Here is a 72,089-nt window from a genome sequence, read left to right on the forward strand (position 1 = left end):
GTGGTAGATGTGTTGTTATTACTATGGTACCTTAGAGTATTTTGCACCTGGCGAGATCCGTAAAATATAAAAGGTGCGGTTAGGTTCAGGGAGAATACTGAAATCTATCGGCGAGATTCGTAAGGAAGGGTATGATTAGGTTCGATGATATAGGGAATAATTGGGTTTGTAATTGGTATCGGCAATGATTCGTACATATAGAAATGCGGTTAGGTTCGAGGAATTACCACGACAAAGATCGGGACATTTTAGATAGAGAATAATTGGGTTTGTAATTGGTATCGGTAATGATTCGTACATATAGAAATGCGGTTAGGTCCGAGGAATTACCCCGACAATGATCGTGAAATTTTAGATAAGAATACTGGATGACCGGCAAGATCCGTTCATATACAGGTGCGGTTGGGTTCGGTAGAGTAATTCTTGGGAAAGGAGGTGAGGGTATAAGGCGAAGTAACAGAGGAATGCTGAATTGAGGATTTAAAGATAAGAGAATAATGGTATAATAAAAGGATTGGAAATAAAATAATATGATAAATTTAGGCGTGGAATAATAGGGAATAGTTTACTCTTTGAAATTATTAACGAAAAAGCAATAAAAGACGTGTGGAATATTTTAGATAGGACGAAAATTGTGGCTATTGGCAAGGCCCATACTGCGGGAGTGGTTGGGTCTGAAGAATATATGGTTTAAATGAGATATTGTTGACTCGACTGGAGAGTTATCAAATTAGTTGATGTTTAAAGCTTGACACTGTAAAACACAGGTTTAAATAATTGGGTTGAAATTTTATGGAGTGATATTTGAATTGTATTGAATAACTCCGGTTCCATATAATTAGGTTAAAATAAGAACCGAATAGGTAAATAGGTTGAAATAGGTTGAATAGGTTAAATAAATAGGTTAAATAGGTTGAAATAGGTTGAAATAAGTGGATTTAAATAAATAGTTAACGTGCTTTAAATAAGGGACTAATTATCAAATTGGTCAGAAATAAAAACTAAAATAATACAGTAAAACTAAAATATGACTATCAGTGAAGAAGCGGAGAGAGTATTACAGGCTCTAAAATCCACGCTGGAAATCAATGGAGGGAAGGAATGGAAGAGACGAGGAGAGAAACTCTATATGGATAGAGGATGGTTGGGTATTGTCTCCTGATGGAGTTCCCACAGAAGGTGAGCCAGGTAGAATACTGGGAGCATTGAAGCGGAAAATTCAGAAAGCAGAGGGGAAATGGAAGAAAGCGGGAGAACCCGGAGAAGGTACATTTATGGAAGCAATGGAGAAAGCCAGACAGAAGGAGAGAATAGGACTGATAATGATAGATAAACTTAAGAAAATGGGGAAAGAAAAACAAACGAGGAGGAACAGGAAAAGACAGAGAGGACTCCCACGGCTCACACAGAGACAACATCTAAACCCATATTATACCCCTCCCTGGCTGACCAGGGGTGGCGGGAGAACCCAGATAGCGAGGTGGTGGTAGTGGGACGGAGGCAACTATATCAAGTGCCGCCCGTAACGTTACCCCCTCCCCGATATGCTAGTCCTCAGGGAGCGGAGGGAGGTAAAGAGGAAGAGACACAGGGAGGAGGACAGGATGTAGCCACTTTATTAAAAAAGTGGATAGAAACAAAGGGAGATATAATGATGAGAACGTGGGGTCGAGAGCGTGTTAGTGGTGCTGCACCACCCAGAGCCCCCAGTAGACTCGTTTACCATAACCAAAGTCCGGATAGGAATAGACAAAAGAAAGGGGGAGATGGATGCTTTAACTGTCACAAACCGGGTCATTTTGCTAGAGAATGTGAGGTTCTGTGTAAACACTGCAATAAAATAGGTCGAAACTGCAAAAAGAGTGAATCGGTTGAGATAGAGCAACTAACAGTAACTGTCGGGGTAACAGAGTACCTGATAACAAACCTAGGAGAAATAGCGGGGGGGAGCGGAGACTCCGTAGACAGAAGGGGAAAAAACAGGGAGATACGCTGACAAAGACGGAGTGAAGCGGTGTTTTAACTGCGATAGGACGGAACATCTCGCAAGAAACTGTTATACACCCTGTAAACATTGTGACGGAGTTGGACATAACCACCGAAATTGCACCTCCAAGCAATAGCATTGGTGGTTCAGTGGTAGAATTTACGCCTGCCACGCGGGAGGCCTGGGTTCGGGTCCCAGCCCATGCACTATGGGACTAAAATGTTATTGTTATGTTTTGAATGGAACCATAAGGTTGATGGTGGTTGTTTAAGATATAAACCGAACGTTTTGATGGCTTGTTTAGTTTAAAATTAAGAGAAGGTTACCGAAATCTAATGAATTATAATGAGCGGATAGGTTTAAAGGGAGTAGTAATAAATTGTATTAAGTATTATATAAATTTGGCGATTTACATGGTACATATAAAGTCATAGACATTTCAAAAATGTGAAGCCGAAAGAGATACAGTTGGAACATTGGTTTTAATCTTACTATAGAGGTAAGGCAGAACGTTGGTTGAGTAGTGGGTTATATTTTTGCTTACGGGTAAAACAAAAGATGAGAAGAGAATTGGTTATGTGCGCTGAGCTATGCTTGGGCTATGTTTGGCTGGAAGGAAGCATTTTGTGATGTGAAGCTGGTTATTGATTCTTGGTTTGAATGTTTAGGTAACACCAGTTTATGTATTTAAACATTATACTCTGTTTCCATTACGTGGAACAATGTCAGGACAGTACAGTGAATTGCAGGTTGAGTTAATTTTATTTTTACAGGGACGGTGCACATTAAACACAGTTGTGTATAATGGCAGGGTATTCCTAGCAAACAGAATGGGCCGGTTTTCAGACAAACTGAAGGGGTTTTAAGGTTTTAAGCAATCTTGGGTCAAATTAGTCAAATAGTACGTTAAAATATGGGGTTTCATAAATTGAAGTACAGTATTGTATTGTAACGACCCGGTATTGTGTTCTGTGTTTGTGGGTGTGTTATGGTTCTCATGGCTACTAGCAGGGGGTAAATATGTCAGGACAGAGGGAAAGGTTGGGGGGGTATGATGGGTAATCCCGCGGGATTTGGAAAGGCATAAATAGGGAGTACTGTCTCATCTTCTTTCTTTTCTGTTCGGAGCCCGACATGATATAATTGTGTACGTTCGGCATTTAGCGGCGTGGGCTGTGGCCTGAACAATAGCCCAGTTTAGGAATAAACCTGTGTTCTGACCTGCACACCTAGAGTCCGTCTCTTTTTCCTTTATGACCCAGCCGGGTCATTACAGTATCCAAGGGTAGCGCATGTTCAATTAAGTTTAAAACTAATGATTGGGGGGAGTACAATGGAAGTATAAGCATTTTTAGGTTTTGTTTGTAGTTAACTTTTGGGTTTCTGAATCGGTGTAGTATGAGGAAATGCTGACCAAGTGGTTATTTTATGGAAAAAGGAGCTCTTTGGGGAAAAGTTCCTAGGGACAGGATATCTTAAAGGGGTAGACACACATGGCATTTTGAAGTTTTGTTTTCTGAGTTTTAATTAAACACGTGAAATTCTTTTGATAGGGAATGTTCTGGGAACTTGAGATACAAAATGTAGATAAAAGTTATTAGCTTTCATTTGTCAAATGTAGTAAAAAAAAAAAACGGTTCTGAAAAGGGGGTATGACTTTTGACCCCACTGGTGACTTTTCCTTTTGTGGTCTGATCAGCCACAATGAAAAGCCATTGGATGGTGAATTTAAGATCATTTGGGATACTGACTTTAAGGAAATTTGGAGAACTGATAAATATGATGGAGTTAAAGTTCTTAGACACAATTGATAATTTGAACCAATGAGAAGACAAAATGACGAAAAGGGTACAATAATTTTTCTTTGTGGAGTAGTTCAGATTAGTCATTTTGATCTGATTATGTTACGTGGATATCGTTTGATAAGTAGGGGTACTTTTTACATTATCTAGATACGTTTATTTTCCCTTAGGAAGTCAGCTGTGGTTGTATTTAGTGGAAGAGATTTAACACAACAAGACTGGAATTAATATAATAGTAATATTATATTTAGTTGTTAAATAAGTTTTAAATGGTAGACTTATGTCAAGCATTAGGATATATTCTAAGCCAACAGGACAGGAATATATGACATCTGTAGGTGATCCAGGATTATTGAGGGTAATGAGATAAATTTAAGTAGCTATGGAATAAGACAGTGAGACATTTAGTACTCCCCTGCACTGCTGAGACCTTGATGGGTTGGAAGTAACAGGAGGAGAGCATAAGCAAGGAAGAGAAGATAAAAGTGAAACAGAAGAATTAGATAACGGTTAGTGAGTGGAGACCAGCATAGTTAAATTATAAACGGGTGAGGACAGAAATAACACTGGGAGAGACAGAAAGGACATAAGAATAGAAGATAGAAGGATCATTTAGTTAGGTTCATTTAGTTAGTCTCTCCATGTATTAATATCCTATCTGCTCCATGGACATGTATTATAGTTTTGATTTTAAGGTTATGTTTGGTAAATTCTCTAAGAAGAGATATTACTATTTACGCACACAAGCACATAGGCATTTAAAACCACACAAAGCAGCACAGATAAATCTTAAGACACTTGATAGAGAATTGTTACAGGGTAGCTAAGGAGGAATGCCCCAGGGAGAATTGGACATGTGGAAAGTAAAAGGGGGCAATCCTACAAGAGAAGGGCTGACATAAGGATAATTTACTAACCTTACCAAAGACATTGTTAAGAAATGCAGCAAAATTGATACATGGCTTGAGCCATGTATAAAAAGGGGGAGTATGGTAGAGCAGGCGATAGGATGCTACTAGAACAAAAACATTTTTTGTAGAATTTCCATTCCAACATTTGGAAATGGACTTATTGAACTATTCCGAATTGAGGGGAAGAAGGGGTGTTTAAAAATAACAGATAAGCATAGCAAATGGGTAGAAGCGTTCCCAACTTACTTGGTGGACATGATTATGGTAGCTAGAATATTAGGACAAGATATTATCCCTAGTGTTGATACTGGGATCTATCTCTTTAAATGATGGATGACATTTTAGCTAATTAGGTAGAGCCTATAGAATGCCAGAGTTAGAGAGACCAGAACAGGTAGACATAGAAGTTGAAGAAATACTAGCAGAGCACATGAGAAGACTGTTTGTTAACCAAACCCGTATGTCCAAGATTTTGTGTCCAACAGGTGAATTACAGGAGAAGGTGATTCACTCAATCCAACCAGGAGACTGGGTGTGGATCCAGTCCCTGAGGAGAAAAAACTGGAAGCAGTCCCGTTGGGAAGGCCCATACCAGGTGCTGTTAAACCATTGCCTTTGCCATTAGGAAAGCTGAGAGAGTCACTTGGTTCCACGTTACCCACTGCAAGAAGGTATGTACACATATGAGCACTGCTGATCACACACAGAGTTAGGAGAAGAACCGATACCAACAGGGTCCGGGGGTTACCTCCTTAATGAAGATTTCCTATCCCGACCGTTCATCACTGTGTGTGCTCCTAGAGGTGTGAGTATGGGGTGGTACCTAGCAGAGAGACTAAGGGCAGGAGAGGGTTGGCGGTTTTTGGGAAGAGTAGAGACTCTGAGCTGCATCATAGTCTAATCTTTCTGATATATTCAGATCCACCACCTACGGGTACTAATCATAGGATACCGTTGTCATTGAGAAGAAGTAAAAGATAAACTATATAATACACTGATGAGTGACTTACAGAATAAGGAATCAAAGAAGATCAAGATGTAGAATTTAAGGTAAACATTAAACAATTTCCTGGGGAAGCAGACAACTGTACAGGAATAGGGGTTGGCCAGATTGAAGTACTCAGCCAACCCACCTCGGTTCACCTAAATTCCTGATGAGCACCAGTGTGATAGATACAAGAATGGCACCGAGAATTAAGATGATTTTAATGGCTGGAAAGGTAATCGTTAATGTGACTGACTTAGGTTTGAAAGCACAGGAGAAAATGTGTAACCTCATAGCACCTATAACTGATGAAGGGTGGGCTAGTACCAGCAAAGGACATATACGACAGAAAATACCACAAAGGGGGGTTAGGAGTTTGCGCCCTGGGGTTATTGGTCCAACCAGTTCGAGTTAGTCATCAGAGGCCAGTTATAGGAGGCTAAAGAAGGCACAGGAGGAGTTTTGATCAGGATGGGAGTAGCTTTGTCTAGATGGATGCTATTGGCATCCTCAGGGAGGTTCCAGATGAATACAAAGCTATGAATCAAATATGTGAAGGCTTTAACACTACATTATTATGGTAGTTGACAATAAATAATAATGTGGATTGAATTAATGACATCTTTTATAATCAACAGAGATTTATGAATGAAACAGGGGATGCAGTAAAGAGGTTCTCTGACCAATTATCCGCCACCTCCCTCATGACCTGGTAAAATAGACTGACTCTCGATAGGTTACGGGCAAAGAGGATGGTGTAGGTAGAATGATTAGGTTCATTGCTGTACGTACATTTTTGATAACACAGCTAATGTTTGGGAAATGGAAAAGTGTTGCAAGAACTGTATTATGGGCTGCTTTCACCTGTATGAGTGTGTTTGGGTTGTGTGGTTGTTGTTTGGTCCCGTGTGCGAGAGGTTTAATCACCAGAACTCTAGAGAGATGGATAACGGCGCAGATGGTGAGCTACGGACCGAGTCAAAGTTCAGACCAATGAGACGACAAGTACCTACCGCCGAGCCTGGTGGAGGATTCATTCAAATATGAGGAGCACGTTAGATGAGACCATCTATTGGGATGCATGAATTAGTTAGAATTTGTGTGAAATTTCTGAATCCAATAAAAATAGATGTGTTATAATGTATGTGAAATATCTAGCAAAACGGGTGGATTGTAATGGAAATGATATGATTTTTATCCCTATTGAGACTTGACAAGCTATCTGCTGAGATGAAGGGTGAAGCAGGGGTAGACGAGGGAAATTAGATGAATTTCTTTTTTGGCAAGTACACATCTATGGTGGCTACTGGAATTCTGACCCTAGTACTTGTGTTCCTATTATTGATATGTTGTGCTGCCTGTATAATCCCTTGCTTAAGAAAGTCTCTTACAGAAGTTGTCAGAGCAACCGGAATGATGCCTTTGATGGAATTGTCCCCGGAGAACACTAAATCCAGCTCTGGGCCTAAGATGGATCTGTCAGAGGACGGTCCTTGTTTTACTGTTGAGGAAGTGGTTGAATGAAGCGTATGCACAATAAATTCATATGTATTGAATGTAGTGGCAGGTGGATGAGAAGGTTTTAAGTTCTGGGACAAAGAGTCTGTCCCACACATGTTAGGTGTAGACACTGTCGCAAAAAGGTTTTCTTTTTATACGTGTTGAATAATATGTTATGAATTTATCCTGTATACTATTTGTCTTTCCTGATGTGAGGGTTTGAAGTTCCTGGGTGACTGATAGTCAACCTAGTACAAGTGAGGTGTAGCCGGAAGGATGTGAGGGTTTATAAGGAATTAACTAATCATTAAAATGGAGATATACAAATTGTGTTGAGTGACACCCTAGGGGGTGTCAAAAGGGGGACTCTTAAATTTCCCTTAAATTTCTTATTGGAATATGTTCACACCCCAAGGGGTGTGAAAAGGGGGATTGTTAGGGTTGAACTGGCTATTTGTATGCATAGCCTTTATAATATACTGGGGAAGCTATGCTACAATATTAAGTATATGAACTGCGAGTAAATCAACTGAAGACAAGAAGAACTACAACCGGCAACAGGAAGTGCGTCACGACGCTGGGATCAGCCTACACGCCGACGACAGGAGGAGCAAGTTTAAACCACGCTCCTCCTCCCTCGGACAGGCCAGCATTGAGCGGGAACTATCTCTGTCAGTATAAAAGAGAGAACAATAGGATGTGTCGCTCTCTTCTCTGTTTTGCCCTGCGAGGTAAAACAGCGAGACCGTATATATACCAACCACACATATAACACGCACGTGTTTGCATTAATTAAAGTACAGCTAAATCAGAAGTTACTATGTGCTGACTATTTTGTTCTGTTACCAGAAACGAACTGTCGCAACATTAAAACTACCTTGCACCATATTGTCCTCTCTTGCTATATCTTACACTTTATGCCCTTGTGCTGATCTTCTCTCTAAACAATAATCATGATAGTGTGAATGAGTTGAGTAAACTACACTGTTGTTAGCTTCTCAGTCTGTACTGTACTGTCCCTGGAAGACCCTCCACATAGTTCACCTAGATCCAGTCCACTTTGTACCACTGGTCAACTAATCATCAAAACCTCTGATTAGTGAATCAGGTGTGCTGGTGGTGGAATACATGATATGAACTGGTTAGGGGGAGGACAGGTTTGAGAAGGGAAAGACTAAATGGACTTTTCGGACCAACATCCCATTGACAGCCCGTCTGGCCAAAACCTGAAACCTAAAACTGACCCTAACCTTAACCCTAACATTAACCAAACCTTTAAGCCTTAAAGGTAGTCTCATCATGGGTGTGATTCAGACTGTAGTTTCTCCCTGTGTCCAGTAAACCTCCTCTCATCATGGGTGTGATTCAGACTGTAGTTTCTCCCTGTGTCCAGTAAACCTCCTCTCATCATGGGTGTGATTCAGACTGTAGTTTCTCCCTGTGTCTCCAGTAAACCTCCTCTCATCATGGGTGTGATTCAGACTGTAGTTTCTCCCTGTGTCTCCAGTAAACCTCCTCTCATCATGGGTGTGATTCAGACTGTAGTTTCTCCCTGTGTCTCCAGTAAACCTCCTCTCATCATGGGTGTGATTCAGACTGTAGTTTCTCCCTGTGTCTCCAGTAAACCTCCTCTCATCATGGGTGTGATTCAGACTGTAGTTTCTCCCTGTGTGTCCAGTAAACCTCCTCTCATCATGGGTGTGATTCAGACTGTAGTTTCTCCCTGTGTCTCCAGTAAACCTCCTCTCATCATGGGTGTGATTCAGACTGTAGTTTCTCCCTGTGTGTCCAGTAAACCTCCTCTCATCATGGGTGTGATTCAGACTGTAGTTTCTCCCTGTGTGTCCAGTAAACCTCCTCTCATCATGGGTGTGATTCAGACTGTAGTTTCTCCCTGTGTCTCCAGTAAACCTCCTCTCATCATGGGTGTGATTCAGACTGTAGTTTCTCCCTGTGTCTCCAGTAAACCTCCTCTCATCATGGGTGTGATTCAGACTGTAGTTTCTCCCTGTGTCTCCAGTAAACCTCCTCTCATCATGGGTGTGATTCAGACTGTAGTTTCTCCCTGTGTCCAGTAAACCTCCTCTCATCATGGGTGTGATTCAGACTGTAGTTTCTCCATGTGTCTCCAGTAAACCTCCTCTCATCATGGGTGTGATTCAGACTGTAGTTTCTCCCTGTGTCTCCAGTAAACCTCCTCTCATCATGGGTGTGATTCAGACTGTAGTTTCTCCCTGTCTCCAGTAAACCTCCTCTCATCATGGGTGTGATTCAGACTGTAGTTTCTCCATGCGTGTCCAGTAAACCTCTCATCGTGGGTGTAATTCAGACTGTAGTTTCTCCATGCGTGTCCAGTAAACCTCCTCTCATCGTGGGTGTGATTCAGACTGTAGTTTCTCCCTGTGTGTCCAGTAAACCTCCTCTCATCATGGGTGTGATTCAGACTGTAGGAGGGATTATAATGAAAGAAATGGTAGAGATAAAAATGACTTATAGTGATTTTTATGAGATCAACTTTGTTAAGTGGTTCAAATTCGTAATTCCAAATTGGTAACGGAATTACCCAAAAAATCTGTAATAGAATTACTGCAACCTAATTGGCTACAATGGAAATCATAATAGTCACAAACCACAATTGGTTCACCTGGTACTGTCCTCCCTTCCACTGGCATACTGTTCAGCTCATAAAGGTTTTCTTTCTCTTCTCTTGTGGTCAAACCAAGAGTCTCTCTCTCTCTCTCTCTCTCTCTCTCTCTCTCTCTCCTCTCTCTCTCTCTCTCTCTCTCTCTCTCTCTCTCTCTCTCTCTCTCTCTCTCTCTCTCTCTCTCTCTCTCTCTCTCTCTCTCTCTCTCTCTCTCTCTCTCTCTCTCTCTCTCTCTCTCTCTCTCTCTCTCTCTCTCTCTCTCTCTCTCTCTCTCTCTCTCTCACCAGACGGACTGATTTTGTTTGTTTTCACAGACACTATAATTGATTAACTGTCGATCTCAGGAGTCATATTGAGTTGGCTTCAGTCTCAGTGGTCACACTGCACATGATTCAGAGTCAAGCTTCCTGATTCAGAATCAAACTAACTGATTCAGGATCTCTGTTAACACTGGAACCGCTGGGCCTCAAGACCCCCCCCCCCCCCATCAAGCTGATGAGCAGTCATTTTGACTGCAACATTCTAACAGTGTAAAACATTTCATATATTCTATCGCAAAAATAATAATTTGGTTTTGTTTACGATTTCAAATAACACAATAGCATTTCATTACTTGACGTTACTGCAGGCTATATGTAAAAATTAATCACCATGAAAAACACGGTAGTTGTGGTTATGGTAGGTCTGATGTTAGATGTGGTGAAGTAATTATGGTATTGTATTTGTGGTGATGGTAGGTGGGATAGGTGTGGTGATTGTAGGTGTGATAAGTGTGGTGATGGTAGGTGTGTGGATGGTAGGTATGGTGATGGTAGGTGAGATGGTAGGTGTATTTGTAGGTATAGTGATGGTAGGTGTGGTTATGTTAGGTGTGACAGTTGTGGTAGGTGTGGTAGTTTTGGTAGGCAGGTAGGTTTGGTGGGTGTGGTGATGGTAGGTGTGGTGAGGGTAGGTGTGATAGGTGTGGTGATGGTTGGTGTGGTGAAGGTAGGTAGGTAGGTATGGTAGGTTTGGTGATGGTAGGTGTGATAGATGTGGTAGGTGTGATGGTAGTTGTGGTAGGTAAGTTTGGTAGGTGTGGTAATGAAATATACAGTAGGAACATGGTGATGGTAGGTGTGGTAGTTGTGGTTTGTAGGTTTGGTGATGGTAGGTTTGGTCGATGTGTTGATGGTAGTTGTGGTAGGTAGGTGTGGTAGTTGTGGTAGATAGGGGTGGTAGTTGTGGTATGTAGGTGTGGTAGTTGTGGTAGGTAGGTTTGGTGATGGTTGGTTTTGTAGTTGTGGTGGTGGTGGGTGTGGTAGGTGTCTTCAAAGAACTTGTTAGAAGGTGGGTTCATCGAGGAACCTCCGTTGTTGCTGGACTTCTTCTGGGAACTTCGCAATTACAACTGAAAACGCTGGTGACAAGTTTGGATGCGACAACAGTTAAAAAGGTTAAGTTGGGTTGATGTTTCGCTCTGAATATGTCTCGAAATCATTTATTATAATAATATAACATACTAATAATGAATAACGAAGACAATGATGGTTTCCTGTGAATATCTTCCATAACGTTACTATAGTTAATGAACGTAAATATTAGAAAGCCGGGTTTGACCGTCGGTGTTGTATGAGCTACAGTACAGTATCGTTAGCTAGCTAGCTAACGTTATGTCCTAACTAGGCACAACTAGGTTTGGATTATTTCCTCAACTATATTCTTTCCCATATATTGTATATCGTTTCCATAAAGCCAACATGGCTTTACACTCATTAACGTAAGTTTCCAATCTAGAGCAGTTTTCACTTTTGTGATAATGAACTAGCTAAAGATGCTTCGTTAACTAACTAACTAACTAACTAACTAACTAAGGACGGTGACCTGTCCAGACGAGATGTTACAACAAACTACAGCATGCAATACTATTAACTCACAAGGGGGCATAACGTTACATGGACAATACTATCCCATTTTGGAAACGTTACATGTACAATACTATCCCATTTTGGAAACGTTACATGTACAATACTATCCCATTTTGGAAACGTTACATGTACAATACTATCCCATTTTGGAAACGTTACATGGACAATACTATCCCATTTTGGAAACGTTACATGTACAATACTATCCCATTTTGGAAACAGTACTGTACATATAACGTTTCCAAAATGAGATAGAACTGTACATGTAACATCTCATTTTGGAAATGTTACATGGACAATACTATCCCATTTTGGAAACGTTACATGTACAATACTATCCCATTTTGGAAACGTTACATGTACAATACTATCCCATTTTGAAACGTTACATGTCCGTCCCCTTGTGGAGGGAAATTAATATCTTAGATGGTAGCTGTAGATGGGATTCAAATGCATAATGGTATTAATACAGTGTCTAGACTACCTCTTTTGTATAAATGCCCTTCAGAATCCAAACACAGTATTGCCACGCAGCAAAATGTTGCATATAATCTTTCAAGTCAGCCTGATAAAATATTGAACAATTTGTGTACAAAGATATCTTGAAATGTGATATTAGGCCTTTATGGCAGTACTGTTACTGTATGGCAGTACTGTATTGGCTAGTACTTTCTCCAATATGTTCTTCTATTTTACATTACATTGTATGTTGATGCCATTTATCTTTCAATATTTATTTAATATATATATAACTTTTAATGCTTGTAAGACTGTTCTTTGACACATTTTCTCTTCCTTTGAAATTCTTATAGGACAGAACATGGACACAATGCAATTGGGATCAAGAAGAAGGTACAGATATGTTGTAGGACAGCTGCATTTGAAGTGTACATTTAACCTACATAGCAGTCAATACAAACTGAAATCTATTAGCATACAAATATGTGCAAATTATCTTTTCAGATCTTCTCAGAAATGAATCAAGTCCATGGAATGGATATAGACAAAAAGATAATTCAAGGACTATCAGAGGTAGAGAGGCGAGGCAGGGGTGAGGACATCATCCTGCTATTTTGACAGTCCCTGAAGGAAAATACAGAAGAGGGATTTGCTCTTATTCCTTCCCTTTCTCTAATGTATTTTGTAATAAAATTAGCAAGTGTAGTAAGATCATTGCTTTACTTTACTAGGACTGGAGACCACAGCAGCGATTCTGCTCTTGCCCAACCTCTTCAATGAGGACCCGAGTGGCCTTTATGTCCATGACAAGGTATGCCTACGCACAAATAATCTGTTTCTTCATAAACATAGGTGTGCATGCTAATATAAAACTACAGCTGAACATTTGTTATGTTCTTTGTTAATTGTTTGTGTGTTAATCTTTTCTTACTTTTGTTTACACAGATTTCACCGCTCTTCACTCCTTTACTGCACATCGGTGGAAATCCATTTCACCATGAGAGTGAAATCCCGCTGGCCTTTGATGGGGAGAACATCCAGGCCCTAGAGGACGTCCCCATGGGACTTGGGGCTCTGCTACGGCTGGATTTTTTATTTTATGTTAAATTTCCCCAAAATGTCAGAAGAACACTTATGTTGTTAAGTTACTGTGTTCTGGGGATAAGAGAAGTTGGGGTGAAGTTACCAGGGCCGGTCATAAAGATGGCAAACTTCCTAACATAACTAAGTGGATACAATATACACACTAAAGCTGAAAAATCTGTTTTTAGCATCAAGTCTACAATATTGTTAGTTTACCTATGATTCATTTTTAATGTTATTTTTATTGTACATCATTATTATTTATATATTTTAAATGTCATGAAAAGCACTATACAAAGTAAATGTATTATTTATTAGGGTTGGACATGTCTGCAGAAATGTTGCAATTTTTGTATGTGTTTTGTAAATATTAATTCACATTTGTGGTGCCACTAAATAAACAATGAATTATTTAAATCAATATTGTCAATATTGTTGTTATTAAAATATGTTTTTTATAATGCAGGGAGGGTGGACCGAGAGTTAAAAAAATGAACCCCAAAATGTTCTTTGAGGAACTTATAGGGGTTCCCCCACAGTTTCAATGTTCAATTTGAAGAACCCCTAAACTCCAGGAACCTTTACGGGACGCTTCTTCAACATCAACAGCTAGTCAGACACCTTGGTTCACTCTAACTTTATGGAAAAAGGTTTATTCAATAAATCTAGCAACTCCTCTCATACTGGGAAGAACCCTACGCCTTAAGGGCAGTTTATTTCAATTAAGGTACCCGGATGTTTTATAGTTTCATCCTTAGGGCAACTTACCCTAAAGTGGACACACTCCCATCAGTTTCTGAGACAACTGGCCAGACTTTGTAGACTGTTTAATAATGCTTAAACCTCCTCTTTATCAAATGATCCATTAAAGATACCAACTCAAAACCTACGTTCGTCTACATATGGGTTGTTTAAATTGTGTCTAATTATATTCCCAGTATTACTTTATCAAATCTCTAGTAATCATTATACACACATAAAATTCATCATATTTTCATATATTCACAGAATCCATATAAAATGTAAGAAATTCTCAACAACCATTCCATTTTCTTTTTCAAGGAGTCTCCACAGCTACGAAGCAGCTCTCCATACTCCCAGCAGAACAAAAAAAAACATTTGTTTCCCGGACAATGACCATGGGATCCTCAACGGTTCTCTAACCTCCCAGAGACCACGGTAAAATCAAGTCTCCCAGGAACTATAGACCTTCCTCTGCTTTCTAAAATATCATCATTTATTATCCATATTTCAATCATCTGATTCAGCATATTTCTATATGTTACTATCCAAACGACAGATTAAGACTAATTTCCACAGTCAAACAACTCTCATATCATAGTCACACAACTCTCATACCACAGTCACACAACTCTCATATCACATTCACACAACTCTCATATCACAGTCACACAACTCTCATATCACAGTCACACAACTCTAATATCACAGTCACACAACTCTCATTTCACAGTCACACAACTCTCATATCACAGTCACACAACTCTCATATCACAGTCACACAACTCTCATATCACAGTCACAACTCTCATATCACAGTCACACAACTCTCATACCACAGTCACAACTCTCATACCACAGTCACACAACTCTCATACCACAGTCACACAACTCTCATACCACAGTCACAACTCTCATACGACAGTCACACAACTCTCATATCACAGTCACACAACTCTCATATCACAGTCACACAACTCTCATATCACAGTCACACAACTCTCATACCACAGTCACACAACTCTCATACCACAGTCACAACTCTCATACGACAGTCACACAACTCTCATACGACAGTCACACAACTCTCATATCACAGTCACAACTCTCATACCACAGTCACACAACTCTCATATCACAGTCACACAATGCTATTCTAAAACATACCTAATCAATTAGTTGTTTTTCAACAATATATTAACCTGCAGGAACATTTTCACATTTCTATCTCATGGTTAGTTCCTAGGATAATGTAACTCATACATTTACATCTTTCAATACTTCTAAAATGGTGTCCAGGTTTAAAATAATTACAGGTTTAAAACAATTACAGGTGCACCTTACTATCTTATACTAGATCATAAATAGTCTTAACTAGTAAACACAGATTCTAGTTTTCATCCAGTTTACAGAGATAGCTGACTGGGCCCTGTTTACACCTCCACACAGGAATGCACACTCAGAGCCTACTGACTGGGCCCTGTTTACACCTCCACACAGGAATACACACTCAGAGCCTACTGACTGGGCCCTGTTTACACCTCCACACAGGAATGCACACTCAGAGCCTACTGACTGGGCCCTGTTTACACCTCCACACAGGAATGCACACTCAGAGCCTACTGACTGGGCCCTGTTTACACCTCCACACAGGAACACACACTCAGAGCCTACAAGGTCATTTACCCAGGTCGTCAGGAGTCAGGTCATTTACCCAGGTCGTCAGGAGCCAGGTCATTGACCCAGGTCATCAGGTCATTTACCCAGGTCGTCAGGTCATTGACCCAGGTCGTCAGGAGTCAGGTCATTTACCCAGGTCGTCAGGAGTCAGGTCATTTACCCAGGTCGTCAGGAGTCAGGTCATTTACCCAGGTCGTCAGGAGTCAGGTCATTTACCCAGGTCGTCAGGAGTCAGGTCATTGACCCAGGTCATCAGGTCATTTACCCAGGTCGTCAGGTCATTGACCCAGGTCGTCAGGAGTCAGGTCATTTACCCAGGTCGTCAGGAGTCAGGTCATTTACCCAGGTCGTCAGGAGTCAGGTCATTTACCCAGGTCGTCAGGAGTCAGGTCATTTACCCAGGTCGTCAGGAGTCAGGTCATTGACCCAGGTCATCAGGTCATTTACCCAGGTCGTCAGGTCATTGACCCAGGTCATCAGGTCATTGACCCAGGTCGTCAGGTCATTGACCCAGGTCGTCAGGAGTCAGGTCATTTACCCAGGTCGTCAGGTCATTTACCCAGGTCATCAGGAGCCAGGTCATTTACCCAGGTCATCAGGAGCCAGGTCATTTACCCAGGTCGTCAGGTCATTTACCCAGGTTGTCAGGAGCCAGGTCATTTACCCAGGTCATCAGGAGCCAGGTCATTTACCCAGGTCGTCAGGTCATTTACCCAGGTTGTCAGGAGTCAGGTCAGTTACCCAGGTCATCAGGAGTCAGGTCATTTACCCAGGTCATCAGGAGCCAGGTCATTTACCTAGGTCATCAGGTCATTTACCCAGGTCATCAGGAGCCAGGTCATTTACCCAGGTCATCAGGTCATTTACCCAGGTCGTCAGGAGTCAGGTCCTTTACCCAGGTCGTCAGGAGCCAAGTGAAGATTCACATCCCCATCGCCAAATGTGGTGGTTCATATCTTTAATATCAATTGAGGAGACAAACTTATCACACAAGTCAGAGTTATTCTTAAACTAAATCTTTATTCACTTATAAGGGAGCACGTCAATATAACGTACACATATAAAGTGAATCAATTGAGTGCCCTACGATAATGATGGCGGGTGGACCCACGGGACAAAAGTACAAAGGTCTTTTATAGCCCTTTTAACCTACATGATGAACAACAGATGTATAGAACGGGTCACAAGGTTAAGATTTGTATGAAAGATACTTATAATTCTCAGCAGACAGTATCTGCTGTAAAAACAGTACTCTTTGTGTCGAGACCAGGGTCTGGCCCTGGGGTCATCTCTCCCTGGTACCATATAGAACAGAAACATTAACTCATGTTCTGGAATGTGGTCTCTTTAGGTTTTATCACCCAAAAGACATTGTAAATCTCCTGTCAGTGTTTTCTCCCAGAGGCCCATCCTCAGTAGAACACACAGACACAATAGTTCAAAGAACCCTCTATTCTGTTGCATAAAACCACCATTTGATGCAATAAAAGTATTATAACAATGTTGCAGTTTTGCTCTCTCAGTGTCCACTGAAAGTTGACTAGTAACAACAACTGGGACATAAAAGACACCCACCATGAGACCCACTAAATCTGCCCAAGAAGAGACAAACAAAAGAAAAACACACACCAAACTTAAAGACAGGAAGCAAACCAAAAAGGTGGAGCAACTAAAGGTGTTGACTCTCCACACGTATCAAGACAACTGGAGCACTGGGCCAGACACTCTTAAATAGAACCTGGACCAGCTCAGGTGAAACACCTTCCCACTAACGAGATGGACAAGCCAGCACAGGTGTAACACATACTGACTAACGAGGTGACACCAATCAGTGCGTCCTACGCGCTAACGAGCTAGACGTGCTAACGAGCTAGACGCGCTAACGAGCTAGACGCGCTAACGAGCTAAAGTTCAACCTCAAAACATAAATGGAAAAACCAAAGCCTGTAACACCTTCCCCCTTAAGACAACAAATATATCCTATATTTTTGTTGGACAAGTTTGCTCACCACCAACAGAAAACAACTTCCATTTCACATTATAACCAACTACAATGCTTCACCTTCACCAATATAAACATGGTGTCTACTGGCTGTCAACAATTAAAAACAAGAAAAAAACACGTATTACTAAATAATAATATACAATCGTATTATTTTTTTCATTTTATTCTTTATAGAATCCAAAAAATCACTAGCTTCTAGAACTCTCGTCCACTTTTCATTTAACCTTTATTTAACTAGGCAAGTCAGTTAAGAACAAATTCTTATCGACTATGACGGCCTAGGAACAGTGGGTTCAACATATTTTTACCTTGTCAGCTCGGGGATTCGATCCAGCAACTTTTTGGTTACTGGCTCAACGCTGTAACCACTAGGCTACTTGGAAGTACGTTGAAATTAAGTTGTTTTCAAGTAATTTAACTACAACCGAACGAATATAGGACATCGGGCATAGGCTTCTTTTCAAAGACATTTTGCTAGATGGGATAGCCCCAATGTCAAAACACAGTTTTCAATAACAAATACGCAGAAACAGTTTGTGATATATTGAAAAACTAAACAAATAATGTGCTATATACACAAACATCTGCCACAATAATCATATTACTTGTATTTTTTTGACAAGTAGCAATAAATCACTGATATCGTCAGGGGGGAAATCAGGTTGTACTGTTGTTGAAACTAACACAAATAAAAAAAACATGGAAATGGGAGATATATTTTACCTCACTGGTTAGAGGACAACCTGCAGAAGACAGTCAGCTATATTTTGGAATGATGCATTTACATTTAGGGATCGCTAAACAAAGGAATGCAACACTTATTTGTCATCACTCATCGATATCACGATGAGATCAATTGTGAGAGAGGGAGATGAGATTGCACGTCCTGTTAAAACTAACAGCTCAAAAACCACACGGAATCTGGGAATAATGTGTAAATCCCTGGTTAGAGGACAACTTGTAGAAAACAGCTAGCTACATTTTGAAGTGTTGCATTTTGATTCAAGTGGGTCACCAACATGGTAAGTGTAACAGAACTCTTTTTTTGTTACTCACTTTTTGTTAAATCTCATATATAGTACTCGTTCAATTCAGAGCCTGGATTTTCCCCCTGAGGCTAATATCCATATCATGCGGAAATCAATAGAACAGGGGACAAACGTTTAGGCTTCTACATTGTGACATCATTTAAATACTCCTACTACAATGTTAAAACATTCTACATTGTGACATTATTACATTGTGACATTATTTCATTGATATCATGAAATAACTCCATGTATTTTCTGATGTTTAATCAGAGATCTTTTACTAGAGTATCTCTTCTCACATTGATTACAGCTATAAGCTTTCTCTCCTGTGTGTGTTCTTTGGTGTCTAGTCAGCATGCTAGAACAAGTAAAACTCTTCCCACATTGAGCACAGCTATACAGTGGGGCAAAAAAGTATTTAGTCAGCCACCAATTGTGCAAGTTCTCCCACTTAAAAAGATGAGAGAGGCCTGTAATTTTCATCATAGGTACACGTCAACTATGACAGACAAAATGAGAAATAAAATCCAGAAAATCACATTGTAGGATTTTTAATGAATTTATTTGCAAATTATGGTGGAAAATAAGTATTTGGTCACCTACAAACAAGCAAGATTTCTGGCTCTCACAGACCTGTAACTTATTCTTTAAGAGGCTCCTCTGTCCTCCACTCGTTACCTGTATTAATGGCACCTGTTTGAACTTGTTATCAGTATAAAAGACACCTGTCCACAACCTCAAACAGTCACACTCCAAACTCCACTATGGCCAAGACCAAAGAGCTGTCAAAGGACACCAGAAACAAAATTGTAGACCTGCACCAGGCTGGGAAGACTGAATCTGCAATAGGTAAGCAGCTTGGTTTGAAGAAATCAACTGTGGGAGCAATTATTAGGAAATGGAAGACATACAAGACCACTGATAATCTCCCTCGATCTGGGGCTCCACGCAAGATCTCACCCCGTGGGGTCAAAATGATCACAAGAATGGTGAGCAAAAATCCCAGAACCACACGGGGGGGACCTAGTGAATGACCTGCAGAGAGCTGGGACCAAAGTAACAAAGCCTACCATCAGTAACACACTACGCCGCCAGGGACTCAAATCCTGCAGTGCCAGACGTGTCCCCCTGCTTAAGCCAGTACATGTCCAGGCCCGTCTGAAGTTTGCTAGAGAGCATTTGGATGATCCAGAAGAGGATTGGGAGAATGTCATATGGTCAGATGAAACCAAAATATAACTTTTTGGTAAAAACTCAACTTGTCGTGTTTGGAGGACAAAGAATGCTGAGTTGCATCCAAAGAACACCATACCTACTGTGAAGCATGGGGGTGGAAACATCATGCTTTGGGGCTGTTTTTCTGCAAAGGGACCAGGACGACTGATCCGTGTAAAGGAAAGAATGAATGGGGCCATGTATCATGAGATTTTGAGTGAAAACCTCCTTCCATCAGCAAGGGCATTGAAGATGAAACGTGGCTGGGTCTTTCAGCATGACAATGATCCCAAACACACCGCCCGGGCAACGAAGGAGTGGCTTCGTAAGAAGCATTTCAAGGTCCTGGAGTGGTCTAGCCAGTCTCCAGATCTCAACCCCATAGAAAATCTTTGGAGGGAGTTGAAAGTCTGTGTTGCCCAGCGACAGCCCCAAAACATCACTGCTCTAGAGGAGATCTGCATGAAGGAATGGGCCAAAATACCAGCAACAGTGTGTGAAAACCTTGTGAAGACTTACAGAAAACATTTGACCTGTGTCATTGCCAACAAAGGGTGTATAACAAAGTATTGAGATAAACTTTTGTTATTGACCAAATACTTATTTTCCACCATAATTTGCAAATTAATTAATTAAAAATCCTACAATGTGATTTTCTAGATTTTTTTTTCTCATTTTGTCTGTCATAGTTGAAGTGTACCTATGATGAAACTTACAGGCCTCTCATCTTTTTAAGTGGGAGAACTTGCACAATTGGTGGCTGACTAAATACTTTTTTGCCCCACTGTAAGGTTTCTCTACCGTGTGTGTTTTCTGGTGGTATATCAGGCTGCTTAGCAGAGTAAAACTCTTCCCACATTGATTACAACCAAAAGGTTTCTCTACTGTGTGTGTTTTCTGGTGGTATATCAGGCTGCTTAGCAGAGTAAAACTCTTCCCACATTGATTACAGCCAAAAGGTTTCTCTACTGTGTGTGTTTTCTGGTGGTATATCAGGCTGCTTAGCAGAGTAAAACTCTTCCCACATTGATTACAGCCAAAAGGTTTCTCTCCTGTGTGTGTTCTCTGGTGTGCTGTCAGGCCGCCAGATGAAGCAAAACTCTTCCCACATTCATCACAGCTACACGGTTTCTTTCCTGTGTGTGTTCTCTGGTGTGATATCAGGGCGATTAAAATAGGAAAACTCCTCCCACATTGATCACAACTGTAAGTTCTCTCTCTTGTGTGTGTGTTCTCTGGTGTATAATAACATAACTAGATTTATAAAAACTCTTCCCACATTGATCACAGCTATAAGGTTTCTCTCCTGTGTGTGTTCTCTGGTGTGATATCAGGCTGGTTGACAGAGGAAAACTCTTCCCACAGTCAGAGCAGAAGTAAGGTTTCTCTTTTGTGTGATTTCTCAGGTGTATTTTGAGTTCTGATGAAGATTTAAAAATTTTCCCACAATCAGAGCAGTAGTGAGAATTATCACTTGTGTGAATTCTCCAGTGTGATATAATGCCTGATGAGGTGCATCTCTTCCCACAGTCAAAGCAGCGGTGTGATCTTTTCCCTGTGGTTCTCCGCTGGCGTTTCTTGAGGTGTTCTGATGTGGAGAGATTCTTCTCTGCCCTGTCAGCATCATGAGGTTGTTGAGGCTCCCCAGAGGATCCACGATAGTCCCGTCTCTCTCCTGTGTGAACAACAAAGTCAGACAGATGGTTAAAGGCCCACAACAGCAGAAATCCACTGTAAAAGGTGATGCCAACAGCGTAGCCATGATGTTGTACAACAATTGACGTCTGTAATGAATGTAATGATTACTTGACATTTGTCTTAAAATGAGCAAGAATAGACATATTTTGTCTTGTTTTCACATTAGTAGTAACATCGATGATTGTAGGCTAGAAATAAGTTATTCATGTTGTTGAAACTCTAAGCAGTGTGCCAGACGACTTTTGGTCTCCAATATAGGCCCCTTTCTGTGTTTGCTAAAATTGCGGCATGAGGGCGATGCACATGCAATTTTGTTGTAGAAACTCCTCCCCACTAATGAGGAAACCGATAGTTATGGATGTACTATATCTGGTAATGAGGAAACCACTAGTTATGGATGTAGTATATCTGGTAATGAGGAAACCACTAGTTATGGATGAAGTATATCTGGTAATGAGGAAACCACTAGTTATGGATGTAGTATATCTGCCTGGAGCCAAAATGGTGAGCAAAGATTTTAGTTTTTCACAATGTATTCTGAATGTGAATGGGGGAAAACTCAGGGGAGTAACCTCCATTTCCAGGTTGATTATGAGTTCATTTCACACTACTTTGGATTATAATTCTAAGGCTCGTTTGAATGTCCTGCTTAATATGTTTGTGTTATTGTTGCAAGTCAACCGCTTTATACTTAAAAAACACCTCAACCAGTAAAATGCTCTTTGGCTTTTCCATCAGCCTGACAATGAGGGTTTGTACACTGCTTGTTTGCCAAATTGGCCCATAACTTCACCTAACAAATATAGGAAAATAGCTCTGTGTTGTACAATAGCCTATCCATCAAGGAACAGTTCTCTACACATTATGACCAAAGTAGGAATGTTGGATCCAACGTGGAGCACGGCATAACTGTCTTTACCAGAGTAATGAATGAAGAAGCACTTTGGTTGTTGTTGCATGTCGTGATGTTTGTCAGAAAATGATTTCCTGGATCAGCTGATGATAGTTGAACATGTGACTGTAACTAAACAGCTACAGTATTAAGAATTATGAGTAATTATTGAAGAACCACATTAATGACAGTATCCATTTGGGTGTTGTCAATAAAGTTACTATATATTTTTTTACCTTTATTTAACCAGATAGGCCAGTTGAGAACAAATTCTCATTTACAACTGTGACCTGGCCAAGATAAAGCAAAGCAGTGCGACAAAAACAACAGTTGCACGTTGGATAAACAAACGAACAGTCAATAACACAATAGAAAAATCTATATACAGTGTGTGCAAATGGAGTACGGAGGTAAGGCAATAAAAAGGCCATAGTAGCGAAGTAATTACAATTTAGCAAATTTACACTGGAGAGATAGATGTGCAGATGATGATGTGCAAGTAGAAATACTGGTGTGCAAAAGAGCAGAAAAAGTAAATAAAAACATGGGGATGAGGTAGGCAGTTGGATGGGCTATTTACAGATGGGCTGTGTACAGCTGCAGCGATCGGTAAGCTGCTCAGATAGCTGATGCTTAAAGTTAGTGAGGGAGATATGTCTCCAACTTCAGCGATTTTTGCAATTCGTTCCAGTCATTGGCAGCAGACAACTGGAGGGAAAGGCGGCCAAAGGAGGTGTTGGCTTTGGGGATGACCAGTGAGATATACCTCCTGGAGCGCGTGCTATGGGTGGGTGTTGCTATGGTGACCAGTGAGCTGAGTTAAGGCGGAGCTTTACCTAGCAAAGACTTATAGATGACCTGGAGCCAGTGGGTTTGGCGACAAATATGTAGCGAGGGCCAGCCGACAAGAGCATACAGGTCGCAGTGGTGGGTGGTATATGGTGCTTTAGTGACAAAACGGATGGCACTGTGATAGACTGCATCCAGTTTGCTGAGTAGAGTGTTTGAGGCTATTTTGTAAATGACATCGCCGAAGTTAAGGATCGGTAGGATAGTCAGTTTTACGAGGGTATGTTTGGCAGCGTGAGTGAAGGAGGCTTTGTTGCGAAATAGGAAGCCGGTTCTAGATTTAATTTTGGATTGGAGATGCTTAATATTTTAATATTAGTCTGGAAGGAGAGTTTATAGTCTAACCAGACACCTAGGTATTGTAGCTGTCCACATATTCTAAGTCAGAACCGTCCAGAGGAGTGATGCTAGTCGGGCGGGTGTAGGCAGCGATCGGTTGTTGATTGATCGGTTGTTCTTTTTGGATGATGAGTCTGCCGATAAGAATACGGTGATTGACAGAGTCGAAAGCCTTGGCCAGGTCGATGAAGACGGCTGCACAGTACTGTCGCTTATCGATGGTGGTTATGATATCATTTAGTACCTTGAGCGTGGCTGAGGTGCACCCGTGACCAGCTCGGAAACTGGATTGCACAGTGGAGAAGGTACGGTGGGATTCAAAATGATCAGTGATCTGTTTGTTAACTTGACTTTCGAAGACTTTAGAATGGCAGGGCAGGATGGATATAGGTCTGTAACAGTTTGGGTCTAGAGTGTCACCTCCTTTGAAGAGGGGGATGACCACGGAAGCGTTCCAATCTTTAGGAATCTCAGACGATACGAAAGAGGTTGAACAGACTAGTAATAGGGGTTGCCACAATGGCGGTGGATAATTATAGAAAGAGAGGGTCCAGATTGTCAAGACCAGCTGATTTGTACGGGTCCAGGTTTTGCAACGCTTCCAGAACATCAGCTATCTGGATTTGGGTGAAGGAGAAGATGGGGAGGCTTAGGGAAGTAGCTGTGGGGAGCTGTTGGCCGGGGTTGGGGTAGCCAGGAGGAAAGCATGGCCAGCCGTAGAGAAATGCTTATTGAAATTCTCAATTATCGTGGAGTTATCGGTGGTGACAGTGTTTCCTAGCTTCAGTGCAGTGGGCAGCTGGGATGAGGTGCTCTTAGTCTCCATGGACTTTACAGTGTCCCAAAACTTTTTGGAGTTAGAGCTACGGGATGCAAATTTCTCTTTGAAAAAGCTAGCCTTTGCTTTTTTAACTGACTGTGTGTATTGGTTCCTGACTTCTCTGAAAAGTTGCATATCGCGGGGACTATTCGATGCTAGTGCAGTAAGCCATAGGATGTTTTTGTGCTGGTCGAGGGCAGTCAGGTCTGGAGTGAACCAAGGGCTATATCTGTCCTTAGTTCTACATTTTTTGAATGGGGCATGCTTATTTAAGGTGTTGAGGAAATTACTTTTAAAGAACAACCAGGCATCCTCTACTGACTGGATGAGGTAAAAATCCTTCTAGGATACCCGGGCCAGGTCGATTAGAAAGGCCTGCTTGCAGAAGTGTTTTAGGGAGCGTTTGACGGTGATGAGGGGTGGTCGTTTGACCGCGGACCCATAACGGATGCAGGCAACGATCGCTGAGATCCTGATTGAAAACAGCAGGGGTGTATTTGGAGGGCAAGTTGGTCAGGATAATATCTATGAGGGTGCCCATGTTTAGGGATTTAGGGTTGTATCTGATGGGTTCCTTGATAATTTGTGTGAGATTGAGGGCATCTAGCTTGGATTGTAGGACGGCCGGGGTGTTAAGCATATCCCAGGTTAGGTCACCTAATAGAACCAAATCTGAAGATAGATAGGGGGCAATCAATTCACATATGGTGTCCAGGGCACAGCTGGGAGCTGAGGGGGGACTATAACAGGCGGCAACAGTGAGAGACTTATTTCTGGAGAGATTCATTTTTAAAATTAGAAGCTCGAACTGTTTGGCTATTGACTTGGGAAGTATGACAGAACTTTGCAGGACATCTCTGCAGTAGATTGCAACTACTCTCTTTTTGACAATTCTATCTTGACTGAAAATGTTGTGGTTGGGGATGGAAATTTCAGAATTTCTGGTTGCCTTCCTAAGCCAGGATTCAGACACGGCCAGGACATCACACAGGGCCTAGGTTAACCTCTACATCACCCGAGGAACAGAGGAGTAGGATGAGGGTACGGCTAAAGGCTATCAGAATTGGTTGAATAGTGCGTTGGGAACAGAGAATAAAAGGAGCAGATTTCTGGGCGTGGTAGGATAGATTCAAGGCATAATGTACAGACAGGGGTATGGTAGGGTGCGGGTACAGTGGAGGTAAACCTAGGCATTGAGTGACGATAAGAGAGGTTGCATCTCCGGAGGCACCAGTTATGCTAGGTGAGGTCACCGCATGTGTGGGAGTTGGGACAAAAGAGTTCTCTGAGGCATGTTGAGTGGGACTAGGGGCTCTGCAGTAAAATAAAACAATGATAACTACCCTAAGAAACAGTATACAAGGCATATTGACAGTTGAGAGACATAAAGCGAGGCATAAAGCAATCACAGGTGTTGATTGGGATAGCTAGCTAAGACAACAACGGGTAAGACAACAACAGTTAATCAGCTAAGACAATAACAGGTAAAATGGCGATGAATGGGCAGAGAGGGTCAGTTAACTACACACGGGGCCTGAGTTCGAGGCTGTGGCCGACAGATAAACAAAATGGAGACCCGTGATTAATGAACAATCCAGCAGGCATCAGCTATGTAGCCAAGTGATCATAGGGTCCAGTGAACAGGAATATATGAAACAGGGAAGCAGTTAGGTAGTCGTTACTACGCTAGCATCTTCCGCGCCTGGCTCGAGGCTAACTGGTGCTAGCTTCGGGACAAGGGCGTCACCGACATCCTGCAAAGGCCAGTTGAGGGCACATCGGACGGAATTACGTCGGCAGACCAGTCGTGATGGATCGGCGGGGCTCCATGTTTACAAAGGGTCCAGGCCAATTGGCAAAAGAGGTATTGTAGCTGGAGTTATTTTGTTTGCTAGCCGGGAGATGCACCTGGCTCGAGGCTAACTGGTGCTAGCTTCGGGACAAGGGCGTTAGCCACTATAGCCACTCCGGTGCAAATGTCCAGAGCTTACGGCAGGAATCCGGTGATGTAGTGGCTTCTAGTCGTCTTAGTGAAGAGTCTGGGAGGCATCAGCTGTGTAGCCGAGTGATCATAGGGTCCATTGAGCAGGCCGGAAGATGGGCCTGGCTCAAGGCTAGCTTCGAGGCTGGGCCACTCGGTAGCAGCTAGCTAGCTGTGATTATCCGGTGTAATGGTCCAGAGCTTACGGCAGGAATACGGTGATGTAGTGGAGAAAAAAAGTCCAATATGCTCAGGGTTGATAACGCGCTGTGCAGACTGGCAGGTATAATCCAGGCAAAAAGCGGCTGGTGTCTGAGCTAAAAAGGTAAAGCAGTGGCTAAAAATGACTAAATAGCTAGTTGCTAATTAGCTGCTTAGCTCCTGATGGCTAGGTTCTGATGGAGGTTCTAGCTATAAGGTCTAAAAATAGCAGATCCGTATCACATTGGGTGAGGCGGGTTGCCGGAAGGTATATTTAATTTAAACATGGAAAAAGAGATTGAAATATTTTGCAATATATACAAAAAGACAAAAAACAACATTTACAACAACAATCACGTCATACTGCTACGCCATCTTGGATTAGAAGATGACTCAGTTAAACAACATTGGATTTAGCAAACTCTGAAATGATTTAGTATTTCTGTGCCCACAAACTGTTTTCCCAGCGTAACATAAGGAGCCGCTAAATGATACAAAGGTCGAGTGCATTTTCATTCACGCCTCGCTGGAAGCCCCGCCTTCCACAGGTGATGAGCGTGAGGCTCGGATTTATTCCTTAAATTTAATACCGCTCTTCATCGACCCAGGAAGGGGTGGGGCCAAACAGGTGTTGCACCTCATTTCCCTCCTTCAGGGAACAGTAATTATAGTGTTAGGTTCTAATTATTCAGAGTAAATAACTCGCGGACACTAGAGAAGCTTAACCAAGTTTAATTCTTCCCAAAGGGTCGTTACAACTGTAATTCAGACAAAAACATGTTCTCACCATCACAAGTATAAACACCCCACTTTGGACACTCCTTCTCTCCAATCCTTACATCTTCTGGTTCAACAGGAAGAGGGTAACAGGATACTAAACCCTTATTACTCCCTTCAGGGGATCTGACCTGACCTCCTGACCTCAACCCCTCCTTCGCCTAATCCACAGATGTCCATCCGCTTCCCCTAAAGCAATCCTGTGATCTCCTCCCGTCCACCCAGCACATTCCACAGCCACTCTGTCTTTCTACAGATCTCACTCCTTTATATACTCTGTGTCTGATCTATCATGTCTTTAATATGTTCAAAGTTTAGAATCCAACAATAGTCATAAAGTTACACTCCCTTTTAGTCGGTCAACTTCGGTACAACATACTATGGGACAATACAATCATTCCCCATGCCGACCCAAACGGATACTAAATGAAACGGCCCCTGGCAGACCACCCAGACCTGACCCCGCAAGATGTGCCAGTTTTGTCAATTTATTAATTGTCTTTTGTTTGAAACACTCCTGTCAATGTTGAGTAAGGACGCACACCTAATTACGGATACAGAAGTAGGACTAGTCTTCCTTGCCTGTGTGCAAATGTAGGCCTATAAATGTGCCCATTTGGGGATGTCTGATAGTATTTCTGATTGTCTTAATGCACCACCACTAATGAGTTGTGGAGGTTCTCAAAGCAAATGTTTCTTCACCTCAAACAGCAAGTGCACCTCAGCCACGCTCAAGGTCCTAAACAATATCTTAACCGCCATCGATAAGAAACAATACTGTGCAGCCGTATTCATTGACCTGGCCAAGGCTTTCGACTCTGTCAATCACCACATCCTCATCGGCAGACTCAATAGCCTTGGTTTCTCAAATGATTGCCTCGCCTGGTTCACCAACTACTTCTCTGATAGAGTTCAGTGTGTCAAATCGGAGGGCCTGTTGTCCGGGCCTCTGGCAGTCTCTATGGGGGTGCCACAGGGTTCAATTCTTGGGCCGACTCTGCTCTGTATACATCAATTATGTCGCTCTTGCTGCTGGTGAGTCTCTGATCCAGCTCTACGCAGACGACACCATTCTGTAAACTTCTGGCCCTTCTTTGGACACTGTGTTAACAACCCTCCAGACGAGCTTCAATGCCATACAACTCTCCTTCCGTGGCCACCAACTGCTCTTAAATACAAGTAAAACTAAATGCATGCTCCTCAACCGATCGCTGCCTGCACCTGCCCGCCCGTCCAGCATCACTACTCCGGACGGTTCTGACTTAGAATTTGTGGACAACTACAAATACCTAGGTGTCTGGTTAGACTGTCAAACATCTCCAATCCAAAGTTAAATCTAGAATTGGCTTCCTATTTCACAACAAAGCATCTTTCACTCATGCTGCCAAACATACCCTCATAAAACTGACTATCCTACCGATCCTCGTCTTCGGCGATGTCATTTACAAAATAGCCTCCAATACCTTACTCAATAAATTGGATGCAGTCTATCACAGTGCCATCCATTTTGTCACCAAAGCCCCATATACTACCCACCACTGCGACCTGTACGCTCTCGTTGGCTGGCCCTCACTTCATACTCGTCTCCAAACCCACTGGCTCCAGGTCATCTACAAGACACTGCTAGGTAAAGTTCCCCCTTATCTCAGCTCGCTGGTCACCATAGCAGTACCCATCTGTAGCACGCGCTCCAGCAGGTATATCTCTGGTCACCCCCAAAGCCAATTCCCCCTTCGGCCGCCTCTCCTTCCAGTTCTCTGCTGCCAATGACTGGAACGAACTACAAAAATCTCTGAAACTGGAAACACTTATCTTCCTCACTAGCTTTAAGCACCAGCTGTCAGAGCAGCTCACAGATCACTGCACCTGTACATAGCCCATCTATAATTTACTGTATTTATTTATTTATTTTGCTCCTTTGCACCCCATTATTTCTATTTCTACTTTGCACTTTCTTCTACTTCAAATCTACCATTCCAGTGTTTTACTTGCTATATTGTATTTATTTTGCCACCACTGTCTTTTTGTCTTTACCTCCCTTATCTCACCTCATTTGCTCACATTGTATATAGACTTATTTTTCTAATGTATTATTGACTGTATGTTTGTTTTACTCCATGTGTAACTCTGTGTTGTTGTATGTTGTCGAACTGCTTTGCTTTATCTTGGCCAGGTCGCAATTGTAAATGAGAACTTGTTCTCAACTTGCCTACCTGGTTAAATAAAGATGAAAAAAATAAAATAAAAGATCAATGTCCCTGTTTTATTAGATAGTACTCACTGTATTTACTGGTGTTAATCAGATCAATGTCCCTGTTTTATTAGATAGTACTCACTGTATTTACTGGTGTTAATCAGATCAATGTCCCTGTTTTATTAGATAGTACTCACTGTATTTACTGGTGTTAATCAGATCAATGTCCCTGTTTTTACATTTTACATTTACATTTTAGTCATTTAGCAGACGCTCTTATCCAGGGCGACTTACAGTAGTGAATGCATCCATTTCATGCATTTTTTTGTTTTACTGGCCCCCCGTGGGAATCGAACCCACAACCTTGGTGTTGCAAACACCATGCTCTACCAACTGAGCCACATAGATAGTACTCACTGTATTTACTGGTGTTAATCAGATCAATGTCCCTGTTTTATTAGATAGTACTCACTGTATTTACTGGTGTTAATCAGTTCTCCAGTCTTCTCTTCTTCGTCCTCCTCTAATGTGACAGTAATCTCCCCCCTTCATCCTTCATTCCAAAAACGTCTTCATCTTCTTTCACTTCATCCTCCACTCCAAAAACGGCATCTTCCTCCTCTTCTTTCACAGTAACATCCTCCTCCTCTTTCACTCTGAACGCGTCTTCCTCTTCTTTCACTGAAACGTCTTTCTCTTCATCTTTCACGGTAACAGCTTCACCCTCTACTTGTTTTTGTATTGTAACAGCCTCCTCTTCCTCCTCCTCTTTCACGAGAGTGTCTTTCTCCGTCCTACAGACCTCCGCTTCTTTAGCAGGAGGAGAGTAGCTTAGTGAACTCATGGTCCGGGATGTTAGCTAGGCTAATGCTAACTTAACCAGCCCGCTAGCTGACTTACAACGTAAATATTACATAAAATGTAGTACTATGTTTAAATCACAGTGGCAATTAAACCACGAAATTGTCCAAACAGCTTGATTGTTCCGACTTTGTTGGCTAGCGAGCTACGGAGGTGGCTGCAGTTGTTGAAGAAGCGTTCCGTCCACTAGATTATACGTCACACTAGAAACATCGCCTGAAAGACACATATCGCCATCTGCTGTCTGGAGGGAGGAAACGCAGTTGAGGAGGGACAACTATTTTTATTCTTCATTGAATTATAATATTATAAAGCAGTTTAGGGAAACGTTGTTTTTCTCTCCATTAAATATTAATATTATATCAACACGTATAAAGAGCAACAAGTGTTGTTTGATTAGTACAGATTTTTTATTGGAATTTAAAACAAACTCTACATCTACTCCACATCTGTATTTCTGACTCAGTCAAATAACTAGATATCAAAATAAGCACCTAGTTATTGATACCCTTGATAAAGAGTAGCAAAAATGACTGTATAAAATAAATAAATAAACTTTACCCACTACCAGGATATTTTAGCCCAAAACCTGGTTACCTCTGCTCGGAGGCTGAAACTTGGCCATAAGTGGATCAGCGAGACACATCAACATCCACGAAGAAATTGTTAATAGGGTACAAAATCAACATTTTCAATGGCCATCTCAGTCTTCGGACTTGAACTCCATTGAAAACATGTGGTATGAATTGAACAGGACAGTCCATAAGAACAGACTAAATAAATCAAGGACATGGAGAGATTCTGTTTGGAGGATTGGTCTAAGATCCCTTCCAATGTGTTCTCTAATCTCATAAAACATTTCAGTGTCGTTATCCTCCCAAGGGGAAGGTGCTGGAGTATTGAAAACATGGGTGGAAATAATTCAGACCCCTACCTTTTGAGAATTACATGTTAAACTAATTCTCTTTCTCTGAGCTATTGTATTAGTGTAAAATAAAATCATTTCCCTGTATTTTTGACACAATATAGCTCAGTATTTGATTTTTTTTTATAGAGTCGTTTTTGCTCATCTTTATCAAGGGTGTCAACAATTTTGTCCCCCACTGTACCTCCATACTGCTGCTACATGGTGTAACAATACATCATGTAGATGTATATAATGAACAGACTAGGTCTATACTGCTCCTACATGGTGTAACAATACATCATGTGGGGCTTTAAGGCGATGCTAGTGTGACGTATAATGTAGTGGACGGAACGCTTCTTTCAACAGCAGCAACAGGGAATTTGTAGATCAGTCAGTCGGCAGTCGCCTGCAGTGTCGAACAAGCCCAATACCAAACCAATCAGGTGGTTGTTTGATGAAATGAAGCTTCAGACGCCATTGATGACGTGCTGCTGATAAAGTGATACAGGCATCGGTACACTGCTTTGAAGTTTACTGCTTAGCGATTTGGACGCAGGTCTCGTAGCTCCGATATCAAAAGTAACATCCCTACTGACAACAAGGCAGCAGAGTCTACCGTGCTAATGCGTTCCCACTAGATATCACAAACACACAGTATATGAAAGCATGAGGTGTGGCTGACGTTTACAAGCTGGAGCTAAATACCGAGCTAGCATACAAACTCTGTAGCACATAGTGCATTGTGGGTAGTTTAGAAGATATCCGGAAATAAGTCAAGAAATATGTAACAACGCAAAAACATAACTGTTTGTACTTATAGGGAACCAGATCATGACTACAACTAAGTTACTAAGTCTTTAACCACACTGTGTTGTTACACGGGTGAGTAAAAACTCATGCTTCCTACACCTTAAACTTTAACTTGTAGTCTGAAAATAAAATATACATTTTACTCAACTGCGTTACCCACTCCAGTCAGCAGATGGCGGTGTGGGAATTTAAGGCGATGCTGTTGGTGTGACGTATAAAGTAGTGGACGGAACTCTTCTTTCAACAGCAACAACAGTTATTCAGCCACCTCGGTAGCTTGCTAGACAAAATAGCCGAACCAATAAAGCTCTTTAGACGCTTTCGTGTATATTAGCCACTGTGTTTTAAACCCACTTCTATCGTCTAGTTGTCCGATTTCATTTCATATTTACGGTGTTGTTATTAGTCAGCTAGCGGGCTGGTTAAGTTAGCATTAGCCTAGCTAACATCCCGGACCATGAGTTCACTAAGCTACTCTCCTCCTGCTAAAGAAGAGGAGGCCTGCTGGACGGAGAAAGATGGTCTTGTCAAAGAGGAGGAGGTAGAAGAGGATGTTACAATACAAAAACAAGTAGAGGGTGAGGCTGTTACAGTGAAAGAGGAAGAGAAAAACGTTTCTGTGAAAGACGAGGAAGACCCGTTCAGAGTGAAAGAGGAGGAGGATGTTACTGTGAAAGAAGAGGAAGACCCGTTCAGAGTGAAAGAGGAGGAAGATGTTACTGTGAAAGAGGAGAAAGAGGTGTTCAGAGTGAAGGAGGAGGATGTTACTGTAAAAGAAGAGGAAGACGTGTTCAGAGTGGAGGAGGATGCAGTTTTTGGAGTGAAAGACGAGGAGGAGATGACTGTCACATCGAAGAAGGAAGAGGAGGAAGAAACTGGATATCTGGGCCCGGTTTCCCAAGGGCATCATAAGGCGTCCAATGGTTCTAACGATGAACATGCCCTGATTAACACTCGTAAGTACTGTTTTAAAAACAGAGGCACAAACTGCAGTTGTTGAACTGATGTTTGGTGTTAAAGGGGAAATCTGCAATTGCTACATCCATATTTTTTTCTTTAAAATTATTTATTTATAGCCATTAATTCTTGAAGAATATAACACATGCCTCATGAGCTTAGTTCAACTGTTGTACCCCATCAGAACCCCAAATAAGCTTTTTTTACTCCAATGTTTAGAAACAATGTAAATCAACACTGTATAGCCTCAACATGGTTAAAACTATAATGTTGATATTATGGATGGTCAGTCCTTGCATCCATAGTTCTGTCTATGAATTTGAAATTAGTTACATTTCTCCAGCCCCATCCATCATCTTATTACCAAAACAGTGGTGGAATTACAGCTTTGTTATTGTTTGGACTGCAGATTGGTTGATTGATTGTGTGGCTTTTTTTAAAGGAGCAACCTAGTTTTAAAACAGAAACAAAATGGCTGCCCAGAGACTTGGGCTGTGTTCGAATACTCATACTAACCATACTATATATAATGCCTATTTGTCATAGTATGGATATAGTTAGTATGGATATAGTTAGCATGCCAATGGTTCCTGGATGTTGTACTACATTCGCCAAAATACAAAGTATACATGCAGAGGACACTATTTCTGTGTTTTTAGGGCCCAAAATGCAATTCTTCAGGAAATGGACGTGGCTTCAACTATTTTCAGATTTGAAGAAAATGGCGGAAAATATGCAGCCAAAATCCGACGAGAGAGCGGATACAAATGAATTCATTGCTTTAACTAATTATGACAAATGTTAAGAAAATGTTGACCAATGTAATGACTTTTCAAATAAGTTACATTACACATTACGTTAGCTACGCTATCCTTACAAACCGCATAGCATAACTTTACAGCAGTATGTACCAGTATGTCAGCTAGCTACCTAACTTTAGTTGGCTACTGTCAAAGGAATTTTCTGTCCCAATGATAATAATTAACAATCAATAAGCCTTGACTAATTCCCAAGGTTTGTAAGACAATGGGTTAATAATTAGGCAAGGACTCAGCTTTCTGCAAAAGGTTCATTCAGCTTTATTCAGAGAATGTTCTGAGGTCCAAATAACAAAGACATTTATTTTATAGTTCCCTCCCTGCTAACGCACATACATTTTCACAAACACTAGATATATGAAACACTCCTCGGATTTCTCACAACCGTTAATCACTATCCAGCGCTGTCTGTGCTCTCCCCCCGAGATTAGAGAAACCTTGGAGGTACCTCCCGATTTTCTCCAAAGTCTCTCCAAGTTTCTAGGTCGGGTAAAACAGATGCCTACTGTTCTCTTATCTCCCTGCTAACACCACACACACACACATTTTGTCCTGGCCCTCTACTAGACCTTATGTGACTAACCATTCAGTACCTTAACCTGTTGGGGGTAGGGGGCAGTATTTGCACGGCCGGCTAAAAAACGTACCCGATTTAATCTGGTTATTACTACTGCCCAGAAACTAGAATATGCATATAATTATTGGCTTTGGATAGAAAACACCCTAAAGTTTCTAAAACGGTTTGAATGGTGTCTGTGAGTATAGCAGAACTCATATGGCAGGCAAAAACCTGAGAAGATTCCTTACAGGAAGTGGCCTGTCTGACAATTTCTTGGATTTCTTCACTCTCTTTATTGAAAACTGAGGATCTTTGCTGTAACGTGACACTTCCTAGGCTCTCAGAAGGCGGGAAAAAGCTGAATGATGTCTTTGCGGCCCCTGGCTGAAAAACATTAGCGCATTTGGATAGTGGTCGGTCAGAGTACAATGAGACTGAGGCGCGTGCACGAGGCGACCCCATGTTTTTACTTTCTCTCTCTTTGAACGAAAACAACGACTCCCGGTCGGAATATTATCGCTTTTTTACGAGAAAAATGGCATAAAAATTTATTTTAAACAGCGATTGACATGCTTCGAAGTACGGAAATTGAATATTTAGATTCTTTTTGTCACGAAACGCGTCGGGCGCGTCACCCTTGTTTACCCTTCGGATAGTGTCTTGAACGCACGAACAAAACGCCCTGGGAGTGCATTCTGACGAAGAACAGCAAAGATAATAAAATGTTTCTTATAGTAAATCTGACTTTGGTGAGGGCTAAACTTGGTGGGTGTCTAAATAGCTAGCCCGTGATGGCTGGGCAATCTACTCAGAATATTGCAAAATGTGCTTTCACCGAAAAGCGATTTTAAAATCGAACATAGCGAGTGCATAAAGGAGTTCTGTATCTATAATTCTTAAAATAATTGTTATGTTTTTTGTGAACGTTTATCGTGAGTAATTTAGTAAATTCACCGGAAGTTTGCGGTGGGTATGCTAGTTCTGAACGTCACATGCTAATGTAAAAAGCTGGTTTTTGATATAAATATGAACTTGATTGAACAAAACATGCATGTATTGTATAACATAATGTCCTAGGATTGTCATCTGATGAAGATCATCAAAGGTTAGTGCTGCATTTAGCTGTGGTTTGGGTTTATGTGACATTATATGCTAGCTTGAAAAATGGTTGTCTGATTATTTCTGGCTGGGTACTCTGCTGACATAATCTAATGTTTTGCTTTCGTTGTAAAGCCTTTTTGAAATCGGACAGTGTGGTTAGATTAACGAGAGTCTTGTCTTTAAAATGGTGTAAAATAGTCATATGTTTGAGAAATTGAAGTAATAGCATTTCTAAGGTATTTGAATAACACGCCACGGGATTCCACTGGCTGTTGAGTAGGTAGGACGATTTCGTCCCACCTAGCCCAGAGAGGTTTATTATTCATTATCCATGCTACATAACTACTAATTCATAATGGATTATTGATTCATTTACCTTTATTAGATAATTCTCTTATCAGCTACTTATACATCAAACTTGCCAGTATATTAACTATATTCTAACTAACTACCCAACTTGACTTGATTATTAACGTCATTCTTAGCCAAGAGGTCGTGTGCATTCTCAATGGACATTGTTAATTTGGGTGTGTTCATAAATTCGCTCTGGCTCTCTACTCCGATTTCAGAGCACTCTTGTCTGAGTACCAGAGCGCAGAATAACTGATGAATTTACTGACGCTCAACACCCATTGAATATGGCCGGTGTCAGTAAACGTCTGCAAAAAAGCTCAAATTTAATTGTTGCCAGCAGCACAGTTATTCACCGACGTTCTGGATAACATGAAAACCGCCTAACCAGCTCTGCTAGGGCAAGTAAAATGGTAAGAGTGAGGTTCTCTCTCATTTGTGTCTAGCAAGCTATCCAACCATAGCCAGTTAGCTTGGGTGCTTTACTCTCATTGTGAGGTCAGAACGCTTGGATCGACCCTACTCCTCAGCCATATAGTATTGGTTTACAAACAGTGGCCTTATACGAGCTCATGTTTTGGTTTCTGATGGGGTAATACAGTTGAAACATACATTTCATACATTTAATTTCATGCATTTTTTTGTTGTTGCATTCTGACATAGGTGTTCCTTTTGTCCACGTGGGAAAAGGCAGTGTGGAGTGCAATAGAGATTGCATCATCTGTGGATCTGTTAGGGCGGTATGCAAATTGGAGTGGGTCTCGGGTTTCTGGGATAATGGTGTTGATGTTAGCCGTGGCCAGCCTTTCAAAGCACTTCATGGCTACAGACGTGAGTGCTACGGGTTGGTAGTCATTTAGGCAGGTTACCTTAGTGTTCTTGGGCACAGGGACTATGGTGGTCTGCTTAAAACATGTTGGTATTACAGACTCAGACAGGGAGTGGTTGAAAATATCAGTGAAGACACTTGCAGGTTGGTCAGCGCATGCTCGCAGTACACATCCTGGTAATCTGTCTGGCCTTGTGAATGTTGACATGTTTAAAGGTCTTACTCATATCGGCTGCGTAGGGCGTGATCACACAGTCTTCTGGAACAGCTGGTGCTCTCATGCATGTTTTAGTGTTATTTGCCTTAGTTTATCTCGTCTTGTAGGCTTGTGTCACTGGGCATCTATCGGCTGTGCTTCCCTTTGTAGTCTGTAATGGTTTGCAAGCCCTGCCACATCCAACGAGTGTCAGAGCCTTTATAATACGATTTGATCTTAGTCCTGTATTGACACTTTGCCTGTTTGATGGTTCGTCAGAGGGCATAGCGGGATTTCTTATAAGCTTCCGGGTTAGAGTCCCGGTCCTTGAAAGCGGCAGCTCTAGCCTTTAGCTCAGTGTGGATGTTGCCTGTAATCCATGGCTTCTGGTTGGGGTATGTACGTACGATCACTGTGGGGACGACGTCATCGATGCACTTATTGATGAAGCCGATGACTGTTGTGGTGTACTCCTGAATGCCATCGGAGGAATCCCGGAACATATTCCAGTCTGTGCTAGCAGTCCTGTAGCTTAGCATCTGCTTCATCTGACCACTTTCTTATTGATCAAGTCACTGGTGCTTCCTGCTTTAATTTTTGCTTGTATGCAGGATTCAGGAGGATAGAATTATGGTCAGATTTGCCAAATGGAGGGTTGGGGAGAGCTTTGTATGTGTCTCTGTGTGTGGAGTAAAGGTGGTCCAGAGTTGTTTTCCCTCTGGTTGCACATTTAACATGCTGATAGAAATTTGGTAAGACGGATTTAAGTTTCCTTGCATTAAAGTCCCCAGTTACTAGGAACACTGCCTCTGGGTGAGCGTTTTCCTGTTTGATTTTGGTGGAATACAGCTCATTCAATGCGGTCTTAGTGCCAGCCTCAGTCTGTGGTGGTATGTAAACAGCTACGAAAAATACAGATAAACTCTCTAGATAGATAGTGTGGTCTACAGCTTATCATGAGATACTCTACCTCAGGCAAGCAATAGCTCGAGTCTTCCTTAGATATCGTGCACCAGCTGTTATTTACAAAATACATAGTGCGCCGTCCCTTGTCTTACCAGACGCCGCTGTTCTATCCTGCCTGTGCAGCGTATAACCAGTATGTTGATAATGTCATCGTTTAGCCACGACTCCGTGAAGCGTTAGATATTACAGTTTTGAATGTTCCGTTGGTAGTTTAGTCTTCCGCGTAGGTCATCGATTTTATTTTCCAAAGATTGCACGTTTGCTAGCAGAATGAAAGGAAGTGGGGGTTTATTCAATTGCCTACGAATTCTCAGAAGGCAGCCTGTCCTTTGTCCCCTATTTTTCCACCTTCGCTTCACGCAATTGACGGGGATCTGGGCCTGTTCCCGAGAAAGCAGTATATCGTTCACATCGGACTCGTTAAAGGAAAATATGGATTCTGCCAGTCTGTGGTGAGTAATCACAGTTCTGATGTCTTGAAGTTCTTTTCGTTCATAAGAGACGGTAGCGACAACATTATTTACAAAATAAGTAAAAAAAACAAGTTCCTAACAATGCAAAGAAATTATTTTTTAAAAACACAATTGGTTGGGAATACGTAAAACGCCAGCCTTGCTCTCTGGCGCCATCTTAAAGACAGTTATGCCGTGCTCCACGTTGGATCCAACCTTCGTAAACAAATTGATGTTTATAATGTGTTATTGTCTACTTGATTTCCAGTAGGGTCTCGTTAGTCTGTTTGAACACAGAAATACTTAGCTCATAATGTGTAGAGAATTGTTCCTTGATGTATAAGCTATTGTTCAACACACAGAGCTATTTTCCTTTATTCAGGACATTTAGAATGACAACACATTACAGAGTAGCCTAGTGGGATTATGCACAAAATTATCTGGTGATCAGGTTATGAAATGTCATTACAAATACATTTTAGTTTCCTTGTTTCACCTGAAATATTAAATTAGTCCTAGGTCTATGTTGTTGTTAGGTGAAGTTATGCGTCCTACAGTAGGTCTATGTTGTTGTTAGGTGAAGTTATGGGTCCTACAGTAGGTCAATCAATCAAATGTTTTTATAAAGCCCTTTTTACATTAGCTGATGTCATAAAGTGCTATACAGAAATCCAGCCTAAAAACTCCCTAGAAAGGCAGGAACCTAGGAAGAAACCTAGAGAGGAACCAGGCTATGAGGGGTGGCCAGTCCTCTTCTGGCTGTGCCGGGATGAGATTATAACAGTACATGGCCAAGATGTTCAAACGTTCATAGATGACCAGCAGGGTCAAATAATAATCATATCACAGTGGTTGTAGAGGGTGCAACAGGTCAGCACCTCAGTAGTAAATGTCAGTTGGCTTTTCATAGCTGAGCATTCAGAGTTAGAGACCGCAGGTGCGGTAGAGAGAGAGTTGAAAACAGCAGGTCCGGGACAAGGTAGTACGTCCGGTGAACAGGTCAGGGTTCCATTGCCGCAGGCAGAACAGTTGAAACTGGAGCAGCAGCACAACCAGGTGGACTGGGGACAGCAAGGAGTCATCAGGACAGGTATGTCTATATTGTTGTTAGGTGAAGTTATGGGTCCTACAGTAGGTCTATGTTGTTGTTAGGTGAAGTTATGGGTCAATTTGGCATACACAAAATGTACAAACACTCCTTGTACGGCCGATGGAAAAGCTAGCCAAAGAGCATTTTACTTCTTGAAGTATAAAGCAGTTGATTTGTGGCAATAACACAAACATTATATTAAGCAGGAGATTCAAACGAGCCTTACAATTATAATCCAAAGTTGTAATATTCAGAACACATTGTGTAAAAACCTGAACCTTCGTCCAAAACTAGCGGTTTCCTCATTAGCGTTGTCGGGGTAGGTTCCTTGTCCCTCTTTGGCTTTTTTTTTAAACTTTTATTTAACAAGTCAGTTCAGTACAAATTCTTATTTTCAATGACGGCCTAGGAACAGTGGGTTAACTGCCTTGTTCAGGGGCAGAACAACAGATTTTGTACCTTGTCAGCTCAGGGATTCCAACTTGCAACCTTTCGGTTACAAGTCCAACGCTCTAACCACTACGCTGCCGCCCCAGCTTATTGGTGAAATCAGCAGTCAGACAATATCTTCTTAAAGTAAATCAATCAAACCTTTATTTAATGTAATTGCAGACAGAAGTTGACAGCAGGAACATAAGGCATGTTTCTGAGTAAGTTCTGCTCCCCACCTAAAGGCCCAGCTGATTTTATACATGTGATCCCTCCCTAGTGGTATGATCACCTATGTCAATGTATGTGTGTATCAATAAGCTGAGGTTACCTTATAAGGTAACCTAGTACGGTAGCTTCTCTGAATTTATTAGAATTGTCCACTGTCACACAAGATCAAACTGTCAAAACCAGACAGTGGTTACTTCTCTTTATCTAGTTTCAGTCTGACTCAGACCCAGCCTGCAGCACACTCACAACAGCCAGAGCTTAACCACAAAGACTAATATAGATGGCTTGTGCAACGTATAGTGGCAGAGGTTTTAGACACATAGCAACAGTATCTTATTATAAGGCCTGCAGCAAAACATATGAATCTTAAAGTCCCCTTAATCAATAATGGGGAGGATCTTTGGGACCCACCCCCTACATTCCCCCCCCTGAGACTAATAAGTCTCACAGGTTCAATCATAATATTCTCCTCTGAAATCAAACAGAGTTGGCAAAACCCCAGGATCCATTTGATCCCAGGGATGGTCTGCTAAAAGGAGAAACAACTCCTGAGTCCTGGAATGGTGGTGGGGTGAGTCTGTCTATACTCCCATTCCTCCTGAGTCCTGGAATGGTGGTGGGGTGAGTCTGTCTATACTCCCATTCCTCCTGAGTCCTGGAATGGTGGTGGGGTGAGTCTGTCTATAGTCCCATTCCTCCTGAGTCCTGGGAATGGTGGTGGGGTGAGTCTGTCTATAGTCCCATTCCTCCTGAGTCCTGGAATGGTGGTGGGGTGAGTCTGTCTATAGTCCCATTCCTCCTGAGTCCTGGAATGGTGGTGGGGTGAGTCTGTCTATAGTCCCATTCCTCCTGAGTCCTGGGAATGGTGGTGGGGTGAGTCTGTCTATAGTCCCATTCCTCCTGAGTCCTGGGAATGGTGGTGGGGTGAGTCTGTCTATACTCCCATTCCTCCTGAGTCCTGGAATGGTGGTGGGGTGAGTCTGTCTATATTCCCATTCCTCCTGAGTCCTGGGATGAACCTCATGAGTTGGATGGACAATGGGATTAAGAGAAACCAGAAATGCACCAGTCTCACCTTCAGCACGATTTGCATCAGCTTCCAGCAACACCATCACTCCAGCATGTTCCAGAGCAGTTAGTCATTCTCTTCCAAATACAAACAGTAGCCAAAATCACCAATCCCACTACAAGTACAGGAGTAAACAATGAAAACAAAGTCAACATAACTTTCCCTATTACAGTTCCAAATTTAGCATTAAACCAGTCACCAATTTTGTCAAAGACAGATTTTTCAGATTTTGAGAGTTTTACTAAGATCAGCGATCTGATCCATTATGGCAGTCATATTCTCAGAGGAGTCAGGGAGGAGCAGAACACAATTATCAGGATCAATAATACCTAGTACGTTACAGTGTCCTCCTTCCTTCTCCAAAAGATTATCTAAAGCCAACTCATGGTGGCCGACGACAGCTTTCGGATGTTGGACATCTAATGAGAGTTGGCTAAATCCTGGGATCGTTAAACTCATATGGGCCTGTAAATAATAGGTTCAATTATTCACCCACTTTCCCAGGACAGCCACACCCCAGGACGGAATGACTGACATACCAAAAATCTCACCCGGGCATAGGACATGACCATAGTCTTCCTGATTGTCTGGGATGAGTCGTTTGGCACGCTTCAGTTCCCCAGAGTTGGTTTTACCTGTCTCATTGATCAGGTCGGTGACCAGAATTCTTAACATGTACATTTCTGTTCTCCCCAAATAACAACATCCACCCCCATCCAGGAGGTAAAGTGAGGTATCCCCTGTCACTGCATACCCACATCCATCCAAAAGGTGCTCCCATGCATTCCTCCATCCTGGAAAAGTTTACACCTGTCACCTGTTGCATTGCCCATGTGCCAGATGTGTTCCCCTTTAATCCTATGTATGTCACTGCTTTCACCCATTTATTATTGTCCACATCCCCGTCCACAAAGGGAACCAGTAGGATTTGGAGAGCAATAAATACCCTGCATGTGTTTCTATGGTTGTGATTTTCTTGTTTCACAACCATAGTGTGTGATGGTGTCCTCGACATCTGATGACTCTTCTGGTTCTGTGGCTGAACCCTCTGTTGGTTCTTCTGGCCTTTGGTCTCGGCCCTCTGGCTGTGGTCTTCCCCGTTTCTCCTCTGGCTGTGGTCTTCCCCGTTTCCCCTCTGGCTGTGGTCTTCCCCGTTTCTCCTCTGGCTGTGGTCTTCCCCGTTTCTCCTCTGGCTGTGGTCTTCCCCGTTTCTCCTCTGGCTGTGGTCTTCCCCGTTTCTCCTCTGGCTGTGGTCTTCCCCGTTTCTCCTCTGGCTGTGGTCTTCCCCGTTTCCCCTCTGGCTGTGGTCTTCCCCGTTTCCCCTCTGGCTGTGGTCTTCCCCGTTTCTCCTCTGGCTGTGGTCTTCCCCGTTTCCCCTCTGGCTGTGGTCTTCCCCGTTTCCCCTCTGGCTGTGGTCTTCCCCGTTTCCCCTCTGGCTGTGGTCTTCCCCGTTTCCCCTCTGGCTGTGGTCTTCCCCGTTTCCCCTCTGGCTGTGGTCTTCCCCGTTTCTCCTCTGGCTGTGGTCTTCCCCGTTTCCCCTCTGGCTGTGGTCTTCCCTGTTTCTCCTCTGGCTGTGGTCTTCCCCGTTTCCCCTCTGGCTGTGGTCTTCCCCGTTTCCCCTCTGGCTGTGGTCTTCCCCGTTTCCCCTCTGGCTGTGGTCTTCCCCGTTTCCCCTCTGGCTGTGGTCTTCTCCGTTTCCCCTCTGGCTGTGGTCTTCCCCGTTTCCCCTCTGGCTGTGGTCTTCCCCGTTTCTCCTCTGGCTGTGGTCTTCCCCGTTTCCCCTCTGGCTGTGGTCTTCCCCGATTCTCCTCTGGCTCCTCCTCATCGGTGGATCTCAGCCTCTTTTGTTGCCATGGTCACCTGGAAGGGTCCCATCCATCTTGGCTGGTTCCATTTTCTCTTATGGACTCGTAGTTTCACCCAGTCTCCAATGTTTATGGGAAGCTCGTCAGGGTCTTCACCTGGGGGAACCTCGTTTGCTTTGCTAGTGTGAGAGTGGAGAAAACTTACAGCAGAGGTTAGTTCCTTCATGTACTCAAGATGGTCACACAGTGTCTCAGTTATTTCTATCTGTCGGTCAGTCATAGGTCTCACCCCTGGGGTGTTCATTGGTCATCTTGTTAACATCTCATAAGGTGTACACCCAATACCGTTGTTAAGGCTGCTGCACATTTTCATGAGGACAAGGGGCAAGCATTCCACCCAGCTCATTTTTGTGTAATGACAGGCTTTTGCAAGCCCCCCTTTGATCATTTAATTAACCCTCTCTGTAATCCCGTTACTCCACGGGTGATAGATGGACACAAACTTCTGGTCAACACATCATTTTGGCCACTTGGGCAACCACATCTCCTATGAGATGGGTCCCATTGTCTGCAGACATTCCGAACCTGAGTATAATTTCCCTAACTAGCAATTTTGCAACTGTACGCGCAACGCAGTTGGTAGTGGGATGGTTCCACCCACCTGGTAAACCTGTCAATTATCACCAGGCAGTATCTCTTTCTTTCTTTTCACTCTATCATGTCTATGAAGTCCATAGCAAGGTGGACAAAAGGTCCTTTTGGAGGGGAACTTCCCTGATTGCAGTGGAGTTCCCTTGTCTATGTTATATAACAAACATGTCACGCAACGATAAATGAACTGTTATGAACAATAGCCAATGTGTTGGGTTTTCACAGCTTCAATCACCTGTTCAACATAAGGTCTGTTTTTAATAGGTGTGTCTGTGGTATTAGTCAACTCTCCTGCTCTCTAAACCCCACTATGCTGAATCTGAGTATAAAGTAAGGGCCTTCACTTCCCCCAATTCACAAGCTGTGTTCAGAGCTAATAAATGTGCTGTGATAAATGTTCTGGTAGGGGCCGTATAACCTCAATGTCACCTCCCACATCTACTACAGCTGATCCTACATGTGTCTTCCCTGTGCTTTGATCTATATAAGTAGAACCATCAACAAACAGCACCATGTCAGAGTCAAGCAGAGGTTCATCAAACAAGTCTTTGTCCAGTACACATTCCTGGGCTGTCCCCATGTCCCTGTTATTGTTCCTTCATTGTTGATTCTGAGGGAAATAACAACTGTTGGTGTTGTGATTTCCCATTGGCCACGGCTCTTCTCTGTCATTAACTTGTCCTCCTTGTCCATAGGGCATAAGTGGCCCCAGGGAGCATATTCTGCTCCAGGCGAGTGGTACTGTGGCTGAGTTTCCTCTTCCTCTGCCAGACCCAAAGTTTCCTCTGCCCTTATTGTAACCTCTTCCTCTTTCATTTCCCCCACACTGTGAACTCGCATGCCCCAAATGCCCACAGGTCCAGCATTGAGTGTTGTTCCAGTCATGCAGGGCTCTGGCGGGCCCACGTCCTCTTCCAGTCCATGGTTGAGGGTCACCATAAGGTTGAGTGGTGAAAAGCACATATCGGAGTCCCCTTGAGGATAATTGTGGTAGCATCTCCATTTTCTTCTGTCAGTGGTATGAGAGGGTAGATCTGTGTATAGTCACCTGGAGGTACTCTGGGTTGATTTTCATACGGCGGCAAATAATTGTCAAATATTTTAACAGACATCAATGGTTGTACAACTTCATGGGTATGCTCTGGGCATCACCTTTTACCTCAAATAAACAGTGGATTTCTGCTGTCGTGGGCCTTTAACCATCTGTCTGACTTTGTTGTTCACACAGGAGAGAGATGTGACTATCGTGGATCCTCTGGGGAGCCTCAACAACATCATGATGCTGATGAGGCAGAGGAGAGTCTCTCCAGATCAGAACACCTCAAGAAACACCAGCGGAGACCCACAGGAAAGAAATCTCAGTGCTGCTCTGACTGTGGGAAACGTTACAAATATTCATCAGAACTTAAAATACGCCAGCGAGTACACACAGTAGAGAAACTTCACCACTGTTCAGATTGTGGGAAAAGCTTTTCAACATCACAGATTTTGAAGCTGCACCAGAGAATTCACACTGGAGAGAAACCTTATAGCTGTGATCAATGTGGGAAGAGTTTTGTTCAATCTAGCAATCTGACAGTACACCAGAGAACACACACAGGAGAGAAACCTTTTAGCTGTGATCAATGTGGGAAGACTTTCATTACATCTAGAAATCTGACTATACACCAGCGGACACACACAGGAGAGAAACCTTATAGCTGTAATCAATGTGGGAAGAGTTTTATTACATCTAGCCAGCTGACTACACACCAGCGAGTACACACAGGAGAGAAACCTTATCACTGTTCAGATTGTGGGAAAAGCTTTTCAACATCACAGACTTTGAAGCTGCACCAAAAAACACACACAGGAGAGAAACCTTTCAGCTGTGATCAATGTGGGAAGAGTTTTATTACATCTGGCAATCTGACAAGACACCAGCGGACACACACAGGAGAGAAACCTTATAGCTGTGATCAATGTGGGAAGAGTTTTAATACATCTAGCCATCTGACAATACACCAGCGAGTACACACAGGAGAGAAACCTTTCAGCTGTGATCAATGTGATAAGAGTTATACTGCATCTAGCCATCTGACCAGACACCAGCGGACACACACAGGAGAGAAACCTTATAGCTGTGATCAATGTGGGAAGAGTTTTACTGCATCTAGTGATCTGACGGTACACCAGAGAACACACACAGGAGAGAAATCTCATAGCTGTGATCAGTGTGAAAAGAGATACTCTCGTAAAAGATTTCTGATCAAACATCAGAAAATACATACATGAAGGAGTTATTTCGTGATATCAGTTAAATAACAATGTAGAGTGTTTTTAACATTGTAGTAGGAGTATTTTAAGGAATTTCACAATGTAGAACCCTAAACGTTTGCCCCATTCAATTGATTTCAGCATGATAGGGATATTAGCCTCAGGGGAAAAATCCAGGCTCTGAATTGAAAGAGTACTGTTTATGTGATTGTATAGATAGAAAAATTGTGGGAAAAAAATGTTTTCTTGTTTTTAATTGTTGACAGCCAGTAGACACCATGTTTATATTGGTGAAGGTGAAGCATTGTAGTTGATTTTAATGTGAAATGGAAGTTGTTTTCTGTTGATGGTAAGCATTCTCTTAAGGTGTTAGTCTTTTTGGTTTTTCCATGTTATGTTTTGAGGTTGGACTTTAGCACGTCTAGCTCGTTAGCACGTCTAGCTCGTTAGCACGTCTAGCTCGTTAGCACGTCTAGCCCGTTAGCACGTCTAGCCCGTTAGCACGTCTAGCCCGTTAGCACGTCTAGCCCGTTAGCATGTATAGCTCGTTAGCACGTCTAGCTAGCTCATTAGCACGTCTAGCTCGTTAGCACGTAGGACGCACTGATTGGTGTCACCTCGTTAGTCAGTATGTGTTACACCTGTGCTGGCTTGTCCATCTCGTTAGTGGGAAGGTGTTTCACCTGAGCTGGTCCAGGTTCTATTTAAGAGTGTCTGGCCCAGTGCTCCAGTTGTCTTGATACATGTGGAGAGTCAACACCTTTAGTTGCTCCACCTTTTTGGTTTACTTCCTGTCTTTAAGTTTGGTGTGGGTTTTTCTTTTGTTTGCCTCTTCTTGGGCAGATTTAGTGGGTCTCATGGTGGGTGTCTTTTAGGTCCCAGTTGTTGTTACTAGTCAACTTTCAGTGGACACTGTGAGAGCAAAATTGCAAGATTGTTATTATACTTTTATGCAACAGAATAGAGGGTTCTTATAACTATTGTGTCTGTGTGTTCTACTGAGGATGGGCCTCTGGGAGAAAACGCTGATAGGAGATTTACAATGTCTTTTGGGTGATAACCTAAAGAGACTGCATTCCAGAGCATGAGTTAATGTTTCTGTTCTATATGGTACCAGGGAGAGATGACCCCAGGGCCAGACCCTGGTCTCTACACAAAGAGTACTGTTTTTACAGCAGATACTGGCTGCTGAGAATTATAAGTATCTTTCATACAAATCTTAACCTTGTGACCCGTTCTATACATCTGTTGTTGGTCATGTAGGTTGAAATGGGTGTATCTTGGCTTTAAAATACCTTTGTACTTTTGTCTCGGGGCTCTCAACGAATCATCTGGGGGTGATTCGTCGACCAGCCATCATTTATCATAGAGCACTCAATTGATTCACATTATATGTGTGTGTTGTATTGACCTGCTGCCTTATAAGTGAATAAAGATTTAGTTTAAGAATAACTCTGACTTGTGTGATAAGTTTGTCTCTCATTTGATATTAAAGAAAATAACAACCACATTTGGGGATGTGAATCTTCACTTGGTGACCGCTCCTTGTGACCTGGGTAAATGGTGCACCAGGGATCCCTCTAACTTGGGATTTCAGGGAGACCACACTTCGGGAACGGAGCAGATGGACCCACCTTTGATCTGAGAGGCAGCGAGCCGAGTGGATACCACATCTCGAACATAGTTAAAAAATAAAGAGTTGAGCGAAGCACGCAAAGTGTAGTTTTTAGAAAATCCTCGTAGGCTCTGAGTGTGTATTCCTGTGTGGAGGTGTAAACAGGGCCCAGTCAGAATCTGAGGCTGAGTCAGCTGTCTGTGCAAACTGGATGAAAACTAGAATCTGTGTTTACTAGTTAAGACCATTTATGATATAGTATAAGATAGTAAGGTGTAGCTGTAATTGTTTTAAACCTGTAATTGTTGTAAACCTGGACCCCATTTTAGAAGTATTGAAAGATGTAAATGTATTTGTTTCATTATCCTAGGAACTAACTATGAGAGAGAAATTAGAAAATATTCCTGCAGGTTAAAATATTGTTGAAAAACATCTATTTGATTAGGTATGTTTGGGAATAGCATTGTGTGACTGTGATATGAGAGTTGTGTGACTGTGTCTTAATCGGTGGAAGTCGTCTGGCCCATAGCTAGCCCACAGAGATCTATAGCTTCCGGCGTCCCTAGAGATCTATAGTTCCTCCGAGCAGCCCCAGAGGTCTATAGCCTCCTGCGGCGGTCATAGCCCCTGAGCAGCCCCAGAGGCTATGCCCCGGGTCTAAGCCTCCGAGGCAGCCCCTGGGCAGCCTCCTGAGGCGCCCCTGGGCAGCCTCAATGAAGCCGGTGCTGTGGATAGCTGAATCGTTATCTTGGGGTTCCTTCACTGCCCATCATAGAAGATCACGGGGTGGTATTGAGATATATGTATGATATTTTAGAAAGCAGCAGAAGGTCTATAGTTCCTGGGAGGCTTGATTTTGCCGTGGTCTCTGGGAGGTTAGAGAACCGTTGACGATCCGGTCATTGTCCGGGAAACAAAAGTTTATTTTTTGTTCTGCTGGGAGTATGTTTGGAGAGCTGCTTCGTAGCTATGGAGAGTCCTTGAAAAAGCAAATGAAATGGTTGTTGTGAGTACCTAAGAATTACTTACATTTTATATGGATTCTGTGAATATATGAAAATATGATGAATTGTATGTATGTATAATCGATTACTAGAGATTTGATGAAGTAATACTGGGAATATAATTAGATACAATTTAAACAACCCATATATAGACGAACATAGGCTTTGAGTTGGTATCTTTAATGGATCATTTGATAAAGATGAGGTTTAAGCATTATTAAACAGTCTACAAAGTCTGGGCAGTTGGATGAAACTATAAAACGCTTATTGGACATTCTCCATCCGGGTACTACATTTGAAATAAAACTGCCCTTAAGGCCTGGGGGGGGGGGGGGGGTCTTCCCAGTATGAGAGGAGTTGCTAGATTTATTGAATAAACTTTTTTCCATAAAGTTAGAGTGAGCCAAGGTAACTATGTAAATGTCTCTCGGACAAGGTGACTTTTATCAATTTACACTCTAAAAAGTCAAGGTTCCTGGAGGATCCTGTAGGGGTTCTTCAAATTGAAACTGTGGGGGAACCCCTAAAAGTTATTTGAAGAACATTTTGTGGGAACCTCTAAGTTCTTTGAAGAACCCCTTATCATGGTTCCTCAAAGAACCTTTTGGGGTTAATTTTTTAACTCCCTGTCCACCCTCCCTCCATTATAAAAACATATTTTAATCATGACAATATTGATTTAAATAATTCATTGTTTATTTAGTGGCACCACAAATGTGAATTAATATCTACAAAACAATTGACCAAACAAAACACATTACCAAATTGCAACATTTCTGCAGACATGTCAGACCATAAAAAATAATACATTTACTTTGTATAGTGCTTTTCATGACATTTAAAAAATATATAAATAATGATATACAATAAAAACAACATTAAAAATGAATCATAGGTAAACTAACAACTTTGTAGACTTGATGCTAAATACAGATTTTTCAGCTTTAGTGTGTATATCATATCCACTTAGTTATGTTAGGAAGTTTGCCATCTTTATGAACTGGCCCTGGTAACTTCACCCCAACTTCTCTTATCGCCAGAACACAGTATCTTAACAACATAATTGTTTTTCTGACATTTTTGGGAAATTTAAGGGATACAGCCCTAGCAGAGCCCCAAGTCCCATGGGGACGTCCTCGAGGGCCTGGATGTTCTCCCCATCAAAGGCCAGCGGGATTTCACTCTCATGGTGAAATGGATTTCCACCGATGTGCAGTAAAGGAGTGAAGAGCGGAGAAATCTGTGTCAACAAAAGTAAGAAAATATTAATATACATACAATTAACAAAGAACATAACAAATGTTCAGCTGTAGTTTTATATAAGCATGCACACCTATGTTTATGAAGAAACAGATGATTGGTGCATAGACATACCTTGTCACGGACATAAAGGCCACTCGGGTCCTCATTGAAGAGGTAGGGCAAGAGCAGAATCGCTGCTGTGGTCTCCAGTCCTAGTAAAGTAAAGCAATGATCTTACTACACTTGCTAATTTTATTACAAAATACATTAGAGAAAGGGAAGGAATAAGAGCTGTTGTTGGCTTTATGGAAACGATATACAATATATGGGAAAGAATATAGTTGAGGAAATAATCCCAACCTAGTTGTGCCTAGTTAGGACATAACGTTAGCTAGCTAGCTAACGGTACTGTACTGTAGCTCATACAACGCCGACGGTCAAACCCGGCTTTCTAATATTTACGTCCATTATCTATAGTAACGTTATGGAAGATATTCACAGAAAACCATCATTGTCTTCGTTATTCATTATTAGTATGTTATATTATTATAATAAATGATTTCGAGACATATTCAGAGCCAAACATCAACCCAACATAACCTTTTAAACTGTTGTCACATCCAAACTTGTCACCATCGTTTTCAGTTGTAATTGCGAAGTTCCCGGAAGAAGTCCAGCAACAACGGAGGTTCCTCGATGAACCCACCTTCTAACAAGTTCTTTGAACAACCTTTTGGGGCCGTTTTTCATTGACCAAGAACCCTACGGTTCTTAGGGGATCTGAGAACAACTCCAGTTGAACCCTTCATTTTTAGAGTGTAGTCGCCTCTATTTACTCTCAGATTCAAACATGATGATTAGCATCAACGATCAAGTCTGCTGCTGCTGCTCCAATACATTATGAGGTGAGACGGTGAACTGATGTTGAACTGGGCAGTCAGCTGCTGCTGCTCCAATACAGTATGAGGTGAGACGGTGAACTGATGTTGAACTGGGCAGTCAGCTGCTGCTGCTCCAATACCATATGAGGTGAGACGGTGAACTGATGTTGAACTGGGCAGTCAGCTGCTGCTGCTCCAATACAGTATGAGGTGAGACGGTGAACTGATGTTGAACTGGGCAGTCAGCTGCTGCTGCTCCAATACAGTATGAGGTGAGACGGTGAACTGATGTTGAACTGGGCAGTCAGCTGCTGCTGCTCCAATACAGTATGAGGTGAGACGGTGAACTGATGTTGAACTGGGCAGTCAGCTGCTGCTGCTCCAATACAGTATGAGGTGAGACGGTGAACTGATGTTGAAACGGGCAGTCAGCTGCTGCTGCTCCAATACAGTATGAGGTGAGACGGTGAACTGATGTTGAACTGGGCAGTCAGCTGCTGCTGCTCCAATACAGTATGAGGTGAGACGGTGAACTGATGTTGAAGCGGGCAGTCAGCTGCTGCTGCTCCAATACAGTATGAGGTGAGACGGTGAACTGATGTTGAACTGGGCAGTCAGCTGCTGCTGCTCCAATACAGTATGAGGTGAGACGGTGAAATTTTATTTATGTTATTTTATTTAACCAGGAAGGGCTCATTGAGATTTAAAATCTCTTTTTCAAGAGCATCCTGGCCAAGATAGGCAGCACCAAGTCATTACAAAAATTACAGACAAACAACATGAAAAACTACAATTAATCTAGTAAAAACCATAGAATATAACAAAATCAAAAACAGCAAATTAAAAACATTGACAGGTCAGGGAATCAGTCTCAAGATCATTCATCAGTGATTTAAAAATACCAATCGGGACAAGTTCTTCCAGTTTAAAAGTATTTTGTAAGGCATTCCAAGACGATGGCGCAGAGTACATAAAAGCCCTTTTACCAAATTCAGTTCGGACATTTGGAACAGTTAGCAGGATAAAGTCCCGCGAACGAAGAGAGTACCCACCACATTTCTGAACAATAAAAATGCCCAAATAAAAAGGTAGTAAACCCAAAATGGCTTTGTAAATAAAAGTATACCAGTGACTGAGCCTACGAGTGACTAGAGAAGGCCAGCCAACCCTGGTATACAAAGTGCAGTGGTGCGTAAGGGTTTTGCAATTTAAAATAAATCTCAAAGTGCCATGGTAAAGGGTGTCAATTGATCTCAAACACTGAGCGGAAGCATTCATATATAAAATATCCCCATAGTCTAGTAAAGGCATAAATGTAGCTGATACTAGCATCCTTCTGGCTTCAAAAGAAAAACAAGCCTTATTCCTAAAATAAAATCCTAATTTCAGCTTCAATTTTTTTGTAAGTTGTTGAATATGCATTTTAAAAGAGAGGCCATCATCAATCAAAATTCCAAGATATTTATATGAGGTTACAACCTCAATCTCCTTGCCCTGACAGGTAGTAATAGGTGAAAGGTTCAGAGGTCTATTTCTTGCTTTAGAAAACACCAGTAGTTTAGTTTTGTCAGTATTGAGGATAAGCTTCAATTGAGACAAGGTATGTTGAACAGTATTAAAAGCAGTTTGCATGTTCTGGAAAGCTTTTGTAAGAGATGAGGCACAACAGTAAATAACAGTATCATCAGCATAAAAATGAAGTTGTGCATTTTTGACATTTTTGTCTAAATTATTTATATAAATAGTGAATAAGAGAGGACCAAGTACAGAGCCTTGGGGCACACCATTTAAGACAGACAATTTAACAGACCTAAGCCCATCAAATTGAGTGCACTGAGTTCTATCAGACAGATAGTTAACAAACCATGCAACTGCATGCTCTGAAAGACCTACACTCAACAATCTCTGCCTTAGTATAGCATGATCAACTGTATCAAAAGCCTTAGAGAGATCAATAAAAAGTGAGACACAATGCTGTTTTTTGTCAAGAGCTTCAGTGATATCATTTAAAACCTTCATGGCTGCTGTAATTGTGCTATGCTTCTTCCTGAAACCCGAATGGTACATTGATAAAATAGAGTTAGTAAATAAAAACTATTTTAGCTGTTCACTCACAAGGGTTTCAAGTATTTTCACCAGGGGTGACAGCTTTGAGATAGGCCTATAATTATTTAAAAGAGTTGGATCTCCCCCTTTTAAAAGTGGCAGGACAAATGCTGATTTCCAGATCTTTGGAATTTCATTACATTCCAGGGTTAGATTAAACAGATATGTAAGTGGTTCAGCTATGAAATCAGCTGCCAGACTAAAAAGCAGGGATCCAAAAGATCAGGACCTGCAGGCTTTCTCTGATCTAAGGATTTCAGGGCTTTATGTACCACCTGCACTGAGAATGGCAAAAAGCTAAAAGTTTGACCAGCTCTCACTGGTTCATCCACACAGGGTTGTACAGAGACAGAGGACACTGAATCAAACAGCCTACCAGATGATACAAAGTGCTCATTGAAACAATTCAGCATTTCAGTTTTGTCATATATAGCAACAGAGTCCTTCAATACACATGACGGTAATTCATTAACATTACTGTTACCAGACATAGACTTAATAGCCTTCCAAAACTTTCTAGGGTCATTCAGGTTATCAGTGGTAACAGACATAAAATATTCAGACTTGGCCTTCCTAAGAAGAAAAGAACACTTGTTTCGTAACTGCCTAAAAACAAGCCAATCAGCATCAGAACACGATTTCCTTGCTTTAGCCCAGGCTAGATTACGGTCGTGAACAATGCAAGAAAGCTCAGACGAAAACCATGGATTATCCCTCCCTTTAACCCTAAACCTGCGGAAAGGAGCATGCCTGTTTACTATTTGGAGAAAACCATCCTGAAAGAATTTCCAGGCAGTTTCCACATCAGGGATAAGCTCAATCTTGCTCCAGTCAAAATAAAACAAATCATGAAAGAAAGCCTGCTCAATGAAACACTTCAGATTTCTCTTACGAATAAAACGCGGGTTAGACTTAGAAATCTTAGTATTTCTAATAGCAACAACAGCACAATGGTCACTTAAATCATTACAAAAAACACCAACCGCAGAATATTTATGTGGAACATTTGTCAATATCAAATCAATCAATCAGGGTAGATTTATCTGGGCATTTTAGATTTGGGCGAGTGGGTGAGTTAATCAACTGGGTAAGATTCATAGAATTACAAAACATTTTTAAATCATCAGACACCGGCATTAACCAACACCAGTTGAGATCACCAATCAAAATCATTTCACTGTAAAGAAGTTTAGACATGAGATGCGTCAAAGAAGAAAATGCATCACCGAGAGCAGAGGGGGGTCTATAACAGCCAATCACAGTTATAGAAAGACCCTTTGAAACCTCAATATTCAAAGCAAGAAATTCCAACTGTTTACAAATAGTTTCAGACTTTGCCACACTTACAGGGAATTTCGTTTTTACATATATAGCCACACCCCCACCTTTCTTAACCCGATCAGTGCGATAAACATTGTAACCAGTTATACAAATATCCGTATCAAGAACAGACTTGCTGAGCCATGTTTCAGAAAACACAATTATATCAGCATCAGTTGATTTAGCCCAAATCCTAACCCCATCCATTTTTGACAACAGGCTGCGTACATTTAAATGAAAAATACCAAGACCAGATCTTGATTTAAAATCAGAGGGGGTTTGGAGACATTGCATATCAGGGCCAGGGTTAGGCTGCACGTTACCTGATATCAACAATAGAAGAATAACTAGGCACCTCTGTTTAATAACTTTGCACGGCTTCTCTTTTTTAAGAGACCTACTGCAAGCGAAGTCTACAAGTGAGTTTCCAGACAATACAAAACAGTCATTTAAAACCATTAGACTTTGGTAGTGACACAAATTCGTAATGTTCACATCATGCCACAAATACATCGGCACTTGGACGAATGGAACGAGTGAAAAAGAGCGAGTTCCCGCAGACAAAATGTCCAATGGACGGGAGAGCACATTGTCAGATGTACTCACCCAGCGACAATGTTCGTTTTCTCCAGATCTCGTTAAAGTCAGTGCACAAAGCAATACCACGAAAATTGTCATTTTCTCTGACAAATGTAAACAATAGAGCCCAATGAAGGTAAGGGGAGAGTGAACTGGGCAGTCAGCTGCTGCTGCTACAATACAGTATGAGGTGAGACGGTGAACTGATGTTGAAGCGGGCAGTCAGCTGCTGCTGCTCCAATACAGTATGAGGTGAGACGGTGAACTGATGTTGAACCGGGCAGTCAGCTGCTGCTGCTCCAATACAGTATGAGGTGAGACGGTGAACTGACGTTGAACTGGGCAGTCAGCTGCTGCTGCTCCAATACAGTATGAGGTGAGACGGTGAACTGATGTTGAACTGGGCAGTCAGCTGCTGCTGCTCCAATACAGTATGAGGTGAGACGTTGAACTGGGCAGTCAGCTGCTGCTGCTCCAATACAGTATGAGGTGAGACGGTGAACTGATGTTGAACTGGGCAGTCAGCTGCTGCTGCTCCAATACAGTATGAGGTGAGACGGTGAACTGATGTTGAATCATAATGATTAAGTTAATTAAAATTAATTAGTGAAACTGTTAAAAAATAGTATATGGCATATTAAATATATTACTCTATTGTTATCATATAGAAACATCATGGAATATTGTACATTATATTAGCATCAACATACATTATTGTTTCATTCAATTTCACATAATAAGGATATTTAATATTTTCAAGTTCAGAAGTCAGAACCCATCACCTGCTATGTAAAAGAGACAGAAGAATGCACAATGGTCAATGCTATCTGGGATCCTTGGGACATCCCTACCCTAAACCCTAACCTTAACCATTTTAAATCTCAACTTCAACGGGCTAGGGACGTCCCAAGGATGTATCTCTACCTGAAAATACATGATCTAAGTGATTGATAGTTGGTATTCAGCAGTTATAAAGCCTTATTTACTTTAATGAACTACTAAAATAGTGATTTTGTCAGACAGCAGCTCTACACTTTGACAGACTGATCCATTCATCCTTCCATCCCTCCTCAGCCTTCCTCTCCTCTGAAGACCCAGTGAGGGTGGAGCTCAGTCAGAGAGCTGTTGAGGGACTGGTTAGGAAGAACACTTCTACAGCCAGACAGGTGAGAGGTCACACATGGTTTAGATGGTAAATATTTATGTCCCCTTAGAGGTTCATCACGTCAGCAAAAGGGAATATGTTCCATTTATGTTTATTTAGTGCAAATTGTCCACTGATATTGGTGTAATTTCTCACCCTTCTGGCTGTATGAAAGTGAATTTCCCGCCAGGCATACATACATGTTCTTTGTTATTACCCGAGCCACCCGAGCCACTGCCTGTTCACCCGCTATCATTCAGAAGGCGAGATCAGTACAGGTGCATCAAAGCTGGGACTGAAAGACTGAAAAACAGCTTCTATCTCAAGGCCATCAGACTGTTAAATAGCACAGAGAGGCTGCAGCCTACATATAGACTTGACATCATTGGCCACTTTAATAAATGGAACACTAGTCACTTTAATAATGTTTACATATCTTCCATTTCTCATCTCATATGTATTAACTGTATCTCAGTCTATGCTGCTCTGACATTGTTTATCTATATATTCCTTTACTTAGATTTGTGTGTATTAGGTATTTGTTGTGAAATTGTTAGATATTGCTGCACTGTGGGAACTAGGACAAGCATTTCGCTACACCTGCAATAACATCTGCTGAACCCCTGTATGTGACCAACAACATTTGATTTGATTTATGAAGGTAATTTGTGTCAAATGTATTTTTCCCCACTCATTCACCCCATCTCTTTACATTGCTTATGCATATTCAGTGGCCTGACTGTCAAAGGCCCATCCTGGTAGATCTGAACCTAATGCAGCTTGGAGTGATCAGAAGACAGAAATCACATTTAGGTACCAGGTGTAACTGAGGCCATAGATGCTCCATATCCATTAGTTTGAGTGTTTTATATAATATGACTAAATGTGTTTCTGTGTTGCAGGGACAGTCAAGAATTGGAACAGCAAGGCCACAGAACATGACATAAGCAGAGCTGTGGGAGACCACCTCAAGTCCCTGGTAGAGCCGGGGGTGGTGTTTACCACTCCACCACGCCTTCAGCAGGCTGGAAAAGTGGGATTGATACTGTTTTCATGCTAAGATGGACCAAGATACATGTTGCTTTTACACATGTTTGACAAGAGTCTTGATTGGGTTCATTTGTCTTACAATATGTTCAAATCAAATCAAGCTTTGTTTATACAGTACATTTAAGACATGGATGCAACACAATGGCTTCACAGGAAAAAAATGATAAATTCTTCTATGTTAAAGTATTCCACCCTGAAACTGTAGAATTGTGTGACATGTGTTAAGATCATAAGACTATAATCTGATGATGTATGTTTCAAAGTAGGTCAGAGAAATATTGACGGTTATGAGGGAACATGTCTGTGGGTTTGAAACAAGTTGATCTATTTCTCTGAAGACTGAGCTCTGAGAAGGGAAGTAAGCCAGGCGTTGCGAAACCACAGAGGTTTCCTGTTTTGAGCTAGACTTGTCAGTTGCAGACATGAAGGTAGAGGAACCCGGTTAGACAGAAAGAGCTATCAAAGTAGAACATTGCGACAGAGTTAGTGAGGAGGGGCATTTATAAAGTGTATGATATAAAAGGCTATGTACGATTTTTAGAATAAAGGACTAATCTATTGCAGAATGAGACTTTGTCTAATTCTTTATTAATTGAAGCCTTACAACCTTCTGGAAATAGACAAATCTTTGAGTAGTAGTTGAGTTCAACCATTGAGATAGCAAAATTCCCATGACAAATAAACAGATATTTAGTACACAAACATAAGATAAAAAACAGATGACTAAACTGAAAGACTAATGAGCATTGATTAAAATATTAATTGGATGCAATATCCAATCCAAAAATATAGGCTTGTTTTTTAGGAGGGGCTCTGATAGACACTATGGGGGTGTCCACTGGAAGTTGACTAGTAACAACAACTGGGACCTAAAAGACACCCACCATGAGACCCACTAAATCTGCCCAAGAAGAGGAAAACAAAAGAAAAACCCACACCAAACTCAAAGACAGGAAGCAAACCAAAAAGGTGGAGCAACTAAAGGTGTTGACTCTCCACATGTATCAAGACAACTGGAGCACTGGGCCAGACACTCTTAAATAGAACCTGGACCAGCTCAGGTGAAACACCTTCCCACTAACGAGATGGACAAGCCAGCACAGGTGTAACACATACTGACTAACGAGGTGACACCAATCAGTGCGTCCTACGTGCTAACGAGCTAGACGTGCTAGACGTGCTAACGAGCTAGATGTGCTAAATTCCAACCTCAAAACATAAATGGAAAAACCAAAGCCTGTAACACCTTAAGACAACAAATATATCCTATATTTTTGTTGGAAAAGTTTGCTCACCACCAACAGAAAACAACTTCCATTTCACATTATAATCAACTACAATGCTTCACATTCACCAATATAAACATGGTGTCTACTGGCTGTCAACAATTAAAAACAAGAAGAAAAAAAACTCGTAAAACTCACTAGCTTCTAGAACTCTCGTCTTCCTAAACCTCACTAGCTTCTAGAACTCTCGTCTTCCTAAAACCCACTAGCTTCTAGAACTCTCGTCCCCTTGGAACGAGCCCAAACAAAACTAATCTCCAATACGGAAAAACGTGCAGTCAAAATAAATGGCAACGCACTAGCTAAATGCAAAACACAAAACTTTTTGACTGCCCACCCTTGAGACAATCAGCAACCAAGTTGTCCTTACCTCAGACATGTCTGATTTCAAGAGGAAACTCCTGCAATATCCATAGTAACTTTCCACCTCACAGCTTCTCTCTCTTTTCAGGGTTCACTAGATAGGCATGTTGTTGGATCGGGGCCCAGTCCCCAATGTCATGCTCTGGTACATTTGGGTTGGCACATCTGAGAATAAACCCTGATATTCTAAAAGCAGGATAACAATATCAATATAATTATACCCATAAATTGTCAGTTGGTTGCATGAATAATTTTCATTACTAAATGTTACATGACATGTAAATATGAAATATTTGATTGCATAGTCTTATTTTCAATTACTTTTCAATTACATTTTGCTAGGTGGGATATCCCAATGTCAAAACACAGTTTTAACGTGTCCAAATCAATAACCAATATGCAGGAACAGTTTGTGATATATTGAAAAAATAAAATGTCCTATATACACAAACATCTGCCACAATAATCATATTACGTATTACTTAAACAAGCACCTTATAAACTGCACAAGCACCAGAAACGCTGTATTTTCTGATATTTGATCAGAGATCTTTTATCAGATTATCTCTGGTCACAGCTAAGAGATTTCTCTCCTGTGTGTATTCTCTGGTGTACTGTCAGACCGCCAGATGTAATAAAACTCTTCCCACATTGATCACAGCTATAAGGTTTCTCTCCTGTGTGTATTCTCTGGTGTTGAGTCAGATGGTCAGATCTACCAAAACTCTTCCCACATTGATCACAGCTATACGATTTCTCTCCTGTGTGTGTTCTCTGATGAATTTTAATGCCTGATGAGGTGAATCTCTTCCCACAATCAGAGCAGCAGTGAGTTCTCTTCCCTGTGGATCTCTGCAGGTGTTTCTTGAGGTGTTCTGATCTGGAGAGACTCTTCTCTGCCTCTTCAGCATCATGAGGTTGTTGAGGCTCCACAGAGGATCCAAGATAGTCACGTCTCTCTCCTGTGTGAACAACAAAGTCAGATGATTAAAGGCCCACAACAACGGAAATCCACTGTAAAAGGTGATGCCAACAGCGTAGCCATGATGTTATACAACAATTGACGTCTGTAATGTCTGTTAAAATTATTTGACAATTGTCTTAACATGAGCAAAAATAGTCATATTTTGTCTTGTTTTCACATTAGTAGTAACATCTAAGATTGTAGACTAGAAATAAGTTATTCATGTTGTTGAAACTCTAAGCAGTGTGCCAGACAACTTTTGGTCTCCAACATAGGCCCCTTTCTGTGTTTAATAAAATTGCGGCATGAGGGCGATGCACATGCAATTTGGTTGTAGAAACTCCTCCCCACTAATGAGGAAACCGATAGTTATGGATGTACTATATCTGCCTGGAGTAAAAATGGTGAGCAAAGATTTTAGTTTTTCACAATGTATTCTGAATGTGAATGGGGGAAACTCAGGGGAGTAACCTCCATTTCCAGGTTGCTTATGAGTTCATTTCACACTACTTTGGATTATAATTGTAAGGCTCGTTTGAATGTAATGTTTAATATAATATTTGTTACAGTATTATGAGTTGTGTAATTATTGAAGAACCGCGTTAATGACAGTATCCATTTGGGTGTTGTCAACAAAGTTAAGATAAAAAAAAAATCACCTTTATTTAACCAGGTAGGCCAGTCGAGAACAAGTTCTCATTTACAACTGCGACCTAGCCAAGATAAAGCAAAGCAGTGCGACAAAAAAACAAGAGAGTTACACGTGGGATAAACAAAAGTACAGTCAATAACACAATAGAAAAATTTGGAGTACGGAGGAAAAGCAATAAATAGGCCATAGTAGCGAAGTAATTACAATTTAACCTCTCTAGGGTCGGCGGGACGAAATCGTCCCACCTACTCAACAGCCAGTTGAATCCCGTGGCACGTTATTCAAATACCTTAGAAATGCTATTACTTCAATATCTCAAACATATGACTATTTTACACCATTTTAAAGACAAGACTCTCGTTAATCTAACCACACTGTCCGATTTCAAAAAGGCTTTACAACGAAAGCAAAACGTTAGATTATGTCAGCAGAGTACCCAGCCAGAAATAATCAGACAGCCATTTTTCAAGCTAGCATATAATGTCACATAAACCCAAACCACAGCTAAATGCAGCACTAACCTTTGATGATCTTCATCAGATGCCAACCCTAGGACATTATGTTATACAATACATGCATGTTTTGATCAATCAAGTTCATATATCAAAAACCAGCTTTTTACATTAGCATGTGACGTTCAGAACGAACCTCCGGTGAATTTACTAAATTACTCACAATAAACGTTCACAAAAAACATAACAATTATTTTAAGAATTATAGATACAGAACTCCTCTATGCACTCGCTAAGTCCGATTTTAAAATAGCTTTTCGGCGAAAGCACATTTTGCAATATTCTCAGTAGATACCCCGGCATCACAGGGCTAGCTATTTAGACACCCACCAAGTTTAGCACTCACCAAAATCAGATTTACTATAAGAAAAATGTTATTACCTTTGCTGTCTTCGTCAGAATGCACTCCCAGGACTTCTAATTCAATAACAAATGTTGGTTTGGTTCAAAATAATCCATAGTTATATCCAAATAGCGGCGTTTTGTTCGTGCGTTCAAGACACTATCCAAGGGTGACGAAGGGTTAAGCGCCCGACGCGTTTCGTAACAAAAAAATTCTAAATATTCCATTACCGTACTTCGAAGCATGTCAACCGCTGTTTAAAATCTATTTTTATGCTATTTTTCTCGTAAAAAAGCGATAATATTCCGACCGGGAGTCGTTGTTTTCGTTCAAAGACGAAATAATAAAAACATGGGGTCGCCTCGTGCACGCGCCTCCAGTCTCTGATCGACCACTATCAAAATGTGCTAATGTTTTTCAGCCATGGCCTGCAAAGCCACCATTCAGCTTTTTGCCGCCTTCTGAGTGCCTATGGGAGCCGTAGGAAGTGTCACGTTACCGCAGAGATCCCCTGTTTTGGATAGAGATGATCAAGAAGGCCAAGAAATGATCAGACAGGGTACTTCCTGTACAGAATCTTCTCAGGTTTTGGCCTGCCAAATGAGTTCTGTTATACTCACAGACACCATTCAAACAGTTTTAGAAACTTTAGGGTGTTTTCTATCCAAATCAAACAATTATATGCATATTCTAGATACTAGGCAGGAGTAGTAACCAGATTAAATCGGGTACGTTTTTTATCTGGCCGTGCAAATACTGCCCCCTATCCCCAACAGGTTAAGCACCAGCTGTCAGAGCAGCTCACAGATCACTGCACCTGTACATAGCCCATCTATAATTTAGCCCAAACAACTACCGCTTCCCCTACTGTATTAATTTATTTATTTTTCTCCTTTGCACCCCATTATTTCTATTTCTACTTTGCACTTTCTTCCACTACAAATCTACCATTCCAGTGTTTTACTTACTATATTGTATTTACTTCACCACCATGGCCTTTTTTGTCTTTACCTCCCTTATCTCACCTCATTTGCTCACATTGTATATAGACTTCTTTTTCTACTGTATGTTTGTTTTACTCCATGTGTAACTCTGTGTTGTTGTATGTTGTCGAACTGCTTTGCTTTATCTTGGCCAGGTCGCAATTGTAAATGAGAACTTGTTCTCAACTTGCCTACCTGGTTAAAATAAAGGACTTGTTCTCAACTAGTCTACCTGGTTAAATAAATGACTTGTTCTCAACTAGCCTACCTGGTTAATTAAAGGACTTGTTTTCAACTAGCCTACCTGGCTAATTAAAGGACTTGTTCTCAACTAGCCAACCTGGTTAATTAAAGGACTTGTTCTCAACTAGCCTACCTGGTTTAATAAAGGACTTGTTCTCAACTAGCCTACCGGGTTAAATAAAGGACTTCTACTCAACTAGCATACCTGGTTAATTAAAGGACTTGTTCTCAACTAGCCTACCTGGTTAAATAAAGGTGAAATAAATATAATGTCTCATCAGAGTAGGAGCTCTGACCTAGGAACAGATCCCACCTGTCCATCTAAAACTGATCCGAGACCAGCCTTCCTACTGAGACGCTTGATAAGAGTAGGAGCGCTGACCTAGGAACAGATCCCACCTGTCCATCTAAAACTGATCTGAGACCAGCCTTCCTACTGAGACGCTTGATAAATACAGCCTTCGGATGGGATTCCTTCTTCTACATGTCAGATGTTCTACAACGATAGATTTATGTCTGGATGAATGGCCGTGTTTGAGAGCATCAAAACTGATGTACCATGGGTAAATTGCGACTGACTGATGTACAAATAATATCGAGCAGTTATACACACGATGCAAGGTGATCAGTCAGTTGACTCAACTTTAAAAAATTAAAAAGTCGGCCGCCATGTCGAACGAACCCAACGTTAATCAACACAGTATGGACCCAACAGACCCATCAGAACAGGGTTTCCTGACCCCTCTACTCAGGGACCAGAACCCAATGTTAATCAACACAGTATGGACCCAACAGACCCATCAGAACAGGGTTTCCTGACCCCTCTACTCAGGGACCAGAACCCAATGTTAATCAACACAGTATGGACCCAACAGACCCATCAGAACAGGGTTTCCTGACCCCTCTACTCAGGGACCAGAACCCAATGTTAATCAACACAGTATGGACCCAACAGACTGGTTAAATAAAGGTGAAATAAAAAATAAATAAAATAAAAGATCAATGTTCCTGTTTTATTAGATAGTACTCACTGTATTTACTTGTGTTAATCAGATCAATGTCCCTGTTTTATAAGATAGTACTCACTGTATTTACTGGTGTTAATCAGATCAATGTCCCTGTTTTATAAGATAGTACTCACTGTATTTACTGGTGTTAATCAGATCAATGTCCCTGTTTTATTAGATAGTACTCACTGTATTTACTGGTGTTAATCAGATCAATGTCCCTGTTTTATTAGATAGTACTCACGTACTTACTGGTGTTCATCGATCTCCAGTCTTCTCTTCTTCGTCCTCCTCTAATGTGACAGTAATCTCCCCCTCTTCATCCTTCATTCCAAAAACGTCTTCATCTTCTTTCACTTCATCCTCCACTCCAAAAACTGCATCTTCCTCCTCTTCTTTCACAGTAATATCCTCCTCTTCTTTCACTGAAACGTCTTTCTCTTCTTCTTCTTTCACTGTAACAGCCTCACCCTCAACTTTTTTGTATTGTAACAACCTCCTCTCCCTCCTCCTCTTTCACCAGAGCTTCTTTCTCCGTCCAGCAGACCTCCGCTTCTTTAACAGGAGGATAGTAGCTTAGTGAACTCATGGTCGGAGATTTTAGCTAGAGATAATAGCTAGTTAGCATTAGCGACTAGACTAGTGCTAACTTAACCAGCCAGCTAGTTGACTTACAACATAAATATTAAATTAAATGGGGTAGCTAGTTGTTTCCACATAAGTGTGTTTAAATCATAGTGACAATTAAACCACGAAATTGTCTAAAGAACTTGAATGTTCCGACTTTGTTGGCTAGCGAGCTACCGAGGTGGCTGCAGTTGTTGAAGAAGCGTTCCGTCCACTAGATTATACGTCACACTAGAAACATCGCCTGAAAGACACATATCGCCATCTGCTGTCTGGAGGGAGGAAACGCAGTTGATGAGGGAAAACCTTTTTTCTTCTTCATTGAATTATAATATTATAAAGCAGTTTAGGGAAACGTTTTTTTCTCTCCATTAAATATGAATATTATATCAACACTTACAAAGAGCAACAAGTGTTGTTTGATTAGTTCAGATTTTTTTATGAGAATTTAAAACAAACTCTACATCTACTTCACATCTGTATTTCTGATTCAGTCAAATAACTAGATATCAAAATAAGCACCTAGTTATTGATACCCTTGATAAAGACGAGAAAAAATGACTGTATAAAATAAATAAATAAACTTTACCCTCTACCAGGATATTTTAGCCCAAAACCTGGTTACATCTCTGCTAGGAGGCTGAAACTTGGCCATAAGGGGATCTTCCAGCAAGACACATCAACATCCACAAAGAAATGGTTATTTGGGCACAAAAATCAACATTTTCAATGGCAATCTCAGTCTTCGGACTTGAACTCCATTGAAAACCTGTGGTTTGAATTGAACAGGGCAGTCCACAAGCGCTGAATAAATAAAACAAGGGCCTGGAGAGATTCTGTATGGAGGAATGGTCTAAGATCCCACCCAATGTGTTCTCTAATCTCATAAAACATTTCAGTGTCGTTATCCTCCCAAGGGGAAGGTGCTGGAGTATTGAAAACATGGGTGGCAATAATTAAGACCCCTACCTTTTGAGAATTACATGTTAAACTAAAGCTGAGCAATTGTATCAGTATAAAATAATATAATTTCCCTTTATTTTTTGGTGTAACAATACATCATGTAGATGTATATAATTAACATTCTAGGTCTATACTGCTCCTACATGGTGTAACAATACATCATGTAGATGTATATAATGAACAGACTAGGTCTATACTGCTCCTACATGGTGTAACAATACATCATGTAGATGTATATAATTAACATTCTAGGTCTATACTGCTCCTACATGGTGTAACAATACATCATGTAGATGTATATAATGAACAGACTAGGTCTATACTGCTCCTACATGGTGTAACAATACATCATGTAGATGTATACAATGAACAGACTAGGTCTATACTGCTCCTACGTGGTGTACCAATACATCATGAAGATGTATATAATGAACAGACTAGGTCTATACTGCTCCTACATGGTGTAACAATACATCATGTAGATGTATACTACCGTTCAAAAGTTTGGGGTCACTTAGAAATGTCCTTGTTTTTGAAATATTGTTTTTATTTTGTAAACAGTGTGCTGGCTTTTCTGTTCTTTAATAACAAAGCTTTTGTAAACAGTTTTTTTGCAATGCAGCAATTCAACCATGAAGGCCTGATTCCCTCAGTCTCTGAACAGTTGATGTTGAGATGTGTCTGTTACTTGAAATCTGTGAAGCATTTATTTGGACTGCAATCTGAGGTGCAGTTAACTCTAATGAACGTATCTTCTGCAGCAGAGGTACCTCTGGGTCTTCCTTTCCGGTGGCAATCCTCATGAGAGCAACCCATACCTTGTCACAACACAACTGATTGGCTCAAATGCATTAAGAAGGAAAGAAATTCCACAAATTAACATTTAATTAAAATTAATTCCAGGTGACTACCTCATGAAGCTGGTTGAGAGCATGCCAAGAGTGTGCAAAGCTGTCATCAAGGCAAAGGGTGACTGCTTTAAAATATCTCAAATATAAAATATATTTTGATTTATTTAACCATTTTTTGCTTACTAGATGATTCCATATGTGTTATGTCATAGTTTTGATGTCTTCATTATTATTCTACAATGTAGAAAATAGTAAAAATAAAAACCCTTGAATGAGTTGGTGTGTCCAAACCCTTGACTGGTACTGTATGTAAATGTGATATTTCAGTTGTTGTTTTTGTTACATTTGAAACATTTATAAAAACCTGTTTTTGCTTTGTCATTATTGGGTATTGTGATGTCATTCTGGGGTATTGTGATGTCATTATGGGCTATTGTGATGTCATTATGGGGTATTGTTGTCACGTCCTGGCCAGTATAAGGGTTAATTGTTATTGTAGTTTGGTCAGGACGTGGCAGAGGGTATTTGTTTTATGTGGTTCGGGGTGGTGTTTTGGTAAAAGGGTGTTTGATTTAGTATTTCTGGGTTTTTGGTTTATGGTCTATGTTTATGTATTTCTATGTGTAGTCTAGTAAGTGTGTTTCTATGTAGAGTTAATTGGGGTGGACTTACAATTGAAGGCAGCTGTGTGGTGTTGCCTTTGATTGGAAGTCCTATATTAGTTGGGTGTGTTTGTCTGTGTGTTTGTGGGAGATTGTTCTGTGTTTAGCCTTGTGCCTTGCCAGACTGTCTGTATATCGTTCGTGCACTTGTTTTGTTATTTTGGGAAGTTAATAAACCTCAAGATGAGCTTACACATACCTGCTGCGTTTTGGTCCTCCATTACTGACGACAACCGTGACAATTGTGTGTAGATTGAGGGTAAAATATTGTTTTAATTCATTTTAGAATAATGTAGCAAAATGTGGGAAAAGTGAAGGGGTCTGAATACTTTCCGAATGCACTGTATATATATAGTGGCAGCACTCAGTGACATCACTTCCTGAAACAGGAGGTACAAATATATAACATAGGTTCACAATATCAACATTCAATGTATCAAAATATATGACCAAGCTGGAAGTGTAAACGCCAGCCCAGCCACAATCCTAGAGGTTCACTGATGATCAACCTCCTCCTTCACATCTGACTCCTGATGCTCAACCTCCTCCTTCACATCTGACTCCTGATGATCAACCTCCTCCTTCACATCTGACTCCTGATGATCAACCTCCTCCTTCACATCTGACTCCTGATGATCAACCTCCTCCTTCACATCTGACTCCTGATGCTCAACCTCCTTCACATCTGACTCCTGATGATCAACCTCCTCCTTCACATCTGACTCCTGATGATCAACCTCCTCCTTCACATCTGACTCCTGATGATCAACCTCCTCCTTCACATCTGACTCCTGATGATCAACCTCCTCCTTCATATCTGACTCCTGATGATCAACCTCCTCCTTCACATCTGACTCCTGATGGTCAACCTCCTCCTTCACATCTGACTCCTGATGATCAACCTCCTCCTTCACATCTGACTCCTGATGATCAACCTCCTCCTTCACATCTGACTCCTGATGGTCAACCTCCTCCTTCACATCTGACTCCTGATGATCAACCTCCTCCTTCACATCTGATTCCTGATGATCAACCTCCTCCTTCACATCTGACTCCTGATGATCAACCTCCTCCTTCACATCTGACTCCTGATGGTCAACCTCCTCCTTCACATCTGACTCCTGATGATCAACCTCCTCCTTCACATCTGATTCCTGATGATCAATCCAGAGCATCTTCTTTTTTGGGGGAATCCCGATGGAGGACGTCATCCAATAGGCCGTCATCACCACCACCACCCACTAGTTAATAGTCATTCAGGTTATCAATGGGAAGAGCATTAGCAATATGTCCTGTCTGGTAACTTGTCTCGTTCAATAGATTTACATTGGCTGGTGCACAGGGAGAACCCCCATTAAAAAAACTCAGTTGATCTTAAACTGCGGAAACACTTTTGGAAGTCTTTAACTATAACTAAGTCTGTGGCCTGTGATGTTGGGACAGATGAGAGTCCCTTATTATACAAGAGACAAAATCCCCTAATTCTACAGCACAACGGCAGAGTCATGTCTTCAGTGTAAAACTAACAATGACTCAATAATCCTTCTGGGAATGTTATGATGTCATAAAGTTATGGGCGGAGTTAGAAAGTTGGCTGTCAGAAGTACAGGATTATAATGTAAACTTACTTTTAATCCGTCTGTCTGCATATTTCAAGACATGGCATTTGAGGGTGCAGTGAGATACCCGATGGTTGGACGATACTTTTCTCATCAATCATCTTAAATATTATACTTAATTAAAACCTGGAAATGAACCAATCCTCTGTTGTTAATTCAATAGAAAGGTCAAATGCTTTATTATCTAAAAGTTGAAAGTGACGGAGAGAAATAAAATGGTGCTGATGCGGGCGCTGGAGATGGGGGTGTGTTCTAGTGGACAGGTGTGATGTAGTTAATGGAGATGGAGGTGTGTTCTAGTGGGTCTGGGCAGGTGTGATGTAGTTAATGGAGATGGAGGTGTGTTCTAGTGGACAGGTGTGATGTAGTTAATGGAGATGGAGGTGTGTTCTAGTGGGTCTGGGCAGGTGTGATGTAGTTAATGGAGATGGAGGTGTGTTCTAGTGGGTCTGGGCAGGTGTGATGTAGTTAATGGAGATGGAGGTGTGTTCTAGTGGGTCTGGACAGGTGTGATGTAGTTAATGGAGATGGAGGTGTGTTCTAGTGGGTCTGGGCAGGTGTGATGTAGTTAATGGAGATGGAGGTGTGTTCTAGTGGGTCAGGGCAGGTGTGATGTAGTTAATGGAGATGGAGGTGTGTTCTAGTGGACAGGTGTGATGTAGTTAATGGAGATGGAGGTGTGTTCTAGTGGGTCTGGGCAGGTGTGATGTAGTTAATGGAGATGGAGGTGTGTTCTAGTGGGTCTGGGCAGGTGTGATGTAGTTAATGGAGATGGAGGTGTGTTCTAGTGGGTCTGGACAGGTGTGATGTAGTTAATGGAGATGGAGGTGTGTTCTAGTGGGTCTGGACAGGTGTGATGTAGTTAATGGAGATGGAGGTGTGTTCTAGTGGACAGGTGTGATGTAGTTAATGGAGATGGAGGTGTGTTCTAGTGGGTCTGGGCAGGTGTGATGTAGTTAATGGAGATGGAGGTGTGTTCTAGTGGGTCTGGACAGGTGTGATGTAGTTAATGGAGATGGAGGTGTGTTCTAGTGGGTCTGGACAGGTGTGATGTAGTTAATGGAGATGGAGGTGTGTTCTAGTGGACAGGTGTGATGTAGTTAATGGAGATGGAGGTGTGTTCTAGTGGACAGGTGTGATGTAGTTAATGGAGATGGAGGTGTGTTCTAGTGGGTCTGGCAGGTGTGATGTAGTTAATGGAGATGGAGGTGTGTTCTAGTGGACAGGTGTGATGTAGTTAATGGAGATGGAGGTGTGTTCTAGTGGACAGGTGTGATGTAGTTAATGGAGATGGAGGTGTGTTCTAGTGGGTCTGGACAGGTGTGATGTAGTTAATGGAGATGGAGGTGTGTTCTAGTGGGTCTGGACAGGTGTGATGTAGTTAATGGAGATGGAGGTGTGTTCTAGTGGGTCTGGACAGGTGTGATGTAGTTAATGGAGATGGAGGTGTGTTCTAGTGGGTCTGGGCAGGTGTGATGTAGTTAATGGAGATGGAGGTGTGTTCTAGTGGACAGGTGTGATGTAGTTAATGGAGATGGAGGTGTGTTCTAGTGGACAGGTGTGATGTAGTTAATGGAGATGGAGGTGTGTTCTAGTGGACAGGTGTGATGTAGTTAATGGAGATGGAGGTGTGTTCTAGTGGGTCTGGCAGGTGTGATGTAGTTAATGGAGATGGAGGTGTGTTCTAGTGGACAGGTGTGATGTAGTTAATGGAGATGGAGGTGTGTTCTAGTGGACAGGTGTGATGTAGTTAATGGAGATGGAGGTGTGTTCTAGTGGACAGGTGTGATGTAGTTAATGGAGATGGAGGTGTGTTCTAGTGGGTCTGGGCAGGTGTGATGTAGTTAATGGAGATGGAGGTGTGTTCTAGTGGGTCTGGACAGGTGTGATGTAGTTAATGGAGATGGAGGTGTGTTCTAGTGGACAGGTGTGATGTAGTTAATGGAGATGGAGGTGTGTTCTAGTGGGTCTGGGCAGTTGTGATGTAGTTAATGGAGATGGAGGTGTGTTCTAGTGGACAGGTGTGATGTAGTTAATGGAGATGGAGGTGTGTTCTAGTGGGTCTGGACAGGTGTGATGTAGTTAATGGAGATGGAGGTGTGTTCTTGTGGACAGGTGTGATGTAGTTAATGGAGATGGAGGTGTGTTCTAGTGGGTCTGGGCAGGTGTGATGTAGTTAATGGAGATGGAGGTGTGTTCTAGTGGGTCTGGACAGGTGTGATGTAGTTAATGGAGATGGAGGTGTGTTCTAGTGGGTCTGGACAGGTGTGATGTAGTTAATGGAGATGGAGGTGTGTTCTAGTGGGTCTGGACAGGTGTGATGTAGTTAATGGAGATGGAGGTGTGTTCTAGTGGGTCTGGGCAGGTGTGATGTAGTTAATGGAGATGGAGGTGTGTTCTAGTGGGTCTGGACAGGTGTGATGTAGTTAATGGAGATGGAGGTGTGTTCTAGTGGACAGGTGTGATGTAGTTAATGGAGATGGGGGTGTGTTCTAGTGGGTCTGAGCAGGTGTGATGTAGTTAATGGAGATGGAGGTGTGTTCTAGTGGTCTGGACAGGTGTGATGTAGTTAATGGAGATGGGGGTGTGTTCTAGTGGGTCTGGACAGGTGTGATGTAGTTAATGGAGATGGAGGTGTGTTCTAGTGGGTCTGGGCAGGTGTGATGTAGTTAATGGAGATGGAGGTGTGTTCTAGTGGGTCTGGACAGGTGTGATGTAGTTAATGGAGATGGAGGTGTGTTCTAGTGGGCAGGTGTGATGTAGTTAATGGAGATGGAGGTGTGTTCTAGTGGACAGGTGTGATGTAGTTAATGGAGATGGAGGTGTGTTCTAGTGGGTCTGGGCAGGTGTGATGTAGTTAATGGAGATGGAGGTGTGTTCTAGTGGGTCTGGACAGGTGTGATGTAGTTAATGGAGATGGAGGTGTGTTCTAGTGGACAGGTGTGATGTAGTTAATGGAGATGGAGGTGTGTTCTAGTGGACAGGTGTGATGTAGTTAATGGAGATGGAGGTGTGTTCTAGTGGACAGGTGTGATGTAGTTAATGGAGATGGGGGTGTGTTCTAGTGGGTCTGGGCAGTTGTGATGTAGTTAATGGAGATGGAGGTGTGTTCTAGTGGACAGGTGTGATGTAGTTAATGGAGATGGAGGTGTGTTCTAGTGGGTCTGAGCAGGTGTGATGTAGTTAATGGAGATGGAGGTGTGTTCTAGTGGGTCTGGACAGGTGTGATGTAGTTAATGGAGATGGGGGTGTGTTCTAGTGGGTCTGGACAGGTGTGATGTAGTTAATGGAGATGGGGGTGTGTTTAACGTTTGCAAGCTTGAGCTAGATATCGACCTAGTGTGACCTTCCTGGTCCCTAAAGTCAGTGAGTCAACACAGGAAGGAGCAATGGATGGATAGTTCATTTATTTCCAAAGCTGAAATGATGGGACACACACAGTATGGATGAATGATCAGTAGTGATGGGATATAAATAGCACTCCCACAGCAATTCTCCATAAATCTGCCCTATAATATACTAACAAAAAACTATCAAGATGTCTGTCAAAGTTATTGTGATCGTATAGTGGATCTAACAATTCCTAATAATTCTTAATTGACTATAATAAAATAAATACATTGTTTCCATGTGTAATCTCATATTCACAACATCAGAATAAACTGTCATCCATTTTAGTATCAAAATATATCAAATTAACCTGGAATATTACTCAACGTCCCCCTCTGGTAGTGAAGAAGTATAATCCACCTAAACTAACAGAACCGGGCTGATAAACTGGCTGGTGTTCATGAGTTTATAAAACACATACTTTATACATGTCATAAATTACCTGCATTGATGAGACACACAGTGTGGATGAATGATCAGTAGTGACAGGATATAAATAGCACTCCTAAAGAAGATGCAGTGTGGATGAATGATCAGGATATAAATAGCACTCCTAAAGAAGATGCAGTGTGGATGAATGATCAGGATATAAATAGCACTCCTAAAGAAGATGCAGTGTGGATGAATGATCAGGATATAAATAG

General features: G+C 41.6%; 1 protein-coding gene and 2 long non-coding RNA genes across 3 annotated transcripts; 1 reads left to right on the plus strand and 2 right to left on the minus strand.

The window, feature by feature from the left end:
• Positions 1-16,699: 16,699 nt before the first annotated feature.
• Positions 16,700-30,841, minus strand: LOC145863128 (uncharacterized). The gene is made up of 2 exons (XR_014382453.1): positions 30,174-30,841; positions 16,700-21,625 (listed from the first exon to the last, which is right to left on the minus strand). It is a non-coding gene; the product is annotated as an uncharacterized LOC145863128 (long non-coding RNA).
• A 1,037-nt stretch (positions 30,842-31,878) lies between these two features.
• LOC106592120 (uncharacterized) lies at positions 31,879-47,491 on the plus strand. Its single transcript, XM_014183426.3, has 2 exons — positions 31,879-33,235; positions 45,012-47,491. The coding sequence occupies exons 1-2, from the start codon at positions 32,737-32,739 to the stop codon at positions 46,055-46,057; spliced, it is 1,545 nt and encodes a 514-aa protein (XP_014038901.3). The 5' UTR covers positions 31,879-32,736; the 3' UTR covers positions 46,058-47,491.
• Positions 47,492-57,546: 10,055 nt separating this feature from the next.
• LOC145863053 (uncharacterized) lies at positions 57,547-60,306 on the minus strand. The gene is made up of 2 exons (XR_014382385.1): positions 60,253-60,306; positions 57,547-59,591 (listed from the first exon to the last, which is right to left on the minus strand). It is a non-coding gene; the product is annotated as an uncharacterized LOC145863053 (long non-coding RNA).
• Between the last annotated feature and the right edge of the window lie 11,783 nt (positions 60,307-72,089).

Source organism: Salmo salar, chromosome 02 (genome assembly GCF_965601325.2).
Source record: "Salmo salar chromosome 02, fSalSal1, whole genome shotgun sequence".
NCBI classification, from domain to species: Eukaryota; Metazoa; Chordata; class Actinopteri; order Salmoniformes; family Salmonidae; genus Salmo; species Salmo salar.

Coding starts and splice junctions, on each gene's coding strand:
- LOC106592120 (XM_014183426.3), top strand. CDS start 32,737: ATGAGTTCACTAAGCTACTCTCCTCCTGCTAAAGAAGAGGAGGCCTGC. Junction 33,236..45,011: donor ACATGCCCTGATTAACACTC/GTAAGTACTGTT, acceptor TTGTTCACACAG/GAGAGAGATGTGACTATCGT.